General features: G+C 38.8%; 1 protein-coding gene and 1 long non-coding RNA gene across 5 annotated transcripts; both read right to left on the bottom strand.

Moving 5' to 3' along the window:
- Positions 1–33,539: 33,539 nt before the first annotated feature.
- Positions 33,540–34,610, bottom strand: LOC122000329. The gene is made up of 3 exons (XR_006117083.1): positions 34,049–34,610; positions 33,822–33,984; positions 33,540–33,600 (listed from the first exon to the last, which is right to left on the bottom strand). It is a non-coding gene; the product is annotated as an uncharacterized LOC122000329 (long non-coding RNA).
- Positions 34,611–62,775: 28,165 nt separating this feature from the next.
- Positions 62,776–66,703, bottom strand: LOC122000327 (ACT domain-containing protein ACR6-like). Of its 4 annotated transcripts, XR_006117081.1 has the most exons (9): positions 66,325–66,703; positions 66,077–66,262; positions 64,526–65,981; positions 64,254–64,456; positions 63,920–64,095; positions 63,735–63,842; positions 63,595–63,657; positions 63,283–63,333; positions 62,776–63,197 (listed from the first exon to the last, which is right to left on the bottom strand). XR_006117081.1 is itself a non-coding variant. In XM_042554766.1 (8 exons), the coding sequence occupies exons 4-8, from the start codon at positions 63,935–63,937 to the stop codon at positions 62,877–62,879; spliced, it is 561 nt and encodes a 186-aa protein (XP_042410700.1). In that variant the 5' UTR covers positions 63,938–64,095; positions 64,254–64,456; positions 64,526–66,262; positions 66,325–66,703; the 3' UTR covers positions 62,776–62,876. The 4 variants fall into 4 exon arrangements, 2 of the variants coding, with proteins under 2 accessions (XP_042410700.1, XP_042410701.1); XR_006117082.1 differs by having other exon boundaries at positions 62,776–63,190; positions 64,526–66,262; XM_042554766.1 differs by having other exon boundaries at positions 64,526–66,262.
- Positions 66,704–72,089: the final 5,386 nt, after the last annotated feature.

The raw sequence follows: 72,089 nt of genomic DNA, 5'->3' as shown, positions 1-72,089 counted from the left end.
TTAAGGGGCGATAACCTTAGGTCCTAGGGGGTGGTAACACTAGGTGAAGGAAAATCCTAAGGGGCGGTAACCTTAGATCCTAGGGGGTGGTAACCCTAGGTGGAGGAAAACCCTAGGGCGTGGTAACCCTAGGTCCTAGGGGTGGTAACCCTAAGTGGAGAAAAACACTATGGGCGGTAACCTTAGGTCCTAGGGGGTGGTAACCCTAGGCATAAAGTCCAGTCGGTCTGGAGGACCGGACTGGCACCAGGTAATCTCTCCTTTGGGGAGTAGGTGAGGACGCGTTCCCCGTAGAGGGAACAGTAGGCGTCGGGTCGACCAAGGGTTTTCGGTCGGAAATCTGAAGTCAGACCGGACAGTCCGATGACTGTCAACCACTTAATTTGTCATGTTTATATCTATTCTAACTTTGTCTTGAAGGATACGGTCTTGTTTTGGGACTAACATATCTTGCAGGTACAAAAGGAACAAGTTAAGCCTAGGATGAATATTGTCCGAGGCGCCTCCATGGAACTTGGAGGCGCCTCGGGTGCAAGCCGAAGCCAGCTGTGTAGAGGAGCTGGAGGCGCCTTCATGGGGAATAAAGGCGCCTTGGACCGTGGCTCAAAGGCGCCTTGGAGTGGCTTGAAGGCGCCTTCAAGTGGATGAGGTGCGACCATATCAGTGCTGATCTACGTAGCTGACTCGGTGGGCTGGAGGAGCCTTGGATGGGCTTTAAGGCGCCTTCAGCAGTGAATAAAAGGAGGTCTCGAGCAACAGTTTAGTACATCTTCAAAAAAGTAATCCTTTTGCATCCAGCTGCTAACGAGTCCATCCCGAAGTGCTGCAACAACATCCCGACGACCCGGAGCTCTGAATCTGCTATTTTTCAGTGTCGTTGGTATATTTAATTTTTGTTTATTATACTTAAATTTTAACATCTTTTTGATATTATAAGTGTTTCCCACCGTAAACGCTCAACGAGCGTGGGCCTTGGAGTAGGAGTCGCCACAAGCTCTGAACCAAGTAAATAACCTGTGTTTGCGTGTGTGTTTGCTTTTATTTTTCCACTATGTATTCCGACTCTATTTCTAAATCGTACGAAATAGCCACGAGTACTATTCATCCCCCCTCTAGCGCTTCTCGATCCAACAGATCGATCGCGAGAGAAGATCGATGTTAGGGCTCGGCCTTTTCCCCCTTTTTCTCGAGGATCTGCCTGCACAAGGTAGAAGGCAATCGTCGGATGGAGGAAGAATGCTCACTTGCCGGCGATCGGCTTCCTTGTGGCGTCATCGTCGGTGAAGAATGGATCGAACAGAGAGGTTGTCGAGGGGGGGGCAATGAATCGGAGAAGAGAAGGAGAGGAGAAAGGCTCCACACCTTGAGAGGGAGAGGGAGGAAGAAGGCTCAACCGGCTATGTCGGCCAGTAGGCGGCAATCAGCAGCGTCGGGCGACGTGGCGTAGTCGGGAGAGATCGACATCGGCGACGTCAAGCAGAGACGCGAGGGAAGAGGAAGGATCGGGAAAAATGAGAAGGAATTCGGGAAAATTGAAAATAAAAACTAGGTTTAAGTTAATTAAATCTTAAGTTAAATCCTAAATCAACTCCCATTTAAATGGATATCCCAAACAGGCTCCTCTTAGCCCCTCCGATTCATCCCCTCAAAATAAGTCATTCAGACTCCGTTTAAATCCCGAAAAATTTCTAAAAATTCTAGAAAAATCCAATAAGATTTTTCGTCCAATAACATTTACTATTTAATTTTGCGATATCTTACATTCTCCCCCACTAATAAAAATTTGGTCCCTAAATTTACTGGTCAACTATGGGATCCTCATCCAAGGGTAACAACTAAACAACATACTCACATACCACTCCATCCAAGTATACATATCTCCAAACATAGAAATCCACCTCCAAGTGAATAGCGACGACTCTGTGAGCTATGAACTCACCCTATTCCCGCTACTCCCACTCTGCAATCTAGCCAACTACGAGATAATTCAACTACCTCTAAAATCCAAAATCCACTATCATCAGATCTTCCAATATCTGTATAGGGCGCTCAAAACCTCCATCAGTCTGAGGTGAAAATCTATACTAAAGTAAAACTCTGAACCTAAAGTCTACCGTTATCTCGGTCAGAACCATGATATGAAATCGCGGATCTCCATCTAATATAACACTCAGAGATATACCATAAGGTCCGGTAATCTCTCTACCATATAATCCTACTACTCAATCTAACGGATACTTCTAACAAATCAATAGCTAAAGAGTCAATTCGTCAACCCAACAATGATTAACCAAAGCATTATATCCTCTCCACATCCTGGGTAATCCTATAACAAAATCCATCACAACATGCTCCCAACTCCACTCAAGTATCCAAATCAACGGAGACAATCCTACTAACATCTGATGTTCAGCCTTCTCTTGCTGACATACTAGACCTCAAGCTACTAAATCCACGATGTCTTTCTTCATATCGTTCCACCCATCAGAATGCTCCAAGTCTCCATACATCAGGTGTCAACCGAATGTATCACAAATCCAGATCAATGTGTTTCCTGTAGTAATTCCTCCAGGGTAAGAAGTGACTCGGAAACACACATAATCTCCCATGGAAATCAAAGAATCTCATTCCCATCCCACACTAATTCAGTATACTAACATGAGACTGCTCCACCCATGCTACATCGGAACTGCACCAAACCGCGGGTATGATACATTTGTGTAGAGTACAAATCCATCTTCACTAGAAAGCATAACTAAGACGGTGCAGTTAACAACTTTTCGTCCAACTCCCAAAACTGATCTCATAAGCAGTCGTCCAGTCAACGACATATCAATGCTAGAGAAACCCTCATCCAATCTACGGAAACATCTAGCTAGACCAAGGAAGCTGCGAGTCTCCTGTATAGACTACGACTACTCACAACTGGTAATAGCCTCTATTTCCTGTACATCCACTAAAATCCCTCTACTAAAGACAATTTCTCTTAGAAGTTCCACATAAGACAATCAAAATACGCACTACTGAACTTTGCATATATATGTTCCCATCAAAACATCTCTAGAATTATGCGAAAATAGTGTACGTGATACACCTTGGATCAGGAATAGATCACAACTTCGTCAATGAAGGCAGTGAAAACTGATCGAAACAACCCAAGTATATCAGATACATCGAGTCCATGAAAACCTAACATCTAGGGCACTATAAACCTAAATGGTAACACCAAGGACAATAGGCTCACTCAACCGTAAGATCCCCAATAACAAGTCTGTAATCTAATCACCAACTACAAATCAACAAATCTATATATATCGCAGGCATACTACACTCCATGTCACTATCAACATCAAACACCAAATCATAGATCATCAAGTCAAATATCCACTAATAAATCATTAAAAAAACCACCTATCACGACACCTGATCTCCCAATATCCACCAATCTTCAATCATCCTCAACATCAATCAAAACTGATAGCTTCATGTACAGTGATAGCGAATAAAGGATATCATCCAACCTTCAATACCCACTGCCAATAAACTAAATGTATCCACTAAATCTCATCATCTCATCCTCTTTTCTAATAATCAAATATCCATATAAGAGGAATGTCAAACCAAAGTTCAAAGGGTCACTCCACTACTTGACTAAGAGTCTACCCATCAAGAGGGTATATCCACAACTCTCATACTCATCCTATAAATGTCCCTCGATAGATATTGATAAAAGATTGAATCCTCTGATCTGAGATATGAACTACAAGACCTGGTAACATGATCACATGGTCCAAATCTTGAGCCACCTTATAAGGACAACATTAGCCGAGTCGTCTAACCATTACCTTGTACCCCATCATACTATGATTGCTTCATCCTGAGAGTCAGTAACCTCTAGCATCGAGCAATGCACACAAAGGTAAAGGAGCACTATCACCAATAGGTAGTCGAAATAACTATCAATCGACGTTCTGCTCCTCGAACCTCCTAATCTAATCAAATAATACCACCTTCTTCGTATCATTACGGGTCGTAGATCTCTAGGTACATCAAGGATATGTAATCATATCCAATCGGTCTATGAATCAGGATCTCCAATAGAGCAACGTTAGGCGAGTCTCTTCGCCTTATAAACCACCATACTACCGAAAGAGGTAGAGAACTACTCTCTCTCCAAAACACCTCAAAGAAAACACTAAATGATGTCCTGATCTCCAAACATCATTCTCTGCTTCCCCTTTCACGTGGTACCGGGTCATGTAAAAGTTAAACAACTAACTTCAACTCTCTCACGACAGTACAAATCATATATCCAAATGTACTCTCCAAGACAAATCATATATCCAAATGTACTCTCCAAGTTATACCCCTAGTAACGGCTGTATCTCATAAGTGTTAAGCAGATAGCTTTACACTTTTGGACAACAGTAGAGGTATCCTACCCGAATGTACCCCCCAAGTCATCCAACTAGGTACAGACAGTCCATGGTCAAAGTCTCTATGAAATAGGATACATCGATCCCCTATAGACTGACTAAGCAGACAATGGTATACGGCTAATTCAGTCCTTTCCACGACTGTACAAGTCATGTACTCAAACGTGTCTCCCAAAATATCTAACCAAGTACGAATAACCCAAAGATCAGAATCCTTATAATATAGAGTTTGTCAGCCCCCTACTGGTCGAACCAACAAAATAAATTGGTCAACTACTATATGATCCAACAAGAGTAAATCAATCATACACTGATGAAACTAACTAAGTTAAATCGATATCCAACCACCAAAATCAACCTGGGTAAATCGGTTCTCTACAGACAGAACCATAAAGAATCTAAATTAACCCTCTACTGCTCGAACTAAAAAGGGCATGAAACCAACTAAGGTAAGTCAAACGACTACTACATCAGTCAACCAGATAAATCAATCCTAAACTGACTGAACTAACAGGAGTAAACCTGTATTCTACTAATTGAGTCCACATGAGTATATAGATACTATCCACTACTCACCTAATAGTAATCGAGACTGGTATGTGACTCTAACTCTCAACCAACTAGTAGTAACGGACACTAAAACTACTGATAGTATGATATGATGAATCCCCTGAGACTGTGATCCTTGATCTCGAGTAGGGTCAACCGTGATCAATGATTGACCAACACAAGAAATGCATGCCACAACAACTAGTCAGATACTAATAAAAGAGTAATAACTCATGTCATAACTATCAGAACAACTATGCATGTACTAACAGAAAGGATAGATAACAATATGCAAACATACCTCCAATAGCCTGGAGATATCCTGCTGCTGCCTTGTCCCAAAACCTGAAAAGTCACATCAAGAAAACCGAAACACGAAATCTCAAAACATAAAAAATAGACATCATAAACTTGCTCTAATACAACTAAATTGTCACGCCTCAAAAGGAGTCCCTGCCAGACAAAAATCCAGCAGCATCTCCCCTGTACCGGTGACAATCCAAAGCATACATACATACAAAATATACATCAACCACATTTGGCTGAAATATATATACAACCACCCAGTTTATATAGCCAACCCACTCTGCTGGAACAAGAATAACAACAACCACGCAGTTATATATATACATTTAACAGCTCACTAGGCTATAATAAAAAACGAACACAGCGGAAAATGATAAAGAAAGCCCATATAATCCAAAACAAACACACTGCTAGTCGACTAGGCTTTATACAACAACCACAACAACAAATACAACAACACACCAAATACAGCAAATACCAAATACAAATAAAGCATACAACACCCAAAACAATCTTTGCATGTGAAGTAGGACCCGGCAGACAGGATACTGCGAGCGACACTCCAATCATCTACCTGAAAACATAAAGGTATACATGCGGTGGTGAGTCTACGTAATTCAGCGGGTAAAAGATAAGATAGTGCATGGTCCATAAATAAACATGGAGATCAAAAGTATACAGTCTCAGTAGAGAAATAAATAACATGATCATACTATCATAAACAATGCACCTAAACATATCTGACATAATAACCTGACATACAAACTGTACAAACCACAACTATCATAATGATAGATACATATCCAATCTGGAATCGACACATAGTACAATGGTCAGCAAACTCACCGGATCTGCAACAGATCTACTCATGACACCTGTGCAATATAAATATAACTGCATATACATGTAAAATAAATGACATGTATGCAGCATGACAACCATATGCAAAAAAACATATCCCAACCAAGTGCAACAACCACAATCACATGCAACTAGTATCTACTAGGCATGTATGCAAATATAACTCCACAAATACACCGTGCATCATATGCAAATGTGCATTCATGCTCCATGGTCATCCCCACCACCTCTCTAGACACCACGACCCCTGTATGGCTGAGAGGCTTGGGTCCGTGACAAACCGTACTAGCCTCATACACCTAACCGCTATAGAGCGGCTGAGACGGACGGTATGCTAAGTAGTTATCTAATTACATAGCATCAGGGTCCCTGACTGCTCACAACGCCGGATCTCACAAGCCTCGTGACCGGGTGGCACGATTGGACGAGCGACAACTGCCCCAGCTACCACTACCCATGAGTGGCCTAGTGTGCGGCGCTAAACCAAAATGACTAACGACTCTCTCACAACAAGTGAGAACATAGTCGTCAGTATGCAATGAATGATGAACATGATATATATATAATCATAATACAGACACTGTCATCATCAATGCAACCTCTAAATCCATATAAGTACCCCTAACATGAATATAATCATCATGATACCTCCATATATCCCACGAAATACGTGTACACAACTACACATGTATAGTCAACCAAAAATCTCCAATAACCCTAATAAACACATACACCACATACTCGTACACACCCTAAAATGTAGGTATAACCAACATAAATCCTCCACTATCATAATCAGACGTATACACATAAACACATGGGTACAATCCACAAGAAACCTCAATAACCATATTGAACTCAACTAGACAGTCAATCATATGACTCTTACAACACATATCAATCATGAGTACACTCAACATGGACATGCATAATCAACATAATAACCTAAACCAACCGGACCTCTCGATAATACATACTTTACATGTGTATATATAACAGAGCCCAGGTATCGAGAAATGAGACTGTATATGATATAACTAGAAAATCTCAAAGATCAAGTATAAATATCAAGCAGAAAAAACAACAACCGAACAGGATATAAGGTAAAGCAGCATAATCCATCACATAAAAACCATGCGCTAAGCTCAAAGGAAAACAACATAGAGACCAAGCAAAAAGTACCCGCCTTACAATATAGATCGTGCTAAGTGATCCCGCATCGAGACGCTCGTCCCAACTCCAAGTCCTGCATCAATCAATATATATATTTTATTTAGCTAAATTCTTATGAATTAAATGGCTAGATAAAATCCCTAACCTAATTAGGATCACTCCAATCAAATATGTGTAGGACCGTTAGATTCGATAGAGGGGGGTGAATATCGATTCGAAAAAGACGAGTATAAACGCAGCGGAAAAATAAAATAGACACAGATGTTTTTACTTCGTTCGGAGCCTGTGACGACTCCTACTCGAAGGCCCGTGGTCCTTGACCACTTTCGTTGGGCAATCACTAACAAGTCGAAATATGATTACAAAATAAGTACAGGAAATGCTAGTAATAATAAAGCAATACCGACAAAGAAAATTAAATAGAAATCGGAGGAGCACTTTTGTCGGAGCGTTGTTGACGTCGCACTTGAACGTCGAGCAGCAAGACCAGCAGTAGAAGAGTTCTCAGTGAAAATTGATTCTGAAGCTCCTGTCTGGGGCTTCTTTTATATGCTGTTCCGGGCGCCTAGATCCCTTCCGGGCGCCTGGAGTGTGACGTAACTGCTCAAACCAAGATGCTCCACGTGGCGACGACCTGGCTAGATAAAATTCGCCTTCCGGGCGCCCGGACCACCTTGTTCCAGAAAGACTCCTTTTTCCTGCAAAACAAGGTTAGTCCAAGGCAAATATATATCCTGTAAAACAAATGGTTAGCACAGTTAAAGTTCAACAGATGGATAAAGAGAGTATGACTTAGATTCCGTCTTTCCGAGACCGGAATCTAGTCACGATCTCGAATTAGACATCCGAAATGGATCTAAGCCGGATCGACGCTTAATGGCCCCTTCCCGGGAACGCGTCCTCACAGTCACTCCCCTCCAGTGACTTACCTCACTTACCTGCCAGACGTCTGGTCTGCCCGTCGACCCGTCTGGACTTCTCGCCAAGCGTCCGGTTAGCCCGTCGACCCGCCTGGACTTCTCGCCAGCTATCCGGTCAGCCCGTCGACCTAGCTGGACTTCTCGCCAAGCGTCCGGTCAGCCCGTCGACCCACTTGGACTTCTCGCCAGCTATCCGGTCAACCCGTCGACCTAGCTGGACTTCGTGCCAGACATCCGGTCAGCCCGTCGACCTGTCTGGACTTCTCCTGCACACTCGATCAAAGTGTCAGACAACAACAAGACTAACTTAACCTATTTGTCATTCATCAAAACCTGGGTTAAATCGTTAGTGCTTGTCGCACCAACAATCTCCCCCTTTTTGATGGAATGACAACCTGGTTAAGTTAGTGAAAGCATATGCAAGAAACAACATGCATTTGTGTAGTTTTAAAGTTAGTTTATGTTTTCAAATTGGTTTAGCTAACTTAACCACCTAACCCTCCTCCCCCTTTGGCATTCATCAAAAAAATGAACAAAGGTAAATAATCATAGTGATGAGTTACTATAACAGGTAATCAAATTTTGAAAGATAAAAGTGTAATTTTTAACACCAAGTTAAAAAATAGTCAAGTTGACTTGGGGGAGACAAGTTGAGTTTAGAAAAAGTATAAATTTAACTTTCAAGTGTGTGGAAATTTTCAAAATAAGTTTTTCAAATTTACTTTTTACGTTTAAGCAACATCTACTTTTCAAAATGGTAAATTTTTCAACTTTGATTTTTCAAACCAAAAACCAAAAAAAAAAAATTGTCAAAAATTAATTTTTAAGGCTAATTTGATAAAAGCTAAATTTGGAAATAGTTAACTTTTCAAATCAGGTTTGAAAATTAGGCGGGATTAAACTTTCACATTTTTCAAATACACAAAATCTGAGTTAATTCTCCCCCTGAACTTGATACTTAACTCTAACCAGCTGTCTAACCAATTAGGTACTAACTAACTATCAGAAGATAGTAGCTTTCACTTGGTTAGTCAGATTAAGTTAATTATAACCAGTCAGTGTTTGACTTGACTGATGAACTTTAATTTGATTAATATCTGAATTGTATTTAACGTCCAGACTTATGCTGATGCACTGAAATAAGTATCTTAAGTCTAGACAGTTGGCCTATGCATCTCACCCCTTTCTATGTTTATCAAACACAAGCAAGGTAAACCTAAGGTGTTGGTGAGATGCTCAAGAACTAGACCTATGGGTACATGCTTTCTATGGATGTAAAACTAGTCTAAGGCCAAAAACTATTTTTGAAAGTCTAAAAATGGAAAGTTTGAAAACAAACAAGTTTAACCTATAAGTTGGTAAAATCATTTTTGAAAGTATTTTTGAAAGATCCTAGTCTATTAAGCACATCCCTAATTTTCGTCGTAAGTTGCTAAATTCACTTTCAGGGAGAGGTTTTGTAAAAATGTCAGCTAAATTTGATTTGGACTCAATGTACTTGAGTTCAATATCGCCTTTAGTAACATGATCCCTGATGAAGTGGTGTCTAATTTCAATGTGTTTGGTTCTTGAATGATGCACAGGATTCTTGGTTAAGTTAATTGAACTTATATTGTCAATTAATACTTTTACATTTGTGATATTTAAGTTAAAATCTTTTAGAGTATGCATCATCAATAATATTTGTGCAACACATTCGCCTATAGCTATGTATTCTGACTCAGTTGTAGACAGAGCAACACAATGTTGCTTTCTACTAAACCATCTAACAAGTGATGCACCTAATAATTGGCATCCCCCACTTGTGCTTTTGCGGTCTAATTTGCATCCAGCATAATCTGAGTCAGAATACCCTATTAGTTCAAAATTATTTGTCCTAGGATACCAGATTCCTACATTTGTTGTTCCTTTAAGATATCTAAAAATTCTTTTAACCTATGTCAAATGGGATTCCTTAGCACAAGTTTGGTATCTAGCACACATACTAACTGCAAATAAAATATCAGGTCGGCTTGCAGTTAAGTACAGTAGGCTACCTATTGCACTTCAGTATTTTAAATCAATTGGTTTTCCATTTGGGTCACTATCTAAGATTGTGTTTATAGCCATCGGTGTTTTTATTTCTTTTGTGTTTTTCATTCCGAATTTTTTAAGTAATTCTTTGGTGTATTTATGTTGAGAAATATAGTTTCCTTCATTTGTCTGTTTGATTTGTAATCCTAAGAAATAGGTTAGTTTTCCCACTAAGCTCATTTCAAATTCTTTTTCCATTAGATTAATAAATTCTTCTAAAAATTCTGAATTTGTTGAGCCAAATATTATGTCATCCACGTATATTTGTGCAATAAATATGTTTGTATTTAATGATTTAACAAACAAGGTTGGGTCAATTTGACCTTGTTTGAATCCTTTAGATGTTTGGTAAGATGTTAGCCTCTCATACCATGCCCTGGGTGCTTGTTTAAGTCCATATAGGGCTTTCTTTAATTTAAAAACATAATCAGGGTGTTCTAGACTTTCAAAACCACGAGGCTGACCTACATAAACTTCTTCTTTGATTAGTCCATTAAGAAAGGCAGACTTAACATCCATTTGGTATAGTTTAAATCCCTTATGGGCTGCATAACTTAGTAACATTCTAATGGATTCTAATCTGGCTACTGGGGCATATGTTTCGTCATAGTCAAGTCCTTCAACTTGACTAAATCCTTTGGCAACCAGCCTAGCCTTATTTCTAGTAATTTCCCCAGTTTCACTTAGTTTGTTTCTGAATACCCATTTTGTTTCTATTATTTTCTTATTCTTAGGTGGTGGGACTAGGTCCCAGACCTCATTACGCTCAAATTGGGCTAGTTCTTCTTGCATAGCTATAATCCAATCTGGGTCTAGTAGGGATTCATCCACAGTTTTAGGTTCAATTTTTGAAATTAATGAAATTTGACTTAGGTTTCTAAAAGATGATCTGGTTTGAACTCTTAAGTCTGGGTCACCAATTATTTGATCAGTTGGATGATTTGGGTTTACCCTTATTGTTTTAGGAGGTTGATTCTCTTGATGTTGTTCCTCTTCTTCATGACTTAGAGTTTGGTTGGTTTCTGGAACAAACTCCGGTGGTTGTGTAGGTTCTATGTCTTGTTTAGTTTCTTTAAATTTTACATTAGTAGTTTCTTCAATTTTTAAGGTAACCTTATTATAAATTCTGTATCCTCTACTATTTAGGGAATATCCTAGAAAAATTCCATTTTCAATTTTAGAGGTGAATTTTCCTAAGTGTTCTCTTGTATTTAAGATAAAAACTGGGCACCCAAATACCTTAAAGTATTTTATATTTGGTTGTTTATTATAAAATATTTCGAAGAAAGTTTTGTTATGAATTTTATTTATTGTTGTTCTGTTCTGTACATAGCAGGCTGTACTAACGGCTTTTGTCCAAAAGTGTTTAGGTAGGTTATACTCATTTAACATTGTTCTAGAAGCTTCAAGTAAGGTTCTATTTTTTCTTTCTACAATTCCATTTTGTTGGGGGGTTTTAGGACATGAGAACTCATGATGGTAACCGTTTTCTAGACAAAAATTGTTAAAGTTGTGATTTTTAAATTCTCCCCCATTGTCACTCCTAATTCTTTTAATTTTAATATCTTTTTCGTTTTCAATCTGTTTGCAAAAATTTGTAAAAAGTTCAAAAGTTTCATCTTTATGTTTTAAGAATTTTACCCAAGTAAACCTAAAGTAATCGTCTATAATTACTAAACAATATAAGTTTCCATTAATAGATTTGACTCCATGGGAGTCAAAAAGATCTAAATGTAGAAGTTCTAAGATTGAGTTAGTTTGTAGTTGATTTGTTTGTTTGTGGGTTGATTTAGTTTGTTTTCCTTGTTGACAAGCATTACATATAGTTGAATCTAAGTTAGGTAACTTTGGTAAGCCTTTTACAAGTCCATTTAGTTTACTTATATTTCTAAAGTTGGTGTGAGACATTCTCCTATGCCATAACCAAGTTTCTTCTTTTTGTGTTAAATAACACTTAATGGAAGAAATGGTTAAGTTGATGGCATAGATGTTGTCTTTTCTAAAACCTTTTAGGCTTATGGTAGGATTATCTAGATGTTTGATTGAGCATTCTGTAGATAGAAATTTGACCTTATACCTAGTATCACACAATTGACTTATACTTAGAAGATTATATTTAAAGTTTTCAACAAGTAAGACATTTGTAATTATAAAGTCTAATTTTAATTCAATATTACCTATACCAATTACCTTGAGTTTGCCGTTGTTTCCAAAGGCAACTGTTCCTAGGCTTTTGTAAGTGAGTTGAGTGAACTTGGTGTGATCTCCAGTCATATGTTTGGAGCAACCACTGTCCAAAATCCACTTGGTTTCCTACAGTAAGTAGGATTTAAAGTTAGTCTTTTGAGCATGCATTAATTTAAGTTTAAAATTAAGATTTTGAAATTAAGTTTAAAATTGAAATTAAGTTTAAAATTAAAATTTTGAAAATAATTTTTAAGTTTAAAATTAAAATTTTGAAATTAATTTTTAAGTTTAAAATTAAAATTTTGAAATTAATTTAAAATTTTGAAATTAATTTTTTAAGTTTAAAATTTAAAATTTTGAAATTAATTTTTTAAGTTTAAAATTAAAATTTTGAAATTAATTTTTTAAGTTTAAATTTAAAATTTTGAAATTAATTTTTTAAGTTTAAAATTAAAATTTTGAAATTAATTTTTTAAGTTTAAATTTAAAATTTTGAAATTAATTTTTAAGTTTAAAATTAAAATTTTGAAATTAATTTTTTTAAGTTTAAAATTTTTTAAGTTTAAAATTTAAAATTATGAAATTAATTTTTTAAGTTTAAAATTAAAATTTTGAAATTAATTTTTTAAGTTTAAATTTAAAATTTTGAAATTAATTTTTTAAGTTTAAAATTAAAATTTTGAAATTAATTTTTTAAGTTTAAATTTAAAATTTTGAAATTAATTTTTTAAGTTTAAAATTAAAATTTTGAAATTAATTTTTTAAGTTTAAAATTAAAATTTTGAAATTAATTTTTTTAAGTTTAAAATTTTGAACCTTATTCATCTCACCTGATCTATATTATCAATCAGGGAATCTTATGATTTTGTGAGATGAAATTAGATATTATTTTTTATGGAGTTTTGGTTTAACTTGAGTTAGATTCAGATTTAGCTTTGGTCTCCACAAATAGGCATTTTTCGGATAAATTTCTAAGCTTGGTGAGTCACATGGACGTCATTAGAAGTAACCAACCTTTCGAGATTTTCCGAATAGTCCTATCCACGGAACTTAGTACTAAATCTTTGCTCTAACTGGTTAGGATTCATTTAAGGGTAGCTTCGGTCAGTTCCACTTGGCCAAATGCACCAGATCGAAGCCATATCTTTCTAGACATGCGATGCCCAAGCTTCCCTAACGTACTATCATCCAAAAATTTCACCAGTACCATGATTCAAGTTAAACTTGGTCTCTTTTTAATTACCCTGCCGGGTTAATTAGTTTTGGGTTACCCTGTCGGGTAAGTTAGTTTTGGAGGTGCCAGCTATTCTGGAGCCTCCCCCTGAATTATTGGTCATTAGTTTAAGTTTTGATTTTAGGCTTGTGTCGATTCTTTTTATAGTTATAGTTAACTTGGTGATAAGTTTGTTGATTTTTAAACTATTTAGATTTTGAGTTTGATTTATTTTTGTATTTTGGATTTTGGTTTGGTTTATTCAATTTTATATAATGTATTTTTTCTTTAGGTATATAATATTGATTAAGTCCTACTTGCGTGGTCAGACACGCTTTCGGAACCCAAGCTAGATTGGTTGACTTGTATTGGGTTATTAATGATTTGAAGGTTTTATTTGAATTCGACTTATATCCTAGTCCGGTTTTATTATAACATGCTTTTTGATTATTTAGGATTAAGTCTAAATTTTTTGATCTTGTTGTGAATTTTTTTAACATCTCCTTTAAATTGTTTATTTCATTTTTTAATGATAAATTCTCCTCCTCAAGTATTAGATCTTGAGTTGGATTTGAATTTTTTAATTGTTCCTTGAGGTTTTGATTTTCCTCAAGAAGTAATTTGTTTTCATTTTCTACTTTGGTTAATTTACTATTTAAACAAGAAATGATTCTAAAAAACTTTTTGTTTAAATTAAAATATACCTCATTCGACCCTTCGGAAACGAGTTTCGGGTTCAGACCCGTCTTCATCTTCTGACTCATTTTCAGTTTCGGCTTCGCGGGCCATAAGTGCGAGGTGGCTCTGATGTTCTGCTCTTCTTCCTCTGATTCGTCCGAGGAGTCGTCCCACGTTGCTTTGAGTGCTTTCTTCTTTGTTGGCTTTGGTTTGTCGAACTTTAGTTTTGGGCATTCGTTCTTGTAATGTCCCTTTTTGTTGCAGCCGTAGCAAGTCACGTTCTTTTGTTCTGAGGGAGAGCTGATCTTTTGAAGATCCTTTTTGCTGAAGTTCCTCTTTCTCCTGGTGAACATTTTTCTTACCAAGTTCACCAGGTGTTCTTCATTTTCGGAGTCTTGATCAGATTCTTCTTCAAATTCAGCCTTGCTTTTCTTTTCTTTGGAGGACCCTGCAAAGAGAGCTATACCTTTCTCCGCTCCAGCATTAGTTTGTTCGTGTAATTCTAATTCACAGAAAAGCTCATCTAATTTTAAGTTAGAAAGATCCTTAGAAATTTTGTAGGCATCCACTATTGATGCCCACAAACTATTACGAGGAAAGGCGTTTAATGCGTACCTTATTAAGTCTCTGTTCTCCATCTGGTGGCCTATCGCATGAAGCCCGTTGAGGATGTCCTTGATCCTCGCGTGTAGTTGATTCGCTGTTTCTCCTTCCTGCATTTTTATATTAAAAATTTTATTTAAAAACAGGTCTCGTTTTGTTACCTTAGCGTCGCTCGTTCCCTCGTGCAGTTCGATCAACTTGTCCCATAGCTCTTTAGCGTTCTTGTGTGGACCGACTCTGTGCAGTTCTTCTCTTGTCAATCCACACTGTAGAGTGTTGATTGCTTTTTTTCTGTTGATGCTTTTTTCTTGAGATCTGCTGTCCAGTCTTCTGGATCCACTAGATTCCCGGCGTTGTCCACTGGAATTTTGTAGGGTCTCGTGATGCTCATCCACTGGTCGAAGTCTGTTTTGAGGTAGACCTCCATGCGCTTCTTCCAGTAAGGGAAGTCATCCCCGTTGAAGAGTGGAGGTCGCACTGTGCTGAATCCTTCTTGTTGGGACATTCTGTGCACAGGTAAATAACCAGAAAAAATCCCAAGACTTGGTCTTGGATTAGTAGTGCGGGAAGAGAAAAATAGAGAAGAATCTAGATTCGTGTTGCACTAATTTAAATCGATTAGAGAAATATTAAGTTAACGAAACACCAGTTTTAAAGTTAATTAAAAAAACAAAAAAAATTCACCCCCTGTCTGATTGGTGGTTGCACCAAATCAGAGCGGTACCTGCTCTTATACCACTTGTAGGACCGTTAGATTCGATAGAGGGGGGTGAATATCGATTCGAAAAAGACGAGTATAAACGCAGCGGAAAAATAAAATAGACACAGATGTTTTTACTTCGTTCGGAGCCTGTGACGACTCCTACTCGAAGGCCCGTGGTCCTTGACCACTTTCGTTGGGCAATCACTAACAAGTCGAAATATGATTACAAAATAAGTACAGGAAATGCTAGTAATAATAAAGCAATACCGACAAAGAAAATTAAATAGAAACCGGAGGAGCACTTTTGTCGGAGCGTTGTTGACGTCGCACTTGAACGTCGAGCAGCAAGACCAGCAGTAGAAGAGTTCTCAGTGAAAATTGATTCTGAAGCTCCTGTCTGGGGCTTCTTTTATATGCTGTTCCGGGCGCCTGGATCCCTTCCGAGCGCCTGGAGTGTGACGTAACTGCTCAAACCAAGATGCTCCACGTGGCGACGACCTGGCTGGATAAAATTCGCCTTCCGGGCGCCCGGATCCCTTCCGGGCGCCCGGACCTCCGGGCGCCCGGATCCCCTCCGGGCGCCCGGACCACCTTGTTCTAGAAAGACTCCTTTTTCCTGCAAAACAAGGTTAGTCCGAGGCAAATATATATCCTGTAAAACAAATGGTTAGCACAGTTAAAGTTCAACAGATGGATAAAGAGAGTATGACTTAGATTCCGTCTTTCCGAGACCGGAATCTAGTCACGATCTCGACTTAGACATCCGAAATGGATCTAAGCCGGATCGACGCCTAATGTTCCCTTCCCGGGAACGCGTCCTCGCAGTCACTCCCCTCCAGTGACTTACCTCACTTACCTGCCAGACGTCCGGTCAGCCCGTCGACCCATCTGGACTTCTCGCCAAGCGTCTGGTCAGTCCGTTGGACTTCTCGCCAGCTATCCGGTCAGCCCGTCGACCTAGCTGGACTTCTCGCCAAGCGTCCGGTCAGCCCGTCGACCCGCTTGGACTTCTCGCCAGCTATCCGGTCAGCCCGTCGACCTAGCTGGACTTCGTGCCAGACATCCGGTCAGCCCGTCGACCTGTCTGGACTTCTCCTGCACACTCGATCAAAGTGTCAGACAACAACAAGACTAACTTAACATATTTGTCATTCATCAAAACCTGGGTTAAATCGTTAGTGCTAGCCGCACCAACAATATGATCTCTAACTAATCCCCCAAATAATCCTTAATCATATAACCTTATTAGAATAGGTTTATATATGAATCATCTCAAAAACTCCCACAAATCAACACATTATTTAATCCAATAACAAATCCATTCTCTTAATTACCAATCCACCACATAACGATATCAAACCACAATCACTTAACAAATATCCTCATAAATCCTTCAATCTTTCCAACCTAATCTTCAATCCACCTACTAATCCAAACCATGATAAAATGAAATTACCTCTAAATCCATCTCGATTAATCCAACACAATAATTTATCCAATCCATATCACACAACTCATACATCTAAGCAAGCACAAAACCCTAGACTCCTTAGAAAATCTAATTTAGCAACCTACTAATGGAAATAACAGAGATACAACACTGAAAATTCACTTACCTTGAGACATGGTCACAAATCAAGAGCTCACACCCCCTACTAACCACTGCCCACAGCCACTAAGAACTCCTACACCAATTCTTTCCGAGATCAGTCTCATAGCTAATCTCAACAACCCAAACAAAGTATGAAATCAAACCCTGTTAATCAACATTGAGCTTGACTTACCCTTGTACCATATCCAAGATCTCTCCTAGATGGAATACCTTGAATGTTCATCCCCTAGAGGTGGCACTCGAATAAAACAGAGAGGAGAAAAGAGATCAACTGGGCTGTGAGGTGCTATTAGTGGCAGCGGCGTCAAGCAACATGATCGAGAGAGAAGAAAAGTAATGCACGGGAGAAGGAGAGCTCGAGCCAAACTTATAGTGAGGAGAAAGTCCCAAATCATTGGCCTCACGACAACTTCGCCGGCGACAAGTTGGCCCCCGGTGAAGGGAGATAGACGATGTTGGATCCCTCTGTCCAAGATCTGCTGAGGAAGAAGCAATGGACCTCCTTGATCCAAATCATTGTCGCCCCACTCGAATTTGACAACCGACGGTGGATCGATCGCGAGAGAAGATCGATGTTAGGCCTTCTCCCCTTTTTTCTCGAGGATCTGCCCGTACAAGGTAGAAGACAATCGTCGAATGGAGGAAGAATACTCACTTGCCGACGATTGGCTTCCTTGTGGCGTCGTCGTCGGTGAAGAATAGATCGAACAGAGAGGTTGTCGAGGGGGGGCAATGAATAGGGGAAGAGAAGGAGAGGAGAAAGGATCCACACCTTGAGAGGGAGAGGGAGGAAGAAGGCTCGACCGACTACGTCGGCCAGTAGGCGGCGATCAGCAGCGTCGAGCGGCGTGGCGTGGTCGGGAGAGATCGGCGTCAGCGACGTCGAGCAGAGACACGAGGGAAGGAAGAGGAAGGATCGGGAAAAATGAGAAAGAATTCAGGAAAATCGAAAATAAAAACTAGGTTTAAGTTAATTAAACATTGAGTTAAATCCTAAATCAACTCCCATTTAAATGGGTATCCCAAATAGGCTCCGCTTAACCCCTCCGATTCATCCCCTCAAAATGAGTCATTCGAACTCCGTTTAAATCCCGAAAAAATTCTAAAAATTCTAAAAAAATCCAATAAGATTTTTCATCCAATAACATTTATTATTTAATTTTATGATATCTTACAGTTAGGTTTCATTTCAAAAAATATGATTCTATCTCCCCCTTCAATAAACTCAAAACGCGCTACTATGCTCCTTATCAAAAAAAAAATAAAATAAAATAAAATAAAATAAAAAGGTGCTACCGTAGGATTTAAGTCTACAACATATGGAGTAAAAATAAAATGGTGGTTGTTGGTTCTCCTAACTTAAAAGGTGTTGTTTAAAATTTATAGCTCCTCCCCTCTCAAACCTTCTTATTGAACAAGAATTTGAGGAAATCAAATACCCGAACAAGAGTAATATATAGAATAAAATAAATCGATACATTATGAGCAAAAAAATTAAAATTTTTGAATAACTAGAAAATATTCAGATAAGATATGAGTACTAATCTACATATATGCTCCGTGCCATTTGGCACGGAATGGTGCACCACTTTTTTTTCAATGATATATATATATATATATATATCATTGAAAAAAAAAGTGCACCGTTCCGTGCCAAATGGCACGGAGCAAGAACTTCTAATCCAGGGTGAACCTTCACAGGAAACGTAATTTCAAGTAAATCCAAGTAGGGTAGGGCCATTAGTGTGTTTTGGTTAAAATCTACTAATGGATCTAGACACCTCTTGTAACGCCCGCCCTACTATACCTTAATTTAAACGTGGACATTACTCTTTCCATATCTTATGAAGACATTATTTATGCACACTGCTCTGTTCAGAGATCTACATTGAACTTGTTTCGACTGTTAAGTCGTATTTTGGAGCGAAGCAGGGTTGAGATGAAGTCTAGAATTACTAGAGGGTCTGGCCCGTGTGGCCCTGACCTGGAATGTAGCCTTACCCGTGAAGGAGCATGTCCTGGCCATGTGGGGATGACCAGCCGTGTAGCCTTACTGGGCCCATATTTGGGCACGACCGTGTGTACCACACGCTCGTGTAAGGCTTACCCTGCTGGGGCAAGGCACGGTCGTGTGTGCCACACGACCTTGTAACCCTGGCCGAGCAAAAAAGGTGCATGACCGTATGATTCCACACAGCCGTGTAACCCTGGCCGAGAGAAAGATGTGTACGGCCGTGTGGATCCACACGGTCGTGTAACCTTGGTCGAAGGGAAGAGGTGCACGGCCGTGTGAATCCACATGGCCGTGTCACCTAGGCCGAGGAGGAGAGTAGTGAGGCCGTGTGACTCCACATGGCCGTGTCACGGGCCGTGTGGGGGTCACACCCTACTCCATAAAAGGGCTCATTCTCCCCTTTGTACTCATCCTTGGCTCACCATTCTATCCCATTATTTAGGAAGTCTTTGGCACACCAATTATTATCAAATTGATGATCGTAAATCATTCTTAATAGTATTTCATGCAAAGCAGAAATAAACACTACATTAACATTAAGACTAACACATCCCATTGAGTAGCAAGTTCTAAGATCTTCTCCACTGTTCCGTCACACACACACACAAGACACTTCTCTTGCTGCTTCCTCTTACTCAATCTTTCCTTTACCTTTATTTGTAGTATAAGGAAATGCAAATCTATAAGCGGATGCTTAGTAAGTACCATCTACTCACAAAACAATGCATTAAAAAGGGAAAACATACTTCTCAAAGCTACTTGAAGGAACACAAAACATGCACTTGACAATCACTCATGCTAAAAAAACATAATCTGGAAATATGTACATGACATGCATTTTAAAACAGATTGACCATACAAACCATCAACTCCAACTATGCTGATAATGTAATGAAATGAATGCAGGAAATCTAGGCACATTATAGAATTTGTCAATACTACACTTCATAACTCAAGTCATCATCCATAAAAGATTTTCACTAAGACGAACCATGAATTTTGAAATCTTTATATTACATAAATAGTGAAAATAATAATCATCTTGCTTGGGCCCAACATTGTACCACTTTGCGCGCATCCTTAATAAGATTCGAGGTAGCTAATCCCGAACCTATTAAGGTACTACTAGGAGATCTAGGGGCCTAGGGGCGATCTAGGAGCCCACCCATGGACCTTGTGTCCAGTACATGCCTTTCTAAAGTAAAATATTTTTCTTTGGTTATTGATTTCTTGTACTTGCACTTGCTTGTCATTTAAACAAACACCTTATGTGCGCTTAATCCCCCTCACTTATAGGGAAGCACCTTAGGGCACCTGAATATGCCTCTTAGTCCCAAACTACATGGGAAGCAATTCAAAGTACTCACATGCTCTTAATCCCAAAACTTAGAGGGGTATTTTACATATTATTGCTTGTATCTTTTCTTTAACATGCTTACTTCTTTAACATGCATACACCCATCCCAAACTACAACAAGGAAGTCCTTACAAGCATAAACGAAACAACTTATACTGTAGGTGAGAGATACTTACATCCTTTCGCTAGATCTTACTATTACACGGTGTAGGGTAGACAAATCCTCCCTTGTATGCTTAAATCTCCGAGTTGCCCTTCACCCGTGTACCAATCCTTGTGAAAACTCTCCTCCTAGATCCTCCACTTGAAGAACCTAGAAGCTTAGACCTAGGTTTCTTGACCTTGGCTGAAACCACAAAAGGGGGAGAAGAGGATTCAGCTAGACAAGAAAGGAAGAGGAAGATGAAAGTTAGGTTTTCATCTGTTCCTTTCCCTTTTATACCAAGTGGAAGTTGAAGCATCTCTCCACATATAATCTACATATAATAAATTGTTTCATATTACTCATGTGATGCTTTACCACCATCCTAATGACAACTTTGACCAATCTTAAATAAAAGATCTTGGGTTCAATCCTAGCCCAAGGCCATTTATAAATCTATTTTTATTTTTTTATTGTCTCCTATTTCTTTTTTCTCTTTTGACATAGAGGAAATTTATGGCGTTAAAATTCCCCATACCTTATAAAAAGTTCATCCTCGAACTTAGAACAATTATGGATACTTCTGTCTCATATCATCCTCACGTTCTCATGTTGCTTCTTCATACTGTTGACTTTACCACATCACTTTTACTAACGATATCTCTTTGTTCCTCATCTTCTTAATTTCTCGATTTATTATCTGAATAGGCCGACTTTCATAACTGAGATCCTTTTGAACTTGTACCGCCTGTGGCTCAATCACATGGTTTGCATCAGGAACATGCTTCTTCAGCATTGAGATATGAAATACATTATGAATAGCTGACATTTCCTGAGGTAGTTCCAGCTCATAAGCTACCTTTCCAACTCTTTTAGTGATCAGGTATGGCCCCACATATCGTGGACTCAACTTTTATTTCTTCCCAAACTGCATCACTCCTTTCATAGGAGCTACTTTAAGGAATACTGAATCCCCAACCTCAAATTCTAGGGGTCTACGACGTACATCCGCATAGCTCTTTTGCCGGCTCTGAGCAGTTTCTATTCTCTGGCTAATGTTCTGAATAGCTTTGGTGGTGTCTTCGATGAGATTTGTCTAGAGACTCATCTCTTTCTTTTCACCACCTTCATACCAACAGATAGGAGTTCTACATCTCCTTCCATATAGAGCCGTATAGGGTGTCATTCCGATAGTAGCTTGATAGCTATTATTGTATGTGGATTCTGCTAAGCATAGGTATCGGCACCAGCTCACCTTGAAATCCAAGGCACAGGCCCGTAACATATCCTCCAAAACTTGGTTTACTCGTTCTGTTTGTCCGTCAATATGAGGATGAAATGTAGTGCTAAACCGCAGCTTAGTGCCAAGAGCTCTCTGAACACACTCCCAGAAGTGTGAAGTAAAGCGACCGTCTCTATCAGAAATTATGATTTTGAGCACTCCATGCAATCTGATGACATCTTTAACATACATTTGTGTTAGCTATTCAATAGAGTAAGAGGTCCTGATAGCTAGGAAATGAGCAGACTTGGTCAATCTGTCCACTATTACTCAGATAGCATCATAACATTCGTAGTTCTGGGTAATCCTACTATAAAATCCATAGATATATCCTCCCACCTCCACTCTAGAATCTGGATAGGCTGCAGAACTTCGCCTGGTCTCTGATGTTCTGCTTTAACACGTTGACACGTCAGACAAGTACTGACGTATCTTGCAACATCTCTTTTGATTCCAGACCACCAGAAATGCTCCTTTATATCTTGGTACATCTTGGTGGAGCCAGGATGCATGACGTAGGGTGTCCCATAGGCTTCCTCTAAAATTTTCTTCCACAGTTCTTCCTGATTAGGGACACAGAGACGATCACTATAATATAGTGTCCCATGGTCTGATACTCGAAATTGTAACGTCCGCCCTCCCTGCTACTCAAAGGAACGGGGCTATTTACTTACTTAACTATTCCAGGATACATGCATATTTAAAATTTCTTTCTTATAACATAAAGCAGCGAAAATATCATAAAGTTATACTGGAATGTAACATAAATACAAATGGTTCATGTCAAACATAACAAAATATTATAGCAGGTCTTATTTATCTCAGCCGAGCCACTGCCACACACACCTCCTTGCCTCACCTGCAACTCCCTTAGGTCATCCATCCCTTGCCTTTATCTGTGGTACAAGGAAGTAAGCTATGAGCACACGAGCTCAGTAAGATTCTTTCCTACTCACAAAAACCGTATCTCAAGCATAATCATATAAGCATATCATCATTGAAAACATAATCATCTATCAATATATAATGTGAGCATAGTTCCTGATCATAACATATCCTTAAGAACCATGTTTCTAACATATCATAAATAAAAGGATCATATGAGGTGAGTCATGAGAAACATAACATATCATCAGATTTCATGAAACATAAAAGAACATATCATATATGAATGGGTGCATTATGCAAAATGTCCTTTTTAAAACATATGCCATGTCGAGTGCAAGATGTCTTTAAACATATCTTTTAATTCTTAAACATAATATCATCATCATGAGGGCCCGTCTTGTACCACATACATACATAAATGTGCGCAATCCCTAGGACAGGGTAGCTAGCCCCGAACCTACTAGGGATCTAGACCCGTTCATAGTCCGTCGGCCTAGGGGCGTACTAAGGAGCCCATCCCTTTTTACTAGACCCGTTCATAGTCCGTCGGTCTAGGGGCGCTTATGGAGCCCACCCTTGGTACAAGTCATACAAAGTAAAGTATATGTCATGCATATCATATCATCATAACTGTCATATCATATCATCATAGATGTCATGCTCTTGTCTTAACATGAAGAGTGCTCTTAATCCCAACTTAAGGGAAGCAACTCTTTGCCATTTTCTTATCATATCATAAGGCATACATTCTTGGCACATAGCCATCATATAAAACCATTATCATGCTTGGTTCATAAGCTTACATAAATGAGCATGCAACATATTTGAAATCATACATGCTTGAGGACATAGTCATCTTAAGAATCATATCATGCATAATTCATAACATACATAAATAAACATGTTACTGGTCTTGTCATAAAGCTTGCATACTTAAACATAAAACATATCATAAGGGTCATTATCATGCATAATTCATGAGCATCCTTAAATAAGTACATAAATTATCGTAGGCAACCATAATCATACATGGAAAACATTTACTAGCATATCCTAGTTCATATTCTAGTATGTGAGACACCTAGCAAAGTCATGATTGAGTCTCTAACCCTAGTTTCATATGGTGGCCGAGAGTCACCATGCTAAGTTTTAGGTTACAACTACATATAAGCATGTGAACCTTAAATCAAATTCATGTCATAAGCTAATAAGAATATCATGAACATAGGTAGTAAGTTCTAAGCTTCCTAGCCCTTTTAACTTAGTTGTGGCCGAACCCCTAAGAGCATGGAATTAAGTTCTACATGAGCATAAAAATAAAAAACTACCTTCATATCATATCATAAGGAAAATTCATGGGCTTGCTAAGTTTAAGTTTAAACTTTCTTGAATCCTAGATTATAGTTATGGCCGAGAGTTCATAAAAAAAATAACTTCTAAGCAACATACAATATGAATACTTTGCTAATTTCATAACATATCATAAGAAGTCTATGAACTTACTAAATTAGGTTTGGAGCTTCATGAACCCTAAGAATTCATCATGGCCGAAACTTCATCAACTAGGAAATGAACTTCTAAGCAACATATAACCATGAATTTCTAGCAAATTTTATAACATATCATAAGAAAGTCTATGAGCATACTAACTTAGATTTTGAGCTTCATGAACCCTAAGAATTCATCATGGCCGAAACTTCATCAAATAGGAAATGAACTTCTAAGCAACATATAAGCATGAATTTCTAGCAAATTTTATAACATATCATAAGAAAGTCTATGAGCATACTAACTTAGGTTTTGAGCTTCATGAACCCTAAGAATTCATCATGGCCGAAATTTCATCAAATAGGAAATGAACTTCTAAGCAACATATAAGCATGAATTTCTAACAAATTTTATAACATATCATAAGAAAGTCTATGAGCATACTAACTTAGGTTTTGAGCTTCATGAACCCTAAAAAGTTATCATGGCCGAAACATCATACAACAAGAAGTAGACTTCTAAGCAACCTATGAACATGAATACCTAGCTAATTTGATAACATATCACAAAGAAGCCTATGAACATGCTAAATTAGGTTTGGAGCTTTATGAAACCCTAAAACTCTATCATGGCCGAAACTTCATAAGCTAAGAATTAAACTTCTAAACAACATATAAACATGAATCTCTAGCTACTTTCATAACACATCATAAAGAAATCCATGAGCATGGTAAATAGGTTTTAAGCTTCATGAACCCTAAAATTTCATCATGGCCAAAACTTCCTCAAGCAAGAAATAACTTCTAAACAACTTATAAACATGAATCTCTAGCAAATTTCATAACACATCATAAATAAATCCATGAGCATGTTAAATTAGATTTTAAGCTTTATGAACCCTAAATTTTCATCATGGCCGAACCTTATAAAGAAAAGAAGATCAATAACATATTAATAAGAAGATCAAACTTAAACATCATACAACATAATTTTTTTTAACTAAATTCATATCATAACCTACTAAGATTCATGAGCATGGTTTCTTCTCTTTTTATTTTTTTATTTTCAAGAGTTCAAATCTTTCGAAAATACCGTAAGTGACTTGTTCCACAGGTGAGGGAATACTTACATCCTTATTTGATTTACTTAAGGGGAAATATCTTGCTTGTGGAGCCTTCCTAGAGAGGGGTCCTCCTTTGTTTTTGGATTTCGGCAAGGAGAGGTGAGGAGAGATCTTGGTCACGGTGAGGAGGAGGAGGAGGGAGGAGTAAGAGGAGAAAATGAGTTTTCCTCTTTAATTTCCCTTTTATTCATCATGAGAGAAGGAAGGAAAAATGTACTTTTCCTTCTTCTTTCTTTTATTTCTCCTTAATGAAAAGAGGAAGCAAGAATCCTCTTTTCTTTTGAGAGGGAGAAGGCAACTCTAACTTCTCCTTCTCAATGAAAAAGCTATTTTCTTACTCTTAACTATATTGTTACTTCTCTCTTTAATAATAACTTCTCTTGGTCTATTGGTTAACACCTACATATATCTAGTAAGAGGTCCAAGGTTCAAGCCTTGGTCATCTCTTTTTGGTTCTATTTTATTTTATTATTTTCGCACATTTACACAATAGGCCTATTTTTATTCATGATAAAAAAAATATATCTAAAATCTTGCTAAGTACTCCATGGGTGTTACAGTCCCCCATACCTCATAAAAGTTCGTCCTCGAACTTAAAATAGCTCCGGGTACTTCGGTGGCCTACAACTTCCGGCTGAGTACATCAACCACTTTGTTCGCTTTTCCCGGATGATAAAAGATCTCGCAGTCATAGTCCTTGACTAGCTCAAGCCATCTTTTTTGTCTCATGTTCAGGTCCTTCTGTGTGAAGAAATATTTCAGACTTTGGTGATCTGTATAGATCTTACACTGTGCTCCATATAGATAATATCTCCATATCTTAAGAGCAAAAACCACGGCTGCTAGTTCCAAATCGTGTGTAGGATAATTTTTCTCGTGTTCCTTGAGTTGCCTGGAGGCATAGGCAATGACTTTGCCATTTTGCATGAGTACAACTCCGAATCCTAATTTAGAAGCGTCACTGTACATATCAAATCCTTCGTTGCTTTCCGAAAGAATAAGAATTGGAGCACTGGTCAGTCTATTTTTCAGTTCTGTGAAGCTCTTCTCACAGTCATCTGTCCATTCATACTTCCTATTTTTTCGAGTGAGGGCTGTCATTGGTGCTGCGATTCTGGAGAAACCCTCTACAAACTTCCGGTAATAACCTGCTAGTCCGAGGAAACTCCTGATTTCGCTGGCATTCCTTGGCCTATTCCAGTTACTGACAGCTTCGATCTTGATTGGGTCTACCATTACTCCATCCCTAGAGATAACATGACCCAGAAATGATACTTGGTCGAGCCAAAATTCGCATTTGGAGAATTTTGCATACAATTGCTTTTCCCAAAGAATTTGTAATACTATTTCCAGGTGTTTGGCATGCTCTCCCGGAGTTCTCGAATAAATGAGAATATCATCGATAAAAATAATCACAAATTTGTCGAGATATATTGAGAATACCCGGTTCATCAGGTCCATGAATAGAGCAAGAGCATTTGTCACCCCAAAGGGCATTACTACGAACTCATAATGTCCGTATCTTGTTCGGAAGGCCGTTTTCGGTATATCATCTTGTTTCACCTTCACTTGATGATAGCCAGATCTCAAGTCAATCTTGGAGAAAACAGTGGCCCCCTTCAACTGGTCGAACAGATCATCAATCCGTGGTAAGGGATATCTGTTCTTGATTGTAACTTTATTTAGTGCTCGATAATCTATGCACATTCGCATAGACCCATCTTTCTTTTTAACAAATAGTACCGGAGCCCCCCATGGTAAGTGACTAGGTCGGATAAGTCCCTTGTCGAGCAACTCCCGTAGCAGTTTTTGAAGTTTCCTCCAATTCAGCCGCGCACCATACGGTAAGGTGCTTTAGAGATCGGCTTTGTTTCAGGGATCAATTCAATCTCAAACTCGATTTCTCGGTCAGGTGCTAACCCTGGTAGTTCATCCGGGAATACCTCTGGGTAGTTACATACGACTTTGACATCTTCTGGCTTCAGTTCCCTTGCCTGATTTGTATCAACCACATGAGCTAGAAACCCAGTGCATCCACTATCTAACATCTTCTGTGCCTTTAAAGCTGACAAAAGCTTTTTAACTTCTTTCTTGTTTTCTCCAATGAATTCGAAGGTCGGTTCTGCTTTAGGCTGGAAAATTACTCTTCTTTTTCCGCACTCTATCGAAGCTCCGTATTTACTCAGGAAATCCATGCCCAGTATAATATCATAATCCTGCATGTCCAGCACTATCAGATTACAGTAGAGTTCTCTGTCTACAATTCTGACGGGTGCGGCTCGCAGTATATGTGTGGATGGCATCACATCTCCCGATGGTAACGTCGTTAAAAATTTGCAGTCTAAGGTTTAGGGTGGCATGTCTATCTTTCCCGTGAAAGGTGTAGAAATAAACGAGTGTGTTGCCCCAGTGTAAAACAACACAGTGGCATACTGATTAAAGACAATTATCTGACCTGTGACGACCGTGGAAGCATTGGCCGCATCCTCCTTGGTGATGGAGAAAATTCTGGCATCCGTCACTACTGGCGGAGCTTCCAGTCTCCCTTGGCTTATCTGCGGGCCTTCTATTGCAGCTTGCATCAGGTGTAGCTGTGGAAGCGCACCTTTATTCTGGACCTGCGGAGGGATAGGTGTCTGGATCTGAGTAGGGCAGTTCCGAGCCATATGTCCTTCCATTCCACAGTTGTAGCACCTGTTAGTACCTATACGGCATGTCCCCGGGTGCTTCTTTCCGCAAGTAGTACATTGAGGGAACATGACTTGCTTGCTTGCTGGACCACTCTTGGAATCACTCCATTGCTTCCCCTTGCCACTGTGATTTCCTTTCCAGCTGGTTTGGTTACTTTGTGATTTCTGTCCCCCTGACTGAGTCTGATTCTTGCCCTCATTCATTGCCTTCTGATAGTGTTCCATGATCAGAGCGTTGCTGATTAATTCTTCGGCGGTCTGCGGTCTATTAACTCCACCGGCCACGTTCAGGGCTATCTCAGGTCTGAGCATCTTCAGCATAAGTCTGACCCTTTCTCTCTCCGTACTGACCAACTCTGGGCACAGGCGTGCTAGGCGGTTGAATTTCTTAACGGCTTCATTGACTGATAGATCACCTTGCCGGAACTCGGTGAATTCATCATAGTGTTTATTTGTGACTCGCATATGGAAAAATTCTTCGAAAAATTCTGTCTCGAAGTCTGTCCACGTCATGTGATTTACTTGTCTTTTTGCCTTCACTCTGTCCCACCACATCCTGGCATCTCCGGTAAGGCAGAATGATGCACATTTGACTTTCTCGTGTTCAGGCCAATCCAGTAACTCCACTATGCTCTCCACAGTCTTGAACCAGGCCTGTGCGTCCCATGGTTCACAGTTTCCTGAGAAAGCTTCTGGCTTCAGTCTCTGCCACTGAATCAGATATGCCTCCTGACGAACCACTGGGGCTGGGCCTACCGGTGGTGCAGGTGCCGGTGGTACTGGTATTACGTACTTGTGTACTGGTGGGGTAACAGGATTCCCCTGTTGATTCAGCAGAGCAGTGAGCATTTGCTGCTGTTCCGTAACTTGACGCTGGAGCTCGGTAACTACATGCATCAGATCAGGTGGAGGTGCTGTTTCCTCTGCTCTGGTATTACGTCTTCTAGCAATCCTTATCTTCATTAATGACAACAGGGCTAGCGTAAGTTATTATCATTCCTAACCAGACTAACGAAAGGTTAACGTCATTTCTAACTATTTGTAAGTTTGTTGTGTTATCATCCCTAACCTACCATCATGCAACCTAAACTAAAACTGTGACTTAAAAGAATAAAGAAAGCATGTATATTACTAAAGCATCATATATAAAATAATTAAATAAACTGAACATAAGCATCATAAATAAAATGAAATAACTGAGCATAAGCATCATAAATAAAATAAGTAAACTGAGCATAAACATCATAAATAAAATAAATAAATAAACTGAGCATAAGCATCATAAAAGAAATATACTAAGCATAAAAATTTTCTTACTTGGAGCGGCAGAAAGAGACTCGATGTGTGTGCAGTGGAAAGACTAACCTGGCTCTGATACCAAACTGTAACGCCCGCCCTCCCTGCTACTCAAAGGGACGGGGCTACTTACTTAACTATTCCAGGATACATGCATATTTCAAATTTCTTTCTTATAACATAAAGCAGCGGAAATATCATAAAGTTATACTGGAATGTAACATAAATACAAATGGTTCATGTCAAACATAACAAAATATTATAGTAGGTCTTATTTGTCTCAGCCGAGCCACTGCCACACACACCTCCTTGCCTCTCCTGCAGCTCCCTTAGGTCATCCATCCCTTGCCTTTATCTGTGGTACAAGGAAGTAAGCTATGAGCACACAAGCTCAGTAAGATTCTTTCCTATTCACAAAAACCGTATCTCAAGCATAATCATATAAGCATATCATCATTGAAAACATAATCATCTATCAATATGTAATGTGAGCATAGTTCCTGATCATAACATATCCTTATGAACCATGTTTCTAACATATCATAAATAAAAGGATCATATGAGGTGAGTCATGAGAAACATAACATATCATCAGATTTCATGAAACATAAAAGAACATATCATATATGAATGGGTGCATTATGCAAAATGTCCTTTTTAAAACATATGCCATGTCGAGTGCAAGATGTCTTTAAACATATCTTTTAATACTTAAACATAATATCATCATCATGAGGGCCCGGCTTGTACCACATACATACATAAATGCGCGCAATCCCTAGGACAGGGTAGCTAGCCCCGAACCTACTAGGGATCTAGACCCGTTCATAGTCCGTCGGCCTAGGGGCGTACTAAGGAGCCCATCCCTTTTTACTAGACCCGTTCATAGTCCGTCGGTCTAGGGGGGCTTATGGAGCCCACCCTTGGTACAAGCCATACAAAGTAAAGTACATGTCATGCATATCATATCATCATAACTGTCATATCATATCATCATAGATGTCATGCTCTTGTCTTAACATGAAGAGTGCTCTTAATCCCAACTTAAGGGAAGCAACTCTTTGCCATTTTCTTATCATATCATAAGGCATACATTCTTGGCACATAGCCATCATATAAAACCATTATCATGCTTGGTTCATAAGCTTACATAAATGAGCATGCAACATATTTGAAATCATACATGCTTGAGGACATAGTCATCTTAAGAATCATATCATGCATAATTCATAACATACATAAATAAACATGTTACTGGTCTTGTCATAAAGCTTGCATACTTAAACATAAAACATATCATAAGGGTCATTATCATGCATAATTCATGAGCATCCTTAACTAAGTACATAAATTATCGTAGGCAACCATAATCATACATGGAAAACATTTACTAGCATCTCCTAGTTCATATTCTAGTATGTGAGACACCTAGCAAAGTCATGATTGGGTCTCTAACCCTAGTTTCATATGGTGGCCGAGAGTCACCATGCTAAGTTTTAGGTTACAACTACATATAAGCATGTGAACCTTAAATCAAATTCATGTCATAAGCTAATAAGAATATCATGAACATAGGTAGTAAGCTCTAAGCTTCCTAGCCCTTTTAACTTAGTTGTGGACGAACCCCTAAGAGCATGGAATTAAGTTCTACATGAGCATAAAAATAACAAACTACCTTCATATCATATCATAAGGAAAATTCATGGGCTTGCTAAGTTTAAGTTTAAACTTTCTTGAATCCTAGATTATAGTTATGGCCGAGAGTTCATAAAAAAAATAACTTCTAAGCAACATATAATATGAATACTTAGCTAATTTCATAACATATCATAAGAAGTCTATGAACTTACTAAATTAGGTTTGGAGCTTCATGAACCCTAAGAATTCATCATGGCCGAAACTTCATCAACTAGGAAATGAACTTCTAAGCAACATATAAGCATGAATTTCTAGCAAATTTTATAACATATCATAAGAAAGTCTTAGAGCATACTAACTTAGGTTTTGAGCTTCATGAACCCTAAGAATTCATCATGGCCGAAACTTCATCAAATAGGAAATGAACTTCTAAGCAACATATAAGCATGAATTTCTAGCAAATTTTATAACATATCATAAGAAAGTCTATGAGCATACTAACTTAGGTTTTGAGCTTCATGAACCCTAAGAATTCATCATGGCCAAAACTTCATCAAATAGGAAATGAACTTCTAAGCAACATATAAGCATGAATTTCTAACAAATTTTATAACATATCATAAGAAAGTCTATGAGCATACTAACTTAGGTTTTGAGCTTCATGAACCCTAAAAAGTTATCATGGCCGAAACATCATACAACAAGAAGTAGACTTCTAAGCAACCTATGAACATGAATACCTAGCTAATTTGATAACATATTACAAAGAAGCCTATGAACATGCTAAATTAGGTTTGGAGCTTTATGAAACCCTAAATTGTCACGCCCCAGAGGAGTCCCTGTCCGAAGAAATTTCGGCAGCATCTCCCCTGTACAGCGGACAATCTGAAACTTTCTACATCACACATATACCTCAGCCACAGGCGGCTGGAATAATAACAACAAAATAAAGCATCACCACGCAGTTATATATAATCAAACAAAGTAGTAATACTCTGACTCAAAAACCACCCTACTCAACTACACTCGTAAAGCTCAAAACCGACGAACTCACCTCTTCTGCCGTCCAGGCAGGCACGTAGTAGAATGAAATCCAATATCATATCAAAAATCCATCAAAAGGTTTCACTCTATACAATATCCATTGGAAAAATCCAAAGACAATACTAAAACAAAGTCTGATATAGAAAAAGGCCAAAATAAAACAAATAACGATCTAGTAGAGAACTAGCTCTACGTGCAGATGGGGGGCCAGCGACTGGAACTGCTCCGGACAACCTCAACCTGAAAATATCAATAATGGAGGCGGGGTGAGTCCAACACTCAGCAGGTACAACTGATATACATAATAAAACAAATAACAGATAACACTAATCATGCGTACAGTCTCCTGAATACGAGAAGGAATAAATCTGTTGAAATGAAATCGGAGATAAGCACTAACCGGAATCAAGTACTGAAAGGTAGCAGTCGTCAAGAAAATCATAATCACGTATGCGTATCGATCAATGCATCCATACAATCGGCGTATAAGTGCAACAATCACAAACAATAAAATGAATAAATGCGTATGGTGGCCGTGCCCTCGGACATCACTGCTCCGACAGATGGTGAGTGGACGGAATCTTGTCGAGTACTCCTCCTCCGCCCCAAATCGTAAATGGGGAGCTCGATGCTCTCGTCTCCTGTGACGGGAGGATATCTCTGCCGGCCACCACGCTGAGTCATCGACCAACGGAGCCAAACAAAGTCCACCATCTCACGGCCACTACTGCTACACTAAATGCCGTGAGCTAAGCAGAGCGGGCCATTGCCGGCTACCGCGAGTCCTCGGACCAGCGGAGCTGAAACAATGAACCGCCACACACTGTCGATATACCACTAACCCGTGGGTGGTGGTGGTGTGTCAGATACGTATGGCGGCGATGGGCTCGACCATACGGAGCCAATAATCGACAATGCAAACATGATGCATGACACTAAGCATGGCAATCTCATGAATAGCATAGCAAGATCCATACATAAATACAAGGTGTACCACAAGTCAATGTATCAAATGGAAGGTACACAACAGATAGGGTATCATATAAAACCTTAAGTCCAGAACATGATGTATCACATGGTTGGGTCACTACCGAAAGCATGTAGGGTCAGATAAATAATAACAGGCAGTGCATAATAAATAAACAAACAACATGTAACAGATCATGTAGTGACCAACCGAATAAAATGGAAAACACAATTCTTGCTATATGTTAAACACTTTATTATGCATATCAAAAGACATAAGTCAAAGTACCCGCCTCCAATAAAGTGGTCCAATCCGGTAATCAAGATACTCGTCGAGATACCGTCCCGAATCAAAGTCCTGTGTCGAACATATAGATATATTTTATTTAGCTACAATTCAAATGAATTTAAATAGCTTAATAAAATCCACGAAACTAATATCAGGGAAAGCCCTAATTAACATCACCAATTGCCTACCCAAAATTAATTCTAACCATTGACTAAGGTTAATGGTCTTAACCCTAATCGTTCCATTAGATTCATTTAAAACCCAACTCAATCCATAAACTAAACTCTTACCTTACTTCAAGTTCCACAGCTTATTCGAGAACAAGAAAATGCTGGAATTAAAGAGTTACTACCCAACTAAGGTTGAATGCTGCTGGTAAAAGGGAATACTGAATGGTTGCTGCCGAAACTAGGAACTCCCCACAGTACACAATTCCCGCTTGAAATTTTTCCCCTACAGTTCAGTTCAAGGTGAGACCAAGCTAGTGATCATGAATGCATCAACCTAATCATCTTACCTCTTCCTTTCCACTGGTCGGAGGTGATCAAGGATCCGGCTACTGTGCTAAGGCATGGCCCAAGAACAAGGAGTCAACGGCTCTGCTCTGCCGGAAGAGAGGAAAGGATGGGAAACAGCAACTTGACTGGCGTCGACAATTAACAGATGGGAAGAGGGCTCGGCAGTGGAGAACCGGGCTGATCAAGAGAGGGCTTGATACTCCCTCTTCCGGCCAAAACTCGCTGACAAAAAGGGGCGGCGATCTGAGTCCTCTACGGCGAGAGGCGACGGCTGTGATCGGTGTCGACTAGGGCACCAGGGGGTTTTGCGGCGTTGCTCCGTGCGTCGCCGGCGGCTAGGGCATAGGCCGGAGATGGCTCGGCTGAGGCTTCGCGCGGGCACAGGCACAGAGAGGAGAAAGAAATAGGGCTCTGCGGCGGAAGAACAGTGGCGTCGGGCGGAAGAAATGAAGAAGAGGAGAACCGTTGGGCCAGCGGTTAGGGCACGGAGGAGATCGGGCGCGCGGCGAGGGCTCGGGCAAGAGTTGTCGCGCGTGGAAAAGAAGAAACGGCGAGGCTGGCACAGGGTTTTTCAACGAGGCAGAGCAAATAAAGAAAATTAAAAGAAAAAGAAAAATAAAAAGAAAAGGAAAATAAAATACATCTTTTCCTCATTAAAACAGGATAACCTAAACAGGCCTTTCCCGGACCCTGTTTTTGTCCCCGTTAACTTGTCCATACGAGCTCCGAAAAATTCCCGAAAAATTTCTAAAAATTCCGGAAAATTCCCTTATCATTTTCGGTATTTTACACTAAAACTCTATCATGGCCTAAACTTCATAAGCTAAGAATTAAACTTCTAAGCAACATATAAACATGAATCTCTAGCTACTTTCATAACACATCATAAAGAAATCCATGAGCATGGTAAATAGGTTTTAAGCTTCATGAACCCTAAAATTTCATCATGGCCGAAACTTCCTCAAGCAAGAAATAACTTCAAAACAACTTATAAACATGAATCTCTAGCAAATTTCATAACACATCATAAATAAATCCATGAGCATGTTAAATTAGATTTTAAGCTTTATGAACCCTAAATTTTCATCATGTCCGAACCTTATAAAAAAAAAAGAACAATAACATATTAATAAGAAGATCAAACTTAAACATCATACAACATAATTTTTTTTAACTAAATTCATATCATAACCTACTAAGATTCATGAGCATGGTTTCTTCTCTTTTTATTTTTTTATTTTCAAGAGTTCAAATCTTTCGAAAATACCGTAAGCGACTTGTTCCACAGGTGAGGGAATACTTACATCCTTATTTGATTTACTTAAGGGGAAATATCTTGCTTGTGGAGCCTTCCTAGAGAGGGGTCCTCCTTTGTTTTTGGATTTCGGCAAGGAGAGGTGAGGAGAGATCTTGGTCACGGTGAGGAGGAGGAGGGAGGAGGAAGAGGAGAAAATGAGTTTTCCTCTTTAATTTCCCTTTTATTCATCATGAGAGAAGGAAGGAAAAATGTACTTTTCCTTCTTCTTTCTTTTATTTCTCCTTAATGAAAAGAGGAAGCAAGAATCCTCTTTTCTTTTGAGAGGGAGAAGGCAACTCTAACTTCTCCTTCTCAATGAAAAAGCTCTTTTCTTACTCTTAACTATATTGTTACTTCTCTCTTTAATAATAACTTCTCTTGGTCTATTGGTTAACACCTACATATATCTAATAAGAGGTCCAAGGTTCAAGCCTTGGTCATCTCTTTTTGGTTCTATTTTATTTTATTATTTTCGCACATTTACACAATAGGCCTATTTTTATTCATGATAAAAAAATATATCTAAAATCTTGCTAAGTACTTCATGGGTGTTACAGAAATTCTCCATTTTCTCCTTCCTGTATTCCCTTCTTGATCTTCTGAATATTAGGATCTTCATCCTGCCCTTTCTGTATATCGTCAAGTAGGGATGACACTAGTGTCAAGGTGGAGAGCTGCCCAGTAATAATTTCAAGTCCAAAATTTATTATTTCTTTCTGTAGGGGTTGGGACATAGCAACTAAGGTTAATAAAGCTACGCAAGATTTCCTACTTAGTGCATTTGCTGCTTTATTCGCCTTCCCTGGATGGTAGAGTATTTCACAGCCATAGTCTTTGACTAGCTCAAGCCATCTCCGCTTTCTCATGTTCAGGTCTTTCTGAGTGAAGAAATACTTCAAACTATGGTGATCTGTGTAAATCTTGCACCGAGCTCCGTATAAGTAATGCCTCCAAACTTTGAGACCGAAGACTACTGTTGCCAACTCAAGGTCATGAGTAGGATAATTCTTCTCATAATCCTTGAGTTGTCTCGAGGCAAAGGCAATGACTTTGCCATTCTGCATCAGTACAGCTCCGAGTTTCAATTTAGAAGCATCGCTGTATATATCAAAGTTCTCACCATTTTCTGGAAGAGTTAGGATTGGAGCACTGGTCAGTCTCCTTTTTAGTTCAATGAAACTCTTCTCACAATCCTCTGTCCACTCAAATTTCTATTCTTTCTGGTAAGCACTGTCAATGGAGAGGCGATCCTTGAGAAGTTCTCTACAAATTTCCTGTAGTAGCCTATTAGCCCAAGGAAGCTTCTGATTTCACTGACATTCTTGGGTCTATTCCAGTTACTCACATCTTCTATTTTTGTCGGGTCCACCATAACCCCATCTCTGGAAATGATGTGACCTAGGAAGGACACTTGATCGAGCCAAAACTCGCACTTAGAGAACTTCGCATACAACTGTCTCTGTTGAAGAATCTGTAATACTGTCTTCAGATGTTCAGCATGTTCTTCCTGAGTTCTGGAGTATATAAGGATATCGTCCATGAAGATGATTACAAACTTGTCCAAATATGCTTTGAACACTCTATTCATTAGATCCATAAACGTCGCAGGAGCATTCGTCACTCCAAAAGGCATGACTACGAACTCGTAGTGTCCATACCTTGTCCAGAATGTCGTCTTCGGTACATCATCTGCTTTCACTTTCACTTGATGATATCCTGACCGCAAGTCTATCTTGGAAAAGACTGTGGCTCCCTTTAATTGATCAAAGAGATCATCAATTCTTGACAGATGATACTTGTTCTTGATTATTACTTTGTTCAACGCTCGGTAGTCCACGCACATTCACATTGACCCATCCTTCTTCTTTACTAACAACACCGGAGCTCCCCATGGTGAGTGACTAGGGCGAATGAAGCCCTTGTCGAGTAACTCCTGTAGCTGTCCCTGAAGTTCTTTCAGTTCTGCCGGAGCCATGCGGTAGGGTGCTTTTAAGATTGGATGGGTACCAGGGAGGAGTTCAATCTCAAATTCAATTTCCCTATCCGGAGCTAAACCTTGCAATTCATTCGGAAATACTTCTAGGTAGTCTCATACAACTCTAACTTCCTCTATATTTTGGTCTCTTTCTTGCTGGGTATGAACTACATGAGCTAGAAACCTAGCACATCCATCGGTAAACATTTTCTAAGCTTTCAGGGCCGATAAAAATTTCTAGGTTCTCTTCTTTGATTCTCCGATAAAATCAAACTTAGACTCTGCCTCAGGTTGGAATAGAACCCTTCACTTATGACACTCGATAGAAGCACCATACTTGCTCAGAAAATCCATCCCAAAAATAACATCATAATCAGACATGTCCAACATTATCAGATCGTTGTACAGTTCTCTGTCTGAAATGTTGACTAGCACAGCTCGTAGCCAATGCATAGATGTCATTATCTCTCCCGAGGGTAGTGTCATCAAGAATTGTCCGCTTAGGACCTCCGGGGGTATTCCTATTCTTTCAGCAAATACTATGAAGACAAACGAATGGATTGCCCCAGTATCAAATAGCACAGATGCATATTGATTAGAAATGTATATCTGACCTGTGATAACAGTAGAGACATTTGCTACCTCCTCTCCGGTAAGGGAGAAAACTCGAGCATTTGTAGAACTTGGTGGAGCCTCCAGTCTGCCTTGGCTAATATAAGGACCCTCCAAAGCGGCCTGCATCTGGTGTAGCTATGCTTGCTTGCCTCCATATTGCACAGGTTATGCAGGAGGTAGGTTGATCTTGGTCGGGCAATTTTTGGCCATATGCCCCTCTTGACCGTATGTATAACAGTCACTCATGCCCTTACAATAGATTCCAAGATGCATCTTTCCGCACATGGAACATGTAGCATACTTAGGCTGCTTGCTTACAAATCCTCCCTTCTTATTACTCCACTGCTTCCTCTTGAAGCTCCCCTTCCAAGTTGAACCATGGCTCTGGGGTTTCTGAGTGCCTGAACTCCTTGTCCTTTATTCTCTATCAGTGCTGGCTTCTGTTGTTTGATACTATTCAGGTAATGCTCCGTGATCAGGCCACTATTAATCAGCTCTTCCGCAGTCTGCGATCTATTAATTCCACCAGCTACATTTAGAGCTATCTCCAGTCTCACCATCTTGAGCATTAGTCTTACTCTTTCTCTTTTTGTGCTGACCAGCTTGGGACATAGGCAAGCCAACCTATTAAATTTCTTCACAACTTCATCTACTATTAAACTCCCTTGTCGGAACTCCGTAAACTCATCGTAATGTTTGTTTGTGACTCGAATATGAAAAAACTCCTCAAAGAACTCAGTCTCGAAGTCAGCCCATGTCATTTGATCTACTTTTCGTTTTCCCTTGACCCGTTCCCACCACATTCTTGCATAACCCGTGTGGGGGTCACACCCTACTCCATAAAAGGGCTCATTCTCCCCTTTGTACTCATCCTTGGCTCACCATTCTATCCCATTACTTTAGGAAGTCTTTAACACACCAATTATTATCAAACTGATGATCGTAAATCGTTCTTAATAGTATTTCATGCAAAGCGGAAATAAACACTACATTAACATTAAGGACTAACACATCCCATTGAGTAGCAAGTTCCAAGATCTTCTCCATTGTTCTGTCACACACACACACAAAACACTTGTAACGACCCGGCCCCTCGGCCCCTTGGGCGGCCCAACTGGCGGCCCCTTGGCGGTTCCTTGGGCGACCCCACTGGCAGCCCATCTGGCGACCCCTGGCCAGGGGTGGAAAGTCCTAGTGAGTAACGGCACAGCCAAGGGTCGTCGGTCGACGACATTAGAGGTCACCAAATGGGCCGATGACATAAGGGGCTGCCAGTCGGCCGTCGCAAGGGCCGCCCAAGAGGCCAAAGGGTCGAGTCGTTACAACAAAAGGTGCCTTTTTATTGTAACGACCCGACCCTTTGGCCTCTTGGGATGCCCTTGCGGCTGCCCACTGGCGGCCCCTTATGTCGTCGGCCCATTTGACGACCTCTAATGTCGTCGACCGACGACCCTTGGTCGTGCCGTTACTCACTAGGACTTTCCACCCCTGGAAGTGGATATTTGCCTTCCCCAGGATTCGAACTCTAGACCTCTAGGCTAAGTAGTAGAGTTTATGAATCCTAGTAGCCAAGTAAGCACCTTCTTTTTCGGAAGCCCAATCTTAAGAACTCCAAAGTTAAGCGTGCTTGGTTTGGAGAAATCTTAGGATGGGTGACCTCTTGGGAAGTTTTCTAAGGTGCGTGTGAGTGAGGACAAGGCACGCTGAAAGGACCTCCGGTGGTCCGTGGAGTTAGTAGTCAACCCGATGGGTAATTCTGGTGGCGTTCCCGATTCGGTCCAGGTGGGGCCGGCCCGGGTCCAAGAGTTACATATGGTATCAGTGCAACCTTGCGACCGTGAGTGTGCTTGTGGCAGGAGCACCCAGGGCACCACCTAGCGAAGGAGATTCTGGGATTTGTCGATTCGTGGTTACACAACGAGGACGTTGTGTCTTTAAGTGGGGCTGATTGTAATACCCCTGTTCTGAGATTCTGATTAAGTATGCCTTAAAAGGTTATATGGTACTATCCATATCATCAAGGTGTACCTTCTTTTTCGGAAACCCAAACTTAAGAACTCCAAAGTTAAGCGTGCTTGGTTTGGAGAAATCTTAGGATGGGTGACCTCCTGGGAAGTTCTCTAGGGTGCATGTGAGTAAGGACAAGGCACGTTGAAAGGACCTCCGGTGGTCTGTGGAGTTAGTAGTCAACCCGATCGGTAATTCTGTTGGCGTTCCCGATTCTGTCTAGGTGGGGCCGGCCCGGGTCGAGGCGTTACAACACTGCTCCTGCTGCTTCCTCTTACTCGAGCTTTCCTTTACCTTTATTTGCAGTATAAGGAAATGCAAATCTATAAGCGGATGCTTAGTAAGTACCATCTACTCACAAAAAAATGCATTAAAAAGGAAAAACATACTTTTCAAAGCTGCTTGAAGGAACACAAAACATGCACTTGACAATCACTCATGCTAAAACACATAATTTGGAAATATGTACATGGCATGCATTTTAAAATAGATTGACTATACAAACCATCAACTCTAACTATGCTAATAATGTAATGAAATGAATGCAGGAAATCTAGGCACATGATAGAGTTCGTCAATACTACACTTCATAACTCAAGTCATCATCCATAAGAGATTTTCACTAAGACGAACCATGAATTTTGAAATCTTTATATTACATAAATAGTGAAAATAATAATCATCTTGCTTGGGTCCGGCATTGTACCACTTTGCGTGCAACCTTAATAAGATCTGAGATAGCTAATTCCGAACCTATTAAGGTACTACTAGGCGATCTAGGGGCATAGGGGCGACCTAGGAGCCCACCCATGGACCTTGTGTCTAGTACATGTCATTCTAAAGTAAAATATTTTTCTTTGGTTATTGATTTCTTGTACTTGCATTTGCTTGTCATTTAAACAAACACCTTATGTGCGCTTAATCTCCCTCACTTATAGAGAAGCACCTTAGGGCACCTGAATATGCCTCTTAGTCCCAAACTACATGGGAAGCAATTCAAAGTACTCACATGCTCTTAATCCCAAAACTTAGAGGAGTACTTTACATATTATTGCTTGTATCTTTTCTTTAACATGCTTACTTCTTTAACATGTATACACCCATCCCAAACTACAACGAGGAAGTTCTTACAAGCATAAATGAAACAACTTATACTGCAGGTGAGAGATAATTACATCCTTTCGCTAGATCTTACTATTATACGGTGTAGGGAAGACAAATCCTCCCTTGTATGCCTAAATCTCTGAGTCACCCTTCACACGTGTACCAATCCTTGCGAAAACTCTCCTCCTAGATCCTCCACTTGAAGAACTTAGAAGCTTGGACCTAGGTTTGTTGACCTTGGCCGAAACCACAAAAGGGGGAGAAGAGGATTCGGCTAAGACAAGAAAGGAAGAGGAAGATGAAAGTTAGGTTTTCATCTCTTCCTTTCCCTTTTATACCAAGTGGAAGTTGAAGCATCTCTCCACATATAATCTACATATAATGAATTGTTTCATATTACTCATGTGATGCTTTACCACCACCCTAATGGCAACTTTAATCAATCTTACATAAAAGATCTTGGGTTCAATCCTAGCCCAAGGCCATTTATAAATCTATTTTTATTTCTTTTATTGTCTCCTATTTATTTTTTCTCTTTTGACATAGTGGAAATTTATGGCATTACACCTCTGATTGGACCCATTTCAGTTCGAGTGAGATTCTTGAGTTTCAAGGACTTCAACGGTGCTAGCAAAACCTAATTTACAACTCTTCAGGGGTGGTAGCAAGTTTTGAAAAAAAAATCAGCCTCTGTTGGGCCTGATATGATACCATATCAGGCCCAACGTAGGCCTGATATGAGACCATATCAAGCCCAACGTTGGCTTGATAGGTTTCGTTTCAAAAAACTTAATTTCATCTCCCCCTTCTATAAACTCAAAACGTGCTGCCTTGGTCCTTATCAAAAAAAAAAAAAAAAGAAAAGAAAATGGTGCTAACGTAGGGTTTAAGTCTACAGCATGGGGAGTGAAATACAGCTAATAGTCTATTATAAATTTTTAGCATGGTTTATTTTCAGCATGGGAATTTGATACACCATAATTTTAATTTACACAAACAGTAAATCATTACAAGAATAGTCTATTACAAATTTTCATTATCTACAGTTTGAAGTTTATATCAGACATGATTTTATGTCCAAGTCTATATCTATAAGCTCTCATATCAGCTTGTATAAAGTCTACAGATCTCTGAAACATCAAACTCTTTGCATAACGCATCATAAAAAAAGCACAATCTAACCTACAAAATAGAAGTAGTATTATAATTGTGAGAGTCTATTGTGAGCCAAAGATTATGGAACATACACAAATACTTACGATTTGCTTTGTGTGGGACCATTAACTTGAATGGTTTTAAACTCTCTCTCGGAGAAAGGTGCTAATCATTTATGCCATATGTGATAGTATGACCAGTTTAACTTCTTAAAAAACAACACCTACATATAACAGACAATAGTAATTAATACATTAACAACGCTTATTGGATATAAGAAATGTGATACTTATAGTTTGATCAAAAATAGCTGTGTAATTTTCTGTGACGCCGAGAGAGTTATAATGAATTATATGACCTTCCTCCAGGTCCATGACCATTAGTTGCCAATGATCATCTTCATTATTTAGAGGATAGAAAATATATCTAATGGGCTTGTCCTCATCAGTTTTTGCACTTTGTTTCAATGCATCCACGTGCATCATTCCAAACAATTCCTATGCAAAAAAAATAGCTAATGAGTTGACTGCATCCAATCTATATTAAAAATAATTTACAATGAGATAAGAGACATACTCGAAATCCAACCACATAAAATATGGATGGGTGGTACAGTGAGTTAGAGTTTTTGCCTTCATTAGCAAGAATAGTCCAATAAACATTTATCCAATCCCCATTGGTGTATTGAGTCCAATCAAATATTGTCATAAAAGATTACATATCTAAAGAGAAAGTATCATTCATCCATATTGCATGCACTGTCACCCTACATACAAAGATACAGACAATGGTATTTAATAAATTAAAATTATAATAAATATTATTAAACTCCAATAATAATCATTCGTTGACATGTGGTTTAAGTATTTACGCTGCCAACTAACTTACCTTAACTAACTAAGCTTCAATAATGCATCGGCTATCACACCATCTTACTCTTCTTAAAAAATGTCTTCGCTTGCTGAGATAATTAAAATACTAATATGTCATTAAGTATTATAAAATAACGACTTACCTACACTCAACCGTACCTTCAATATTTTGGTCTTAACCTTGTTAAGTTCATCACATTTTAATTCTATATGTGATGAACTTGTATCTTCGGTCTTTGATGGTGCAGGAGTGTCTGGTTTGACAGCCTGAACAAGATGTTTACCTTTTATTTTTGTACAATCTAATATAAAACTTCTCTGAGTTCTCTTTCTTTTGGGGCCTATATGAAAATTAGTTGGTAGTCTAGGAAAATTAGGGTCTATGCCTTCTGATGCTTGTGGCTCCCCTGATACCTTGCTTTGTATGATTTGTTGGAGCTCTTTAATTTTATTTTCGGCATTGGCTATGATTTTATATTTTATAATTAAAATTCTATTATCCACGTCAGAATTGATAGTATCAGCCTTGTTGCCACCCTTATCTTGTTCCTTATGCAGTTCACTTATTTGTAGATCTTTTTCTTTAAGAATAGAATCAATCTCAGCAATTATAATATCCCTTGCTGCTAAGAGACTATCCTTTTCATCTATGACCGTTGCCAGGTTTTTATTAGCTTCCTCTAAACTTTTAGTAGCTTTATGTAATTCTTACTTTAAACTTTCAATTTGTTCTCCCTTTTCCTTGCACTGACTACAATCTACCGTATCTACACACTGCATTACACCTTCTTCGACTTGCCGTGGAGATCCTTGGCCAACCAACTCAAGAGCTTCAGTTAGCGAAGCCCAGTTTGGTAGCAAATCCAACTCTGACTCTACCGGAATTAAATCTACTAAAATTTTATCTGTATTTACACGGTCTATCAACTTTTTGACTATGTCAACATGATAATTAGGCCAACTCCACCGTAGTATCCTAGGTAATTTTTTAGGATGGTCTAGATCAATAATGATGTGCTCACACAATCATACCTACAATGTGATTATAAAAATAAATCATATTCATTACAAATATCATGATATATATGTAATCGAACTTACAGCCAAAATATTTGAAAATCTCTTGAGCAAGGGGGCCTTGGGCGTTGAATCAACAACCTGTGGTTTTGGTCTCAATGTAAGCTTCAAGCCAATGGAGTCTAATTAAGGAGCCATGAAACTGTATACTGCATTGCACTAGTTAAACCTAGCTAAGTTATCAAAATCATCTACATAGTCAATTAGGGAGAGCACAAGTATTCTAAGAACACTGCTACTACCACAAAATAGAAAAGTTGCAAAAAATTACAGGATATAGAGATGACAGTACCGCTTGTCATTTGATCTCGACTTCATAATCAATTTCTCTAAATGTTTGGCAGAACAATCCGAATCTTGGAAAAACTCCATGTACAGTTCGCTGGAGGCCTCATTTAAATCGAGACGAACTATCTCTCCATTGTCGGGTAGGCCAAGAATCAGTGTCACATCTACCTTTGTAAATTTCAGTTTCTTCCCATGGAAGATATAGTTTTGTTCTTCCTGATCCCAATTATCAAACATATTCTGGACCTAAGCTCTTATAAAAGAACTATTAGGGAGGTCGAGGATCCACAAAAAAGGTGTGCCTCGAATCTTCTGTTCTTGTTCTATAGTCGATTTAACAGAATAAATAAATTTTCTGAAGTGACAAATGGTACTTTTCCAGTTCATTCTTTTAGTTCTTCCTCTGTTGACATAACTTAGATAACTTGGTCGATCAACACTCACACTTGTCAACGCCCCTTTTGTAGCCATTGAGAACCTAGCTACCATATTACCACACATAGAAAAAAAACTCTTAGATTTCGTAATAATGACTATGCTCTTATTCTAACATGCCCATAACATCAAAACAAACCCTAGGTGAAACTGTTATAGAAAGAACCACCAAAATCGCAATTGAGCTACATATGAAACTGATTCTAGAACACCGGTGATGGTAGAGTCACGCCTCAAACGGAGCTACGAAGGATGCCTTCGAGAAAAAGATGACAGCCGAAGCAGGCGAGTGTGCGTTTTTGCTGTGATTCAAACGTGGGCTAGATATCCCATATGTCTACATTTAATCTACTCTATTTATTTCTGATTTGTTATTATTATTTTTTAATAATAGTGTCTAATATCAGGCCTACGTTAGGCCTGATATGCTATCATATCTGGCCTAACAGAATGAATTTTTTTACAAAACTTCTTACCAACCCTATATATATATAGGGTTGTACTAATATATATATATTAGTACTCATATCTTATTTGAATTTATTCTAGTTATTCAAAAATTATAATTTTTTCGCTCATGGCGTATCAATTTATTTTATTCTATATATTGTTAGTATTAGCCCTAGTACCAATATATAAGATGGTTGTATCATATATCATTATTAATAAAAGGCAAAGTTGGTTATTATAGTTATTTCAGTTCAGTGCCGATTGAATAAGTATAATAATATCCTTGTGTAGTAGGTTCTTATTTTCAACATATCAATTAATTAAATTGATAGTGAGATATGTAGATATATATAGAATACTACTCTAAACTATTCCTAGTCAAGCATTAATATATAAGGACAATATTAATGCATTGAGACTAGCATGTAGGTCAACGGATGACTTAATCTCACAAGTCATGGATATGAGAAATCAGGTTGACACATGGGTATATATTAGAGAATATATACTGAATGACACACCATGAGAATGTTTCATAGATCATTATATCAGTGTTATAAATATTCTCATGTGACTATTAGTATGAATAGTCCTTAGACCTGAAGTCACTATGGTTCCCTACATAAGGAGTTGTGTACTTTGATATCGGCAAACGTCACATGTAACAAGGTGGACAATAAATTCGATCACTAGGTATGTGTTATGCAACCGCAAGTGTACGGTTTCGTCGTCAGTAATATAAAAGATTTATTGAATCCATAGGGACTCTTGATTAAGCACTAGAGATGTCACAAAGTAAGTTATCTAGACGGTCGAAAGTTAGCTTTGGAAAAGGAAGAAGGTTGAGAGGAGGAGGGAGAAGAGAGAGAGTTGATCTTGGAGGGAATTGAGTTTCGGGGAATGGATTTTAGGATTTCGATTTCATTATAATACTAGGAGATACTACATAGATTGCTTAGTTTCTATCCTTTATATCCATGCTCTTGTAGGAAGTTAGATTGGTCAATATCCCTAAGTATCGCATAGAGACGACTCTTGTGAAATCCTGTAACGGTTAACCCCCCTGTCACGAGGGCGCCTCGGTAGATCACAGGGATACATGTCTAGTAGATAACAATAAGGATAAAGGTAGAGGTTTGTTATGATTTCCTACTTCTTTATGGAGGAATTGCCTCTCCTTTCAAAAGAATGTCCTAGACGTCCATGAACGGGTTACCATTGTCACTAGGGCCCCTCAGGTATACGATCTAGATCACTCTCTCTACAAGAGCAGCAGTTCCTAAGGGATTGTTTCTCCTTTTAAAGGAACGTCTTAGACGTCCGGAAAGGGTACCTCTGTCACTAGAGTACCTTGATCAATACGCTCTAAGGCATCCCCTAGTGGGATCAAAAATCCTCCACATCAATCAATCAAAGCATAGAAATAGATATAAATATATTACACACACACAATTCATCAATTGAACAAGGCATAAACAAGTCATTGAGTAGAAATATAGCGAATCTACATAGTTCTGCATCTGCATCATATTCCAAATACTTCCTAATCCTAGAAGAGGATGTCTACTTCATTGTGGGGGAAGAACAACTCCAAAACATAAAAAAAAAACATACTTACAACCCTTGATATGAGAAGGAAGGGAAGAAGCGATGCTTGCCGAGATTTTCAATGTCTTGGGGGTGCCTCCTTGCTCTGGAGATGGACGGAACGTCAAGGGATGGTAGTGGATGAAGCTCTAGGGTTTCCCCCAAAGGAGAAAACCCTTTCCCCAGGAGAGGGACGAAGTCCCGAACCAAAGATCCTCAAAGAATAGGGTTCTTGACCCCTTTATACCTCCTCCAAGCTGCCAAGGAAAACCAAGATTATAAGCGTCCAGTAAACCAGGTTTTTCACCTATTAAACCAGGTTTTCTTGTGATTCACCCTGAACCAAAATTGTATCCCTTGAAATTATTTTCAATCTGATACTTGGATCGAGCCCTGGATCAAACCGAGCCAAAAGCTATGGCGGTTCAAAGTTTGGTCTGCAGTCTGGGCGGGGGTCCAGTTGAACCCGTGGTTGGGAGGCATGGACATGCCATTTATCTCAGGAAAACAATTCTTTCTCTCTGTTGGATCTGAAGCAAAGTTATAGATCTTGAAGTCAGCTATGTTTTGGTATAAAGAACATCCTGAAACTCCAATGGAGTACAAAGTTATGGTCGAATTACGATCGGTCTGCAATCTGCCCAGAATTCAGCACAGCTCTGTTTCAACGTGGCACAGCCCGTGTTCTTCGTCGCACGGCCATGTGGAATCCACACGGCCTCACACAGCTTCCTCTCGGATTGAGTCACACGGCTGTGCAAGTTTACACAGCCGTGGCCTTCTTCGTCTCTGCCGATGTCACATGGCGGTGTGGATTCACACGACCGTGACCTTCTCAAGCTCTGGAATGTTGGCACGGCCGTGTCATTTGGCATGGTCGTGTGCTGCTTGGCCTTAGGGTGGGGTGGCACGGCCGTGCAAGGATGCACGGTCGTGTGATGATCATCCTCTGTCCTAGTCACACGACCGTGCAAGGGTTGCACGACCGTGCACTTCTCCTCCTCGGTCTTGGCCACACGGCCGTGCCAAGGTCGCACGATCGTGTCCTCTAGCTTGTTTCGGTGCGTCGATAACCATTATTTTAGCTCCGAAAGTTGTTCCTGCCAACACAAAACCAAACAAAGAGCAAATATCCAAACAAAATAGTATATATAATGAATAAAAGGTGAAAGAGGCAATCATGCAACGAATATATATGCATAAAGTACGTGAATGTGCGCTAAAACATGCATAAATGATCATAATATTTGCGCACATCAGTATGCAATGAATTATGTGGAGGGATGTGAGTGATGTAGATAGGATCTATCCCTTCCATATGATGAAAGTGATATCTATGGGTCCCTTGATTACTATGACACAAGAAAGCATGGTCATGTGCAAATGAGTCAATATGAGATATTGAGCTTATTTGATTGAGTGTGTCTACTTAGAGATCAAGAAATACAAAGGTTGATAAGAGGATGACACGGTCTGTTCCTCATTGATCAATCTAGATATCAAGGATAGAGGGACCAAGTCATACAAGATAATAGCCATGGACAGGTTAGGTCAAATCTCAACTTTCTCGTCACTTGGGTAGCAATGATACCTTGCTAGATGCCACTTATTGCTAATGTATCTAAATGTTGATTTGGGTATATTGCCAACATTATGAGAACCTATTAGGTCACACACAAAGAACAAGTAGATTTGGAGATGGGTTCATATGATGAATCATTGGATTATGTCTAATCCGAATTGGACTTATTGAGTTAGACTCAATTGGATCTAATTGTTGGATTAAGTCCAATCCAAACTAGACTCAAGGAATCAATTCGAATTAATGAAATAGTGATTCATTGAATTTAAATTGTATGAGATCAATTGAGTAAGACTCAATTGAATTAGACTTGAGTTAGACTCAAGTAAATTAGACTTGAGTGAGGAGACTTGAGTTAGACTCAAGTGAGATTTAATGAAAATATTCATTGAATTTAAAAATTCAATGAATCATTTCATTCAATTTTTGAAATTGAATTTGAAATGAGGAGTTACAAGTTTGGTCCTTAATGGAGTGTAAATGCCCATTAAGACTATTAATGTTAATTAAGTATTTTCATTAGACGAAAATACTTATGCTTTTTGATCTTTATTTTGGGATGATTCTTTATTCTCATTACTCTTCTCCTCTCTTGGCTGAAATCCCCTCTCAAGGTTGCTAGCACAACCTATCTCCATTTTGGTGAGTTTGTGAGACAAACGAATGCTTGTTCGTGTGGATACCGTAGAGGCGAGAACGTGAGATCGTGTTGTGATCCGAGCTGTCAGGAGTCCGTGAGCACGCTACAAAAGTATAATCTCATGCTCTTAGTAAACTCAGTATATAATTTTGTTTCCCTTCACATGGATCTTCTGGAGGAACTAGTATTTTCCGCTGCACATTTGCGTGTTTAGCGCAACTAGTTCTTTATAGTGGTATTAGAGCCACTTGCGAAAGGATATACTAAGTTGTTAGCAATTTTATATGTGATATAGAAAGGCATGATAGGTTTATTATGATCTGCAAAATTATGAGTTTTGGCCAAATATTAGTGTTTTGTTGAGAACGAAACATAGTTGGCATGTGACTAGCAAGGTCTCGGCCAAAAGTATTTTGTTCGGAACAAAACATAGTCGATCTAGAGGGTAGTAGGGTCTTGGGTATGGTAGCAACTCATAAACAAGTATGCAAAATTAATTTTGTTTCAGGGGTGCTGCCCCTTAACCCCTGCAAGGGGCGCTGTCCCTTAACCTTGCCCGCTAACCGGCTAGCGGTACCGCCGTGGCATTGTGGCTCATAATTTATTATTGCAATCATAATAAATTTATGTCGTAGGTATATTGTGAATATAAATGACATGGTGCATAGTTATGACCCTTGAACCCCCAATTTGATTGTGTGTGATTGTTGTAATTCATAATACGTCCTGCGTGCCGTGCCTTCATCTTTTCATTCCTGTTGTAATTTTAGACTACACTCAAATGTAACTCAAGTTTCTTTAGATTTTGTAATGTATAAATTAAAAACTAGTCTACTGGATGACGGGTGAAAAGGAAGGAAGGACAACAATACACGGCAACCAAGGAAACGCTTGGAGAAGCTACTTTGACCTAGGTTGACTCATCGCTCTTCTTATTGGCTTGAGAAGATCGTAGTTTATGGGGATCATAACCATGTCACGTTTTAAATATGCATATATGTGATGTGTGCTTGATTGTATTCGATACATGTCTAGTTTAAAAGTAATAATTAGGTCTTTTAATATATGTCTACCAAAAGTTTAATACTCACTCCTAGCTCGATAATTGTAGTCAGGTTTTGCCAAAGCAAAGTGACTCAATTTATCTTGCTAGAGTGTGATAGGACAATTGTGATATCCAACTATTAAACTTGGGTGCGACTTAACTAAGTTGTCTCATTTAGATTGAGAGCTTAGAGGCATACCCATAAGATGGAATTCATATTGTACTACACTTGGGCGATTAGTCAAAGTTAACCCAAGATGAGCTATAATATGAATTTCGTAAGATGGGCAAATGAACAAATAGTATTGTTCATCTAGCTATACAAGAGTTGCATTCGTTGCAATTGGTATAAGATGCCTACCTACATTATACGAGTCTTAGGCGATTAGCCAAAGCCAACTCAAGATGAGGTATAATATGGATCTTGTCCCACATGAATATTATTGCGATTGGAATTGGAGCTAGCAGTGTGGGTAAAACCACAACCATGACTTGCTCCTACCAAGCTTTACAATTCTATGGGAGAATTATTTAATTAAAGGCCTAATTAAATGATTGATATATGATATTAAGTTCTGCATTATGTTGTTGTATATAATCATGTCATCAAATACGTCGAACACTCTTTCTCTGCGATTTGTCCTTGATAAGGACAAGCTCAATGGAGCTAACTTCCTTGACTGGTATTGAAACTTAAGAATAGTCCTCAAGCAAGAACGAAAACTGTATATCCTAGAGCCCCCCCCCCCCCCCGCTACTGCAACTAGAGCTGATAGGGATGCTTACAAGAAGCATCAAGATGATGCATTAGATATGTCATGCCTTATGCTCGCTACCATGAACTCTGAGCTTCAGAAGCAACATGAGAACATGGATGCTTATGATATGGTTGAACACCTTAGATAATTTTATCAAGGACAAGCAAGGCATGAGAGATTTGAGATCTCTAAAGTGTTGTTTCAATGCAGAATGCAAGAAGGAAGTCTCATAGGGCCATATGTACTTAAAATGATTGGGTATGTAAAAAACCTACAGCGATTGGGATTTCTACTAGGCCAAGAATTGGCCACTGATCTTATCTTGCAATCATTGCCTAATAGCTATAGTCAATTTATCATGAACTACAATATGAATGAAATTGACAAACCACTGCATGAGATGTTGAGCATGTTAAGAACTACTGAACTAAATCTTAAGAAGGCAAAGCCTAGTTCCATTTTGATGGTGTCTAAGGGCAAAGGCAAGTGGAAGCCTAAAGGTAAGGGTAAGACCCAAGCCAAAGGCAAGGGCAAGACTCATGCATTGAAACCCAAAGGTGGGGTTGCTAAGGATGGAACCTGCTTCCACTGTGGTGAGATCGGACACTGGAAGAGGAACGACAAAGTATACCTAGAGGAACGAAAACAGAAGAGAAGTGAGACGTCTGCCTCAGGTATATATGTTATAGAAGTCAATCTATCTATTTCTTCTTCATGGGTATTAGATATCGGATATACATTTCACATTTGTACTAATGTGCAAGGGTTGTGAAATAGTAGAACGTTGATAAAGGACGAAGTGGGCCTACGAGTAGGCAATGGTGCAAGAGTTGCTGCTGTCACTGTAGGAACATATTCTTTATCTTTACCCACTAGACTTGTTTTAGAACTAGAAGAGTGCTGTTATGTGCCCTCTTTGACAAAGAACATTATCTCTGTTTCTTGTTTGGACAAGAAAGGTTTTTCATTTGTAATAAAGGACAAATGTTGTTCCGTTTATTTCAATGACATGTTCTATTGTAGTGCACCTCTTATGAATGGCCTCTATGTTCTTGACTTTGAAAACCCAATCTATAACATAAATACCAAACAGTTCAAGTCTAATGATTTAAACCAAACATATCTCTGGCATTGTCGCCTGGGTCACATAAATGAGAGTAGCATATCCCAACTCCATAAGGATCGACTTTTGGACTCATTTGATTTTGAATCATATAAGGTATGCGAATCTTGTCTTCAAGGTAAGATGACAAAGACTCCATTTAGTTGACACGACGAAAGGGCTAATAATCTGTTAGGACTCATACATATAGATGTATGTGGCCCTTTCAGAATAGCAGCTAGAGGAGCCTATTATTACTTCATTACCTTCATTGATGATTTCAATAGATACGACTATATGTATCTGATGAGACGCAAGTCAGAATCCTTTGAAAAGTTTAAAGAATGAAGTACAAAACCAACTTGGTAAGAGTATTAAGATGCTTTGATTAGATCGAGGTGGGGAATACCTTAGCCAAGAGTTTCATGACTATCTCGTTGAGTGTGGGATCATATCTCAACTCACTCCACCTGGACCACCATAATGGAATGGTGTATCAGAAAGGAAAAATCGTACTTTATTAGATATGGTACGATCAATGATGAGCCATACAGATCTCCCTACTTCCTTCTGGGGACATGCTCGAGAGACGGCCGCTTTCACACTTAATCGAGTTCCATCCAAGGTCGTCATAAAGACACCATATACGATATGGACAAGGAAGAGTCCCAAGATGTCTTTTATGAAGATTTGAGGTTGTGAGGCTTACGTTCGATGATAAGTCTCAAATAAACTTGAACCCAAATCAGACAAGTGCTATTTTGTAGGATATCCCAAGAAAATAAAGGGATATTACTTCTATAATCCCACATAAGACAAAGTGTTTGTTGCCAGAATTGGTGTCTTTCTAGAAGGGCAATTTATTTCTAGAAAGACTAGTGGGAGTAAAGTTAATCTTGAAGAAATTCAAGATACACAAACTAGAACCGATGCCTTGATGGAAATTGAACAGGCACCACAAGAAGTTGTGGAGCAACAACTTGTTCAAGTAGCACACGCTCTACACAGATCTGATAGAACCCATCGTCAACCTGAGAGATATTCATTTCTCTTGTCTGACCACGGTGATGTAGTGCTTATTAGACTTGATGAGCCTACATCTTATCAAGAAGTTGTATAGGACCCAGATTCTGAGAAATGGCTAGAGGCCATAAGATCCGAAATGGAATCTATATACACTAACCAAGTATGGACTTTGGTTGATCCACCTGAATGGATCAAATCCATTGTGTGTAAGTGGATCTTCAAAGTGAAGACTGACATGGATGGGCATAAGCATACCTATAAATGTAGATTGGTAGCTAAAGGTTTCAAGCAAATTCATGGTATAGACTATGATGAAACTTTTTCACCAGTTGCGATGCTTAAGTCCATTCAGATTTTACTTGCTATTGCAGCTTACTATGATTATGAGATCTGGCAGATGGATGTCAAAACTACATTTCTTAATGGAAATCTACTCGAGGATCTGTGCATGACACAACCTGAGGGTTTTGTAGATCCAAAGCATGCTGGAAAGGTTTGTAAGTTGTAAAGGTCCATTTATGGATTAAAGCAAGCTTCTAGAAGCTAGAATCTTCGTTTCGATGATGCAATCAAAACGTTTGATTTCATTAAGAATGAAGATAAACCTTGTGTTTACAAGGTTAGTGGGAGCACAGTCATCTTTCTCATATTGTATGTAGATGACATACTACTCATTGGAAATAATATCCCTACTCTTCAGTCAGTGAAGACTTGGCTTAGGAATTGTTTTTCAATGAAAGAAGGTGAAGCAGCCTATATTTTAGGCCTTAAGATCTATAGAGATAGATCTAAAATATTGTTTAGCTAAGCCAGAGTACATACATTGACAAGGTGCTTAAACATTTTACCATAGAGAATTCCAAGAAGGGATTCTTGCCTATGTCACATGGTGTGAGTCTTTCGAAGACTCAATGCCCCTCTTCTAAGGTAGAAAGGGACTGCATGGATCAGATTCCTTATGCATCTGCTATAGGGTCTATCATGTACGCCATGCTTTGTACTCGCCCAGATGTCTCATATTCTTTAAGCATAACGAGCAGAGACTAGTCAGATCCAGGTGAAGGTTACTGGACAGCAGTCAAGAATATTCTTAAGTACTTGAGAAGGACTCGAGATTATTTCTTGATCTTTGGAGGTGATGAAGAGCTTGTTGTAAAGGGTTACACTGATGCTAGCTTCCAAACAGATAAGGATGATTACAGATCACAATCAGGGTATGTGTTTTGCTTAAATGGTGGTGTTGTGAGCTGGAAGAGTTCAAAGCAAGACACAGTCGCTGATTCTACAACAGAGGCCGAGTACATTGCTGCTTCAGCTGCAGCAAAGGAGGCTATTTAGATTAGGAAGTTCATTACAGAGCTTGGTGTTATTCCTAGTATAGCGAGTCCAATAGACCTCTATTGTGATAACAATGGGGCTATTGCACAGGCTAAGGAACCTCGCTCTCATCAGAAATCCAAACACATACTACGGCGATTCCATCTCATTCGAGAGATCATCGATAGAGGAGATGTAAAGATATGCAGAGTACGGACCGATGCTAACATTGCGGATCCTTTGACCAAGGCTTTGGCACAGAGAAAGCATGATGGTCATGTTGGTGCAATATTCCCAAGGTCAAGGTTGACCTGGTTGATTGAGCTTGAATTGGGTCAAACTCGAGTCTTGATGTTTGGGTTTTGATGTTTGACAATACATGGAGGTGCAGGTGTAATTATTCATGTAGGGAGATTGTTGTCAAGTAGGTCAAGGTTGACTGGATACTTGACGTGAAAGTCCTGGTTAGTGAAGCCAGGCAGATGGAAAATCCTAGTGAGTGAAGCTAGGTGAAAGTCCTGGTGAGTGAAGCCAGGCAGATGGAAAATCCTAGTGAGTGGAGCTAGGTGAAAGTCCTGATGAGTGAAGCCAGGTGAAAGACCTAGTGAGTGAAGCTAGGCAGAAGGAAAATAGTGAGTGAAGCTAGGCAGAAAGGGAAGTCCTGGTGAGTGAAACCAGGCATGGAAAAATCCAGGTGGATCAAGACTGATCGGGCACCTAGTAGTGGTAAGTCCAAGTGGGTCAAGGATGACCGGACACTTGGCACGAGGAGAGAAAGTCCAAGTGAGTCAAAGGGATTGACCAGACACTTGGTGAGGGAGTCCTAGCAGGTCAAGTGTGGTCGGATGTTAGGCATGATATACCAATAGGTCAAGGTTGACCGGATGTTGGTTTTAGGGACTTTGGACTTGATTGGGCAAGTCAAACATGGGCTAAATTGATCAACCAATCGATTGGCTCATGCCCAATCAATCGGTTGACTGATTGGGTAAGTTCTTACGACAAAGGCTTCCCCAATCGATCGGTCGATCGATTGGGGAGAATCGCTGATCGCACAGAAAGCCTCCCAATCGGTCGGCCGATCGATCGAGAGCCTCCAATCGATCGGCTGATCGATTGGGAGGTGCGATTTTTGTACGATAAGCCCTGGATCGATCAGCCGATCGATCTAGGAAATTCCCATAGAGCATAGAGGTGCTCTGGGAATTCCTGGCCGATCGATCCAGAGCTTATCGCGTGAGAATTGGACCTCCCAATAGATCGGTCGATCGATTGGGAGGCTTTCTATACGATCGGCGATTCTCCCCAATCAATCGCCTAATCGATTGGGGAAGCCTTTGTCGCAGGGACTCACCCAATCGATCAGCCGATCGATTGGACATGAGCCAATCGATCGGCTGATCGATCCAACTCATGGTTTTTGCCCAAAACCAAGTCCAAAGTCTCCTAAATCAACATCCGATCAACCATGACCTGTTGGTACATCATGCCTAGTATCCGGTCACCCTCGACCTGCTAGGACTCCCTCACCAAGTGTTCGGTCAATCCCTTTAAACCACTTGGACTTTTCTCCTCGTGCCAAGTGTCTAGTCATCCTTGACCCACTTGGACTTATCTCCACCAGGTGTCCGATCAACCTTGATCCACCTGGATTTCCCGTGCCTGGCTTCACTCACCAGGACTTCCCTTCTGCCTAGCTTGACTCACTAGGACTTCTCATCTGCCTGGCTTCACTCACCAGGTCTTTCCTTCTTCCTAGCTTCACTCACTAGGACTTTCACCTTGCTTCACTCACCAGGATTTTCCAACTGCCTGGCTTCACTCATCGGGACTTTCCATCTGCCTAGCTTCACTCACCAAGACTTTTGTACTGCCTAGCTTCAGTCACTAGGTCTTTCACCTAGCTTCACTCACATGGATTTTTCCAGTCAAATATCTGGTCAACCTTGACCTACTTGACTCTTCTTTACACCAATCCGGTCAACCTTGACCAAAAGGGGAATTGCACCAACAATCTCCCCACATGAACAATTGCACCTGCAATCTCCATGTCTTGTCTCTCTCCATGTATTGTGAAACATTGAAACCCAAACATCAAGACTCAAGCTTGAACCAACTCAAGCTTAGTCAACCAGGTCAACCTTAACCTAAGGAATATTGCACCAACACTTGCTACCACCCCTATAGAGCTGTAAATCAGGCTTTTCTAGCACCGTTGGAGTCCTTGCAATTCTAGAATCTCACTCGAACTAAAATGGGTTCAATCAGAGGTGTCTAGGTCCATCAGTGGATTTTGACCAAAATCCACTGATGGCCCTACCCTACTTGGATTTACTTGAGATCACGTTCCCTGTGAAGGTTTGAGAGGGGAGGAGCTATATATGGTGTCAAAACTTATTTATACATCCTGAATTAGAAGTTCTTGCTCCGTGTCATTTGGCACGGAATGGTGCACCTGTTTATTACTCATATTTTATCTTAATTTATTCTAGTTATTCAAAAACTTTAATGCAATTATTAAGTCAAATAATAAGGAGAGAGTCACGATATGTTACGAGACTATTAGCTGTATTTCACTCCCCATGCTTTACACTTATACCCCATGGTAGCACGTTTTGAGTTTATAGAAGGGGGAGATAGAATCAACTTTAATATATAACTTTACATATATACATACATATATATATATATATTAGTACTCATATCTTATCAGAATTTATTCTAGTTATTGAAAAATTGTAATTTTTTTGCTCATAGTGCATCGATTTATTTTATTCTATATATTACTCCTATTTTTTAGGGTATTTGATTTCCTCAATTTCTCATTAAATAGGAAGGTTTAAGAGGGGAGGAGCTATAGATTTTAAATAGCACCTTTTAAGTTAGGAGAACCAACAACCACCATTTTATTTTTAAGACAAATACTAAGTAGAGCTTAAAGGCCACGTTGGCCCTGATATGCTCTTATATCAGGCCCACGTTGGGCTTGATATGGTATCATATCAGGCCCAACAAAGGCTAATATTTTTTCAAAACTTGCTACCACCCCTATAGAGTTGTAAATCAGGCTTTGCTAGCACCATTGGAGTCCTTGCAATTCCAGAATCCCACTTGAACTAAAATGGGTCCAATCAGAGGTATCTAGGTTCATCAGTGGATTTTGACCAAAACCCACTTATGACCCTACTCTACTTGGATTTACTTGAAATCACGGTCCTTATGAAGATTTGAGAGGGGAAGAGCTATATATGGTGTCAAAACTTATTTATACACTCTGGATTAGAAATTCTTGCTCCGTGCCATTTAGCACGGAACGATGCACCTGCTTAGTACTCATATTTTATCTTAATTTATTCTAGTTATTCAAAAACTTTAATGTAATTATTAAGTCAAATAGTAAGGAGAGAGTCACGCTATGTTACGAGACTATTACCTGTATTTCACTCCCCATGTTTTAGACTTATACCAAATGGTAGCATGTTTTAAGTTTATAGAAAGGGGGGATAGAATCAACTTTAATATATATATATATTATAGTAGTCATATCTTATCTGAATTTATTCTAGTTATTGAAAAATTGTAATTTTTTCGCTCATAGTGTATTAATTTATTTTATTCTATATATTACTCCTTTTTTTAAAGGTATTTGATTTCCTCAATTTCTCATTAAATAGGAAGGTTTGAGAGGGGAGGAGTTATAGATTTTAAACAGCACCTTTTAAGTTAAGAGAACTAACAACCACCATTTTATTTTTAAGGCAAATACTAAGTAGAGCTTAAAGGCCACGTTGGGCCTTATATGCTCTTATATCTGGCCCACGTTGGGCCTGATATGGTTTTATATCAGTCCCACGTTGGGCCTGATAGGGTATCATATCAGGCCCAACAGAGGCTTTTTTTTCAAAACTTGCTACCGCCCCTATAGAGCTGTAAATCAGGCTTTTCTAGCACTGTTGGAGTCCTTGCAATTTTAGAATCCCACTCGAACTAAAGGGGTTCAAATTAGAGGTGTCTAGGTCCATCAATGCGTTTTGACCAAAATCCACTGATATCCCTACCCCTACTTGCATTTACTTGAAATCACATTCCTTGTGAAGGTTTGAGAGGGGACGAGTTATATCAAAACTTATATATACACTCTGGATTAGAAGTTCTTTCTCCATTGCAGTTAGCACAAAACATGTGAAGCTTGGAGTTACTAGGATAACAAACAATTTCTTTTTACTCAAACCATATTTACTTTGGAGTTGTAGATTTGCATGCCTAATTTAAATTTCGATGCAAACATTGTACACTTGATACTAAGTGTTGTACCTATCCTACTGGGATTTCTGAAAAATCACGACCATTACCAATTTTTTAGTTTTCAAAAGATAGATATGGTGTGCAATATAATTTATATAAATTATATCTCTTTTAATTATAAGCACCGGCATAACAATTTGGATATTGTGATTTTTAGTTCAGTAAATACTATGCAATAGTATTATTATTCTTGTGACAGTTTAGTATACTCGTCTCATATCATACATACCACTTTTTTAAAGCACATAGACTACATACACAGATATAAAACTAAAAACACTATGTAATTGTACCTTTACATTGCCTACCAACGTTTTGGCTTACAACACTATGGCTATTTAATCTAATATTTTATAAAACTTATCCCTCAAAATTAATACAATTACATTAATTCTAATTTTTTTCATGTCTCATTGCTTGAAGTCCGTCTTCATTTCGTACAGAAGACATCGAATGTATTGGATCACAAAGAAGTCACAGTCAAGGCTGTAAATAACATCACTAATTTAATGTTCAATATTTTAAATCAATATTTTATATTCACACTATTTGCTCAACTTACCTGGCTTCTTGTTGTGGACATTCTATTGTATGAGACATCCATTGATCGAAGGGATGATGCCTTTTAAATTTTGGATCAATAGCAGCAAGATGCTCACGACTATATAGTTTTAAATATGATACCTGTAAGATTGAGGAGGAAATTTAAATTTGACATTAACTAGCATTTATACTACAATACAAATATACACATGAATATTGGATGCTCATCGCTGCATCAAATTCATAGTTGTATTTTCTTTCACTTGCTAGAGAATTGTAATGATTGAACATTAATGAATAGGTGTCAACCAGCAACAAGTGGAAGTGTGCGTTATCACTGGACAATGGAATAAAAATATACCTAACCTCTTCATCTTCTGTATCTGTCTTTATCAGTTGTTGGAAGGTAACCTTGCTTGAGAATTTTATTAATGACTACAAAAATACAAATTCATACATACTTAACCATAATAAATTATCTTCAAATTTTAACTATTCTCAAATAAATTGCTTACTGTGAAGAAGGTTGAACAATAAATACACTTGTTGTATGTCCTACCAGACGAGGATGCCCCCCTAAATAGAATCTTACAATACTTGTCAATTACCTCCCCATTTGTCAACATCTCTCCATTCACACCAGATAAGAGGGAATACACATTTAAAGCAAAGGGTGGCTCCTCCCAAACGAATTCATTTGTAAACCTACAAAGTAAAGCAATGATTATAATTCATAAAATTTAATTAGAGAACCATATAATCATCTAAATTAGAAAAGCATATACTTGTCTTGACTTATAAATTAATTAAATCAACTATGTAATTCACATACTTTAGTTTCTCCAACACTTTTAACAAGTACGCCACATCTTGATCTTGTTTTTTTTCTTTGAAGTCTTAAATTGCTTCTTCACAAACTATGTCCATCAACATAAAAGAATTTTAAATAGTGAATTAAATCATACAAATTACTATAAATTTTGCAAATATCTACTTACATCAATGACTTGTTTCCTCATTTGGTTATGTGAGGCAATCCTATCTGCATCATTCTCTGCCTCTTCTTCAGATTCATCTTCCTTCAATTCTACAATCTCTCTTTCTTCTTCCATATCATCCACATTCATTTTTCCTTTCCCCTTCTCCAGGAAATCATGTTCCTTTAAACTTTTTTCCCCTCTCCTTGTCTTGAAACGTTCTCCGCAGGCTCACATATTTGTATATTTTTCTGCTGCCTCTTAGATAAAATTTGGAGCCACAATGGACTATCAATTGGAGTATCCCTGTAATCACAGCGACTTCTGTCACGTCCTCTCCTACTTCTTGTTACAAAAGCTACTGGTTCACATTGAGGATCGCCTACAGACTCACTATATTGAGATTGCATACCTTTATTTTCTAATATTTTAAGTAAGTCTTTCACCCTATCATTCAAATGCATGTTCTCCATTGTTAGCTCCTTAATTCTGTTTGATTGAATAATGCAATTACAACATTCCTTATTACTTTGCCTTCCTTCTTCCTTAACTTCAAACTGTGATGTCACCATTGCACGTGTAGTGTCATCAACACCAACAAGGTTCTCAACCAATAAATTCTCATATTGGGTAGGGATTAGGTCAATCAGAACATGTCAAAATATTAAAACATATGTTTAAAAAATTCCTTTTAACTAAACTAAAGTCACAGTAATTAAAATTTACCTCTTCAGATGAAACTCGATCGAACAAATCCCTCACCTTACTAATATGTGAAGGAATATTCCTCTACTTATTTATTCTTACTCCTTCTATTTTGTATGGTTTTTGGATTGGAACATGCTCCAAAAATCATGCCTGATTCACCATCACAAGTGTTAACTATTCATACATGTCCGCAAATTATTTTTAAATTTACCATCATTTTTAAACTTACTACCAAAAGACTAGCAAAGCCCTTTAGGTAAGGGAAGTTGGTGTTAGAATGTGTTGTCCGAGTTGAAGAAAATATGTCCCTAATCTTAGGTAATTGTGGAGCCATAAATTCATGGATAGCTTCAACCCAGTTGAATCTAGCAAGATTCTCAAAATCATCTACTATATCTATAAGACATAACGGGACCTTATATGTACTAGAAGAAAATAAGATACAAATAAATATATACAAAATATAGAATTTGCAAAATAATAAAACATCATCTTCTCCTTCAACGCGATTGCCATAAAATTTAAGCAACTCCTCAATTCTTGATCTAGTAGCTTCTTTTTTGTTTGAGAAGTATGTTAGAAAGAGGTCACCGCATGCTTTATTTGAATTAATCAGAATCGGAGCTCCTTAGTCTGCAATACCAAGCAGCAATGAAACGTCTCTTCTTGGGAAGACAACCAGAACGCCTGACCAAGCTAAATGATTAGTTGACATCTACAAACATATACATAAGTATTCACCTCACCTAAAACTAGGGGTGAGCATTCGGTTAATTCGGTCCATAAATTAACCGAATTAACCGAAAATCGATTTAATGTTGGCTAACCGAATCAAATCAAAGTTTTACTAAAATTGAATTAACCGAATTAGTTATTTCAGTTAACACCGAATTAACTAAATTTGTTTAAAATAACAATAAAAATAATTTATACAAAATTAATATCAAATTAACTGAATTAACCGAATGTTCACCCCTACGTAAAACCTCTCGTTTGGAATAAGAACCCACTATCAGTGTCATTAGCTGATTAAAATATTCACCTTTGCAAAATTGATTTTACTATACAACTACTTCATAATAAAATTACATTGTACCTCAGAATCTAAAGGTTTGAGTACTTGAATCCCAATTTTGACATATATTAGCTAAAATATCACGGATATGCTGCATATCTTGTATGTCCAAAAAAATGCTAAAGGGTGACTATTTGATCACTGCTATGTGTCGACCCTATAAAATCACATATCCATGATGTCTTCCTTTCTTTGTGGATACTTGAAAATAACTTTTAAAGTGACCTAAGACACTATTCCAATGCAATTTCTATCTAGCATCCACTGAACCCTAAATTTTGAAAATTTAAAAATTTTTAAATCATCACTACAACAAAAACATTAAAAGACAACGGTTAAAAACCGTTGTCGTAGGCCTTTAAAACCGTTGTAATTGGCAGTGTTGTTAAAAGTGAGGGGCTACGACAACGGTTTTACACCTTTGTCTTTGAATGAAAAGACAACAGTTTTACAACGGTTTTAAACCGTTGTCTTTGAATGAAAAGACAACGGTTTAAAACCGTTGTTATTTAGAGCATTTTTAATAACGTAACACTGCCAATTATAATCGTTTTTGGGGTTACGATAACGGTTTTTAACCGTTGTCTTTGAGGGTGATAGACAACAATAACGGTTTTAAATCATTGTCTTTTAAATTATTATATTTAATACCAATATATCAGATTTCAATTTAAATATATAATAAAGAATCATAATCAAGAAAGAATATTCTCCACATCAATATCATTCAAAATGTTATAGTTATACAAGAATTACAATCACAAAAGAAGAAACATATCTCATGTTCAAATAAAATTTATCCCATTACAAATAAACTTCCATGGAAAACCACATATTGCATATCTTTTAAAGTGCAAACTGTATCAAAAAGAAGCTTCGGCCTATCCTTACACTGTATTGTGACCACAAAATAATCCTTGCCAAAACCAATTGAAAAGTAGTTGTTTGATTCTAGAGAGTCTTTGAGGATCAGTTATAGCTGAATTCATCTCGTCGTTCACCTGCATAACTGCTGCAGCTCGAGTGTTTTGTGTCCAGACCTCAGCACTCACCACATTGCAGTTAAGATCAGTAAGAACAACACTAACTTCAGAGAGGAGGCCAGGCCGATCTATCCCTGTCAGCTCGATGGATGTGTGATTGGAAGAAGGTTTGAGATCTACATATCTCCTTCGCGAAGGTACAGCAGAAGAACCTTCCCCTATGGACTATAAAACAACTCTTGGGTATTTCGGACTCTATGGTACATAACGAAATAAGAGAATGCAGGAAGATGGAATTGAAATAAAATACCTTTTGAATGCACTCCTTTATATTATCAAGGTCCTTTTGTCTCTCAATTTTCTTCAGCAAGTTGTCCAGGTTATTTATGATCAAAAAAGACAAGTTTCAAAATCTTGAACAATTCACTTCAACAAGTTGAAACTGGAACCAGTCGCCAATCCTGTCTGGTAGGATTGGATGGAGTCTGGTTAACCTAGATTTTTCACAAGTTTAACTTGGAAAGAATAGTCAGACCTCCAAGTGAAACCATAGTCCAGATTTTTCAATACAAGGGTCCTAACAATTTAAAGAATAAACTCATTAAAAGAAAAAAAAACACACCTTTTGGTTAAAATTCCATCTCCCCCTTGATGGAATAAAGTCCTCTCCATTGCCAACTCTGAGCTGCAACATTTGCTTTAGTTGTCATAAATAACCTCAAATAATACGTAAAAGTATAAATACAAAACATAAAACCATACCTGGGGAGGTTGTAATACTATGCCTCCTACTTGAGTAAAAGCAGTGACAATGCTAACGCCACATGCATGTAGGAGTGTGTTCGGATCATAATTATTGAACCTTAAAGCCTATCATCCAAAGATAAGCATGAAAAAATAGCATACAGGTCATACCAACAAAACCAATCTTAAAGATAGGCACATACCTCACTGAGGACACTCATTCGTTCTTGAGGCTTCAACCTTGACTTTTCCACCAGGGAAGCTCATTGAAATGTTGACAGCGATTTGGTATATCTTTGCAGTGAAACTAAGTACCATAGCTGAATAGTTTGCCAAATTTGTGGAGGGATACCAGTGCTCCTTCTTGTTCTCCAAATACCTACAAAAAGAGTTTGATTAGTCGCGTTGGAAATATTGTAAAGTGGATCTGAAGCTGGAACTATTCTTAAAAAATCAGGTTGAAGAACCAGAATAATGACATGTTAACATTCAAAACTTTGTGAGAACATGTAAAAGTGTAGATTTCTTAGTTCTTACCCCAGTATTCGTTCTCTCATGATAACAATCTTTTCCACAGGAGTTGTGACATGAATACAAAAGTCGATAGATTCACCCATATCTGGACTCCGGTAAAAGTTGCCTAGCGGCAAGGTAGCCAGAACGGTGTTCAGATATGTAACCTTAAGGTTGTCAAACCTCAAGAAAATTGTAGTCAAGATATTCATCTCCTCCACAAACATCTGGAAATTAGAAAAATTTTTAAGAAACTATTTACCATACTACGAGAATGTGTATGAGCTGAGAAGTACCTGAACTCCATCTATTTCACAGCGGTCCTCGACATCAAAAGGGTGCATTGCGAATAAGAAAATAATAGATTCAAAGACCATCTTCAAACTGTTGCCAAAAATAAAGACTAGCAGTAAAAGCTGAGAGCTTAGAAGAACAAAGAAATGGGTGGTGGCAATTCCCAGAATAAGTATGGTGAATCTGTTTATGACAACATTAAATATTGGTTCGACAGCATTTTATGGTGAGGAATTATGTAATTTGTAAATAAGCATTTTAGATAACAGATTAAGCTAGTGGAAAGTTAACTAATTGCCTTTTTATTTCCTGAAAGCAGGAAGGGTAACAAATTGATAACTTGGGACATTTGTTAGAAGTAGGTGAAAAGAACCAACATTAGATCCACAAAAATGACTAGGTAGCTCAAAATTTTGGTCTTGTGTGTGTGTGTACTATGTTACCTAGTCCAACCTATATGAAGTAGTCATTATAGTCTTTCTAATGTGATTCTCATACCTAAAATCTATTGAGAAATGAGTGTAAGAGATGTTTCGGAGGGAGATGCCAACTACTTGGCCACAATCAATGTCACAGTGTACACCAGCAAACTCGCAGGGAGATTGGGAGGAATTCCAGCTCTCAAGAACACCCAGAGGATCTTCCAACTGATTTTTTATTTCAAGAAGCACAGTGGTCTCGAATGATATCGAATAAGAGATGCGAGCAACAAAAAGGAAAATAAGAGCAGTGAAGAAAAGGGAGTGAAGAGAGGATTTCAGCATTGAGAATGTTGATGAGATGAGAATTTCTGTAAGAAATACAAGTTCCGCACCTAAAAATTCTACACAAAAAACTGAGGACTAGTTAGAAAGGTTAATACATCTAATATGACTTTTATCTCTAGAATAATTCAACAGAAGGTTAGAGATTATTATTATATTTGAATTTAGCTTGTGGAACTGAGAGATTGAGACATTGAGTGCTACTCATTACATAAATTGCAAAACTGGAAGGAAGAAATAATCCAAAGCGCAAGGAATTTATTGCTTCTAATTCATTTTAATCTCTTTTCCATGTCACAAAATAAACAATGAAACATTTGGGCACAGAATTCCTTCCCTTCTCCCTAAATCATTCTTTGTTTTTATTTTCTTAACAAATGAAACCAAAGAGGGAATGCTCAAAACAATAGACAGTTTAGGCACCTTATTTCAGATAGAAAAGCACAAAACCTAATGGTAAAAAATTATTTTCTGTTAAATCAAAGATTTTTAAATTTTTTTTTAACTGAATCAGAAATGAAATCATCCACTAAGAAAACAGAGCTGATTACGAAACACAAATACAACAAGTACAGAAAAAGTGAAAAAAATAAAAAAAAAGAGTAGAAGATCTAAAGAAAGAAAAGGGCGAGGATTTGTTACCAGGGAAGAAGATCAGTGAGATGAGAAGTTTTAGGATCTGTTAGAATGGCTGCTGCAACCGTAATCAAGCTTTAGGATTTGTGTACTACTTGATTGTGGCCAAGTAGTTGGCATCTTAGGGCTTGTGATGTGATCTTAAATTCTCACCTCTTTCTGCCGACAGTAATCAAGGTCAGTCCAGCAGCTCTCATCCTTGACCCGATCCATTGGCCATCCAGGACTGGGGACGATGGCAGAGATCGACGATGTGACGACCACCCGGCGCACTCCGCTCTCCTTGGCCACGTGGAGAACGTTGAGAGTGTCCATCACCGCTGGATCTATTAGTTCCCTCTGATCAGAAAGGAAACGAGGTTAGAATAGGGAGGAGGAGATCTGGAAAGGAAAATACGGACCTGGGGATCCTAGACGCGAGTGATGATGCAAGGCGAGGCGAGGTGGAACACCCCGGAGACGTCGTGAATGGCTGCGAGGATGGAGTCCGGATCAAGGAGGTCGATCTGGAAGAGGCGAAGGCGATTGGAGGCGCCAGGTAGGGATTGTAGGTGCGTCGTCTCAGCCTCGTCTCCTGTAGAAGTTTAGGTAAAGAGAAGGTGGAAGAGGAGGGGAAGGCGGAGAAGAGAGGAGGAGGAGAAGAGAGGGGGAGGCGGAGAAGAGAGGAGGAGGAGGAGGAGCACCTCCGCCTCCGCCTCCACCCAGCAATCTGCACAAGCAACCGCAGCAACCACCCACGCTCCTGAGAAAGATCGTATGATGAGAGGTTTAAGGTTCGGGTAGTCTAAGGGGGGGAAACAGGGTGCCAAAAAATTTTCAAAGAGAGGGAAGCAAATCACTGCTACAACAAAAACGACGAAGCGGGGAAAAATGGCGAAAGAATAAAGTCAAAGACAACGGTTTATTAAAACGATTGTCTTTGACCCCTAAAAATGCGCTTAAAGACAACAGTTTTAGAAAACTGTTGTAAAAGGTGTTGTTGATTTTACAAAAAAGTTACTCAACGACAACGGTTTTTACAAAACCGTTGTCTTTTATTTTTTTCGGGCGCTCAAAGACAACGGTTTTGTCAAAAACCGTTGTCTTTTACCAAATTAACAACAGTTCCTTCTAAAACCGTTATCTTTATGGTGTTGTCTTTTAACAATTTTGTTGTAGTGCATACTCGTTGTGTAAGGACCCACGGGCAAAATTAAGGAATTTATTTATGAAACTGTCCAAGGTCACACAAGTGCAAATTAAAGGATTAATTTATAAAATATTCTATGAATTTTAGGAATTTTTCTAAATTTTAATTGAATTTATAGGACATATTTTAAGGGGATATAATTATTAAATTTGAGGGAAACATACGATACTCGGTTAGGTTGGGAGTTGATTTAGCTTAATTAACTTAATTAACTTAAGGGTAGGAATATTAAACCTAGGTATTCATCTCTCGCCCGATTCCTCACGATTTTCCCCCAAGTCAATGACATCTCCTCGCTGTTCACCTTCGCATGGTGCTTCCCACCATGCCCTAAGCCTCGATCAGGTGCCACTACACGCGGACGAGCTTCTGGAAACGGCCTCTCTGACGGCGCGAAAGCCTCGGCGAGAGCTTCGAGCGGTGGTACGAGGAAGAGAAAGGCAAGCTCATCTCCTTATGAGTGTGTGATATCTGTGAGGTAAGGGGGTAGGAAATCTAGGAGATGTTGAAGTGTTTACCTTGGAGGTCCGATTGATGAAATGGATTGCGATTCGGTTTTTATTTCGCGATATTCTTGTTTCGATTTGAGGTTTCTGTGAAGTTCTTGCTATTCTCGCTTGATCTGGTCTCATCACATGTTTTTTCCTTTTCTGTTTCTGGAATGGATTAGAGCATTTAAGTTCGATTCAAATTCCTTTGCTCGGATGCATCTTTAGGGTTCAAGTGTGGGTAGGGATAGTGTATGAACTCGATGTTACTTTGTTTCCTCTTGATGAATCGGGATTCCTTTGCTAGCTACCGTCTTCTTGTGATTCGAATCGGACACTGGTGACAGATTTGGGTATTTGTGTTTGATCGAATTGTTGCACTGTTCAGCTTTAGGTGGCAAGTTTTCTGGACGGGATTTCTTGATGGTAATGTTCTTCTTCTGCTTAATGAACTTCAGGATTTTAGACCTATGTTCTTAATAGATACGGCTAGTTTTGACGGAGTTTTGCTTCTTCCTCCTGTTTTTGAAGGTTTGAACAGAACGATGGGTTTTAAGCTTTGATAAAAGATGCCTCATTCTTCTGTTGTTTATGAAAAATGTGGAATAAATTGATTTGGCTGTGATTCCTCTTACCAGAAGTCTAGCTGCCCATAATGATTTTGTTTCGGTTGGATGGATTCAGTTTTGGTTTACTAGTTTGGTGGGGGTTCTAGTATGGTCTTGTTAGGGATTTTGAAGGTTGAATGGCGTTCGATTTTGATTGTGGTGTAGATTTTTGAAGGACTCTGTGATAGCTTTATTGAAACCGATGCATATGGGATTTTGTGACTTCTAGTATTCTGTTAGTTGCGAATTGATGAATTATTATTTTGCTTGGGGATGTTGCGGCTTTTGATTGGCAGCGGGTGAGTTGGGTTCAATTTGATCTTGTTGGATCACCGAATTACAGTGATTCTTTATGGTTTTCGGGAATTGATTTGGTGGATTTAGTGTGTTTCCATGATGGTTTCATGTTCTCCGTGAGTTTTGGAACTTCCGGATAGTGTGGGTGATTTTAACTGGAGGTTGATCGGCTTCTTTGGCTAGCTACAGGTTTAGTGTGAAATAAATTGGTTGACGAACTGATTTCATAATTAGACAAGGTTGTTGAATGAATTCGGTTCGGATATTGGATTTGGGTAGATAATGTTGTTTACTCTGCTCGTTGTCTATCACAAGTTTTGATTGAATTTTCTATACTGGGTAGTTGGGTTTTGGGTTGAAGCTGCTTTTGTTATTCAAACGGGTTTTTGGTTTAAGTTGTTCACTATTGATGCAAGAAAGTTTCGGGCGATTAGTGGTGGAATTAATCCTTCATATTCGGTACATTTAATAGTTATGTTCTCTAAAGTTTTAGGATCGTATCTGTTGGTTCTTATACTTTTGTAAATATACGGCTTTGGGTTTGTGAGTTGAGTTGATGACTATGGAATTCAATGAGATTTTTCTTGTTGTGTGGATGGTTTTTGATTCGTGGAGAGTTAATTCCGATTTGGTTTTGATGCGTTGGGGGTTAATTCTGATGTGGATTAGGACTTAGTATAGTTGCTGTAGAATTGTACTCTTCACTATTTCTTTACTGTGATGCAAGTTTCCATTAGTCCTTTATAGTATTGCTAATTGATTAAAAGCTGCACTTCTATTTTTGATCGCTCTCTTTTGAGGATGCATGATTTCGTTGTTTTTCTTCAACGTAAAAATTGTAACGACTCGACCCATTTGGCGGCCCATTTGGCGACCCTCGGATAGTCGACCGTCGACCGTCGACCGTCGGCCGTGTCGTTACTCACTAGGACTTTCCACCCCTGACAGTGAATTTTTGCCTCCCCCAGGATTCGAACTCTAAACCTCCAGGCTTAAGTATTAGAGTTTATGAATCCTGGTAACCAAGTGAGATCGTCGCCCACACGACGTCCAAGGCGAGGCGAGGAATACGATAGAAGATCTTGAGGTCATTAGCTTACAAAAAGAAGGTATAACTAGTAATTTTCTTCCGCATCATACTAGTTATTTTCTTCGTAAAAATTCTAAATACAAGAGGCAATTAGATCTAGTTTTTTTGAATTTATTTTTCGAGTTTGTGTTTTCTTCTTTTTCGAATTTGTGATTCGATTGTTCTTTTTGGTTAACCTAGAGTTATTTAAGGAAATTAAATATTAACTTTCCTTAAAAGGCTTTGACTAGAAGAAGGTGGTTGCTCCCATATCCAAGAAGGTCATGTGCCTCGCCATGAAGTCCTGGAAGCCAATTTTGGAAATTAATATTTAATGGAATTAATAACATAGGTGGATTTGAATCAATAGTCTTAAGTTCCGCTTGCGATTCAAATCTAAACCATTAAGAACAGATAAGTTAAATTTGGAATCAATGATATTAAGTTCCGTCTGTGATTCCTAATTTAACTTCTAAAAAACACAATAGGTTATCTATGGAAAGATTTGACACTTGTACAAAAAAATTTTGTACAGTGGAACCAGTATGTTTTCCTAGGACTAACCAACAGTACTAACAATTGGTATCAGAGGTCAGATTGTCAGTTTAACTGTCGACTGTGCACAAAAGTTATAGTCTAATTGAGGCTCATATGAGAGAAAATGAGAAGGGTGCGAAGGATAGTAAATTTTAGGAAGGTTGGTTCTTCATCTTTTTTTTTCTTTAGTCTTCTTCCTTCTTTGATCTATTACTGACTTGAGGAGGGGTCGTGCTTGTCACGCCCCAGGTAGTCTCTGCCAAAAGAAATTTCGACAGTATCTCTCCTGTACGGGTGACAATATGAAACTTCCTACAATGCCCTCAGGGCCACATATGCCTAAGCCAACACGGCAGAACAATAACAATAATAATAAACAAACACCCACGCAGTTTAATAGCAAAAACCCTAAACCTAAGCAACGATAAGGGAATCATTTCAAATATCCTACTCAACTACACCCATAAAACACAAATCCGATATCCTACTGAACTACACTCATAAAGCACAAATCACCAGCATACATCCGAACGAAAACCCATCGATAATAAGAGATCGTACATGATCCAAGTGCCAAAAGATACCAGTCTGAAAAGAAACATAGATAATAACATAAACCAAAATGTGTGAATTCGTCGCAACGCGAAGTGGTGGGGGGACTAGCGACTGGAACCTCCTGAACAACCTCAACCTGAAAATATCAATGGAGGAGGGGTGAGTCCAACACTCAGCGGATACCTAGTTAACATGCATAGTAAGAAATAACTAATATCAATAATTATACGTACAATCTCCTGATATAAGAATGAGAATGTAGAACTGTAAGGAAAATAAGTATTCGTACTAACTAAGACCTGAGTATAGGGATATCAAGGCCGTCAGACCCGGAGTATCGTGAATCCTGTATGCATGTCAAACATATGCATCCATCCAATATACATCATATAAAGTGCAGAAAACACAAGCAATAAATGTAAATAATGCATATGATGCCAATAACATGTCCTAGTCATCCCTGACACCAGTTAGCCATCTCACACACAATGGTGAGACCGAGTGGGTAGGAATATGACAACCGTGCACTCTGACATCACTGCTCCTGAGCGACCGAGTGGATGGGATGCTGTCGGAGTACACCTATCCTCCTACCCCAAATCATACATAGGGGAGCTCAATGCTCTCATCTCCCTGAGCCAGTCCAGAGTAGGATCCCTACCGGCTATCACGCTGCGTCACACTACCCATGAGCGGACCAACGGAGCCAAACAGAGCAACCTGCTGCAACACACCCTGCCTGAATAAAAACCACTAACCCATGAGTGGTTGTGTGTGCAGATCCATGTAACTGGCGATGTGCTCAACAATAATGGAGTTGTCAATCGCTCAGCATGCAATTATACGAGATGGTGCATGACACTAAGCAAGAAAAATCCTAATCATATCTACCTCCAAAAATATGTAACCAAATACATGGATCAAATAACCAGATCTAGGTACACAGGTTAGATATGGTAAATGACTAGTCCAGTATATCACATGGCATGGTATGTCACTACCTCTATAACATAAATAATAAATAGGGGCATGAATGCTAAACAAGTAACAAACAAAATATACTCTGAAATAAAAAGTGACATACCGATGCAGATATAAACATAATTATTACTATTTGTTAAAATCTACTAAGTATATCAACATAACATACCAAAATAGATAGTCAAGGTACCCGCCTCAAATATAAGATCCAATCCAATCAAATCCGACGTCGAGATGCTCGTTTCGAATCAGAGTTCTACATCGATCAATATATATTTTTATTTAGCTAAAATTTATAAGAATTAAAAAGCTAAATAAAATTCACTAGACTAAATTAGGGAAATCCCTAATCAACATAACCATTTGCCTACCTAATTTAAATCTAACAGTTATTTAGGGTTAATTGCCTTAACCCTAATCACTCCATTAGATTAATCCTAAC

Source organism: Zingiber officinale, chromosome 7A (assembly GCF_018446385.1).
Source record: "Zingiber officinale cultivar Zhangliang chromosome 7A, Zo_v1.1, whole genome shotgun sequence".
Classification (NCBI taxonomy): Eukaryota; Viridiplantae; Streptophyta; class Magnoliopsida; order Zingiberales; family Zingiberaceae; genus Zingiber; species Zingiber officinale.
The sequence above is the reverse complement of the archived record's forward strand: the minus strand, read 5'-3'. Positions and strand labels throughout refer to the sequence as shown.

What these genes read in the sequence shown, in the direction of transcription:
- LOC122000327 (XM_042554766.1), bottom strand. An exon ending in TAGTATTACAACCTCCCCAG is followed by an intron (nt 63,658 to 63,734) that starts GTATGGTTTTAT and finishes CAAATGTTGCAG; the next exon opens with CTCAGAGTTGGCAATGGAGA. An exon ending in TAAAGGAGTGCATTCAAAAG is followed by an intron (nt 63,198 to 63,282) that starts GTATTTTATTTC and finishes GTTGTTTTATAG; the next exon opens with TCCATAGGGGAAGGTTCTTC.